Source organism: Onychostruthus taczanowskii, unplaced genomic scaffold (assembly GCF_017590055.1).
Source record: "Onychostruthus taczanowskii isolate IOZ18803 unplaced genomic scaffold, ASM1759005v1 scaffold180, whole genome shotgun sequence".
Classification (NCBI taxonomy): domain Eukaryota; kingdom Metazoa; phylum Chordata; class Aves; order Passeriformes; family Passeridae; genus Onychostruthus; species Onychostruthus taczanowskii.
The window spans coordinates 275,075-347,163 of NW_024499018.1; the positions used below are offsets into that span (position 1 = coordinate 275,075).

At 41.6% G+C, this 72,089-nt stretch overlaps 2 protein-coding genes across 3 annotated transcripts in view; one reads left to right on the plus strand and one right to left on the minus strand.

Moving 5' to 3' along the window:
• Positions 1–25,486: 25,486 nt before the first annotated feature.
• On the plus strand, positions 25,487–50,131 carry C6 (complement C6). The gene is made up of 19 exons (XM_041401005.1): positions 25,487–25,620; positions 26,597–26,686; positions 27,954–28,111; positions 28,918–29,074; positions 31,353–31,497; positions 32,120–32,261; positions 33,109–33,247; positions 35,213–35,413; positions 37,082–37,322; positions 38,010–38,132; positions 39,106–39,272; positions 40,701–40,926; positions 42,079–42,250; positions 43,172–43,283; positions 43,767–43,899; positions 44,885–45,076; positions 45,611–45,701; positions 47,169–47,410; positions 49,316–50,131. Exons 3-19 carry the CDS (start codon positions 27,954–27,956, stop codon positions 49,495–49,497), a joined length of 2,823 nt encoding a protein of 940 aa, XP_041256939.1. The 5' UTR covers positions 25,487–25,620; positions 26,597–26,686; the 3' UTR covers positions 49,498–50,131.
• A 12,595-nt stretch (positions 50,132–62,726) lies between these two features.
• C7 (complement C7) overlaps positions 62,727–72,089 on the minus strand; it is a 23,424-nt gene continuing 14,061 nt past the window's right edge. For both annotated transcript variants that reach the window (XM_041401002.1, XM_041401003.1), the window contains 3 exons: positions 71,476–71,572; positions 66,338–66,522; positions 62,727–64,404 (listed from right to left, as the gene is read on the minus strand). In XM_041401002.1, coding sequence (XP_041256936.1) covers positions 64,217–64,404; positions 66,338–66,522; positions 71,476–71,572 — 470 coding nt within the window. In that variant the 3' untranslated portion in view covers positions 62,727–64,216. The remainder of the gene's footprint in view (positions 64,405–66,337; positions 66,523–71,475; positions 71,573–72,089) is intronic.

The window sequence follows — 72,089 nt, forward strand, 5'->3', positions numbered from 1 at the left end:
GGTCTCTGTACAGAAGCCTTATTATTCCCAATGAGCATTAATGCATTTGAATGACTTGTCTCCGTTTTGGTGGGAAGGAAGATTGTGTAACACTGAGAACATGGAGCTCCCTGTGTGTTGTGCCCACAAAGGTTCACAGAGCTGCACCTTCTCGTTTTAGGATCTGTTTAATGGTACTTTAATAAACGTTGTGTTATAAATGCCTACAGTTCTGTATAGCAAATGTGAATTTTTATGACAAGAATGTGTATTTAGAGTAAAAAAAGTAATATAAAATCCAGTTTCTTTGTATCCAGTGAAACATCTAATAAAGCTCTGTACCTGTATTCTTTTATGGCTTCATTGCTTCATTTAAGGCTTTTCATGTGGGAGGCTTTTTAAGCACAGTCTGGGGTTATGGGGTGGAGCCATATATTAGACACAGGCTGTGCTGTTATGTTAGGGGTGTACATGGACTGCCCCGTGAGGACATTGCACTGGAAGTGTCCTTTTTACTTGGCTATTACAGGGACCCTTCAATACCACAGGATGCTGTGAGTGTCCATGGTGTGTCCCTGCTGCCCATGGTGTGTCCATGCTATCCATGGTGTGTCCCTGCTGCCCATGGTGTGTCCATGCTATCCATGGTGTGTCCCTGCTGCCCATGGTGTGTCCAGGCTATCCATGGTGTGTCCCTGCTGTCCATGGTGTGTCCCTGCTGCCCATGGTGTTTCCAGGCTATCCATGATGTGTCCATGTTGTCCATGGTGCATCCATGTTGTCCATGGTGTGTCCAAGCTGTCCATGGTGTGTCCATGTTGTCCATGGTGTGTCCAAGCTGTCCATGGTCTGTCCATGCTGTGATGTGTCCCTGCTGTCCATGGTGTGTCCATGCTATCCATGGTGTGTCCCTGCTGTCCATGGCGTGTCCATGCTGTGATGTTTCCAAGCTGTTCATGGTGTGTCCATACTGTCCATGCTGTCCATGGTGTGTCCATGCTGTGAGTGTCCATGCTGTCCATGGTGTGTCCCTGCTGTGATGTGTCCATGCTGTCCATGGTGTGTCCATGCTGTGAGTGCCCATGCTGCCAGGGACACAGCAGGCTCTTGGTTACCTCATTTCCCCAGTGGGGCTCTCCAGCCACAGTCTGCCTCAGGCAGCAAAGCACAAGCGCTGGCGGTGCAGCCTGCTGTCTCATGCCGCTGGTGGTGTGTGGAACGCGGGCGACTGCCCTTGTGAAGTGCCAGGCTGTCTCGTTGTCCCCTGGGCCATCCCACAGTGCTGCCTGCACTCAGCACAGCCCACACCGAGGCAAACTAAGCCCCACTTGCTTGCAGGTGCAGTGGAGCAGACTGACTACTGCCCCAAGTCTGGCTCCAGGATACACTGGTGAGGAGGGGAGTCCCTCCAGCTTCTCCCTGGTGTTTCCTGTGGGGTGCAGGGACACCCCTCAGAACTGGGCACAGGCAACTTCCCAGCAAGAGTGCTCTGTACACAGGAGCAGGGCCAGCAACTCAGGTTCCAGCCAAAGTTGGATGTGGCATGTTAAAAGCTTAAAACCTTTCTGCATGGCACAAGCTTGAAATTTACGGTTTGGTTTACTTTTTCTTCCTAACAAGGCCAGAAATTTTGTTTTCCAGGACAGACTTCTGTTGCTTAGTTCTCCTACTGTGTCCCAGGCAAACCCAGCCCAAGTACAGTGCCCTCCTACTCTTTGTGACCTCTCACTTGGCCCAGGCGAAGGCTGCAGGTTTGCAGTAGAAGAGGCCATGAAAGATGAGTAAGTCTCTCAGTGTCTCCCTGCAGAAACCCATGAATTCAATTTGCCTGCTGCTTTAAATGTCTTCCTACTTCTTCCTACCCCACAGGTACTGTCTTACCAACAGGAGCATGTTAATTGGTCAGTACACAGTATAAATTTTCACCACTGCTAAAGTGGTTACTAAACAGTAAATGTAGCCTTTACTTTGGATCAGTATCAATCAACAAAGCTTCTAGCTCATCTTTAAAATGTTGGAAATTATACCAAATTTTCATATGGTTATTAAAAGCTAGCCAAAATGCAGACAGAGGAGTAAAAATCTGCAGCTCTTGGCAGCGTAGAGCTACTGGACTAGAGCATGTGGAGGGTGGCACAAATTGCAGCGGGAGCTGGTCAGCTGGAAGGGACATCAAACACGGGGTTGAGATTAGCATGATGGCTCTTATGCTTCCACTCACACATCCAACAGCAAGCGTTCAGTCGGGATGATCTCTTCAGGCATCTGTGCAGGCAAGGGGCAGGGGGATGTGGGGGTGGGGCTGGCAGAGGAGTATGCCCACAGAAGCTGCCTGTAATCTTGGAAGACCCAATTGTTCCACTCTCCAGCAACATTTCATACCCTTGATGCCCGAAAGGATGTAAATAAATCCCCATAGACTGATGTCTGTAGAGCAGGTATTTGTTTATTGCAGCGCTGGTGGTGAGGGGGATTTCTCCTCCTAACTCAGCCACCTTTGTCAAGTTCTGTGGTTTATTTATACAGTAAGTATTGCTAAGTGTCACTATGTCACTACAACATCATCACATACATGCCAGAACTAATTTACATAGTATGATCTCATGGTTATAAATATTTCTTTTGCACTGCACTTGCACCTCCCCACTTCAGGGGTTGTCAGGGGTCTTTGATGAAGGCTTCCAAGGTCATCTTCATATCTGAACTTTTCAACTTTGCCTTCAGAGCATGTGCAGTTAAGGTGTTCCTTGGTCCTAACAAATTCTTTGTTTTGTGGCTAATTAGCTTTGCACTTGCCAGTTTCTCATTAGTACTATACTTATCTATTGTAAGTCAAAGGTGACTCCTCGGCGTATGTGAGGGAGAGAGAAAATGACGATCAGGAGGACTCTGTCTTATCAGAAGGCTAAAGAATTACTTTATTATTCTATACTATATACATTGCATCTAAAATGAATCTGCCTTGCACTCACCCCTGTTCACAACTGCACAGAACTGCACTCATGTCTGATTCTCTCGTGACAGTCCAACACACACACACTTCTTGGCTCTGATAGGCCAAGGGAACAAAATATCCTCACCTCAGGTAAATAATCTCCATATTACATTCCACTCTGGCACAGCAAGCGAGATAAGAATTATGTTTTCCTTCCTCTCTGCTTCTCTCACAACTTCTCTCTGTTCAGAAGGCATGTGAATACCACACTGATGTATCTCTAAAGCTATTCACCTGGTGAATTTTTTCTTCTTTTTTTGTCTATTCAGCATTAAGCAACTAGTTAACCTTATACTAGCCATTACGTGGTAAAAAAGTTATTTATAACAGGTTAGATAGTATAAAAGTTATGATTCAAGTTATATAGGTATAAAAAGCTGTGATTAAGATTATATAAGTATCAGGTTATATAGATATATAAAAAGTCATGATTTAGGTTATACCGATATCTGGTTATATAGATATATCAGGTTATACTGATACCAAGCTATATAAGCACCTTGTAACTTTGATCTAAGTTATATAGGTATCCCTTCAGCAGGCCAATGTGCACCAAGGTCAATGCAAGCATCTCAGCTCCCCCATCTCTGGAATATATTGCTTGTGAAGTCACACAGACAATTTCTCCTGCAATACCCACCCTGGTGTTCCCATCTTAGACAAAATACACTGAACATCAGAGACCTTGGAAAGGGAGAGGGGGTTTATTGGAGAGGGGGAGGGTGCACTTGAAGACCTGACTCTTTTTTGTCTCTATCACAATCACAAAGATTCAGCCCAACCTGAAAGTATGGCCTGTAAGACCTACCTGAGCACCTTCATCTTCAAACAAAAATATTTGAGCCAGATGAAGCCAAGGAAATAAAGAAACTTAAAGACTGAACAATAATCTGCAAGCAGGTAGGAGTTTGCAGTGCTGCTTGCTAGCCATTTCTCCCTCACAGCATTCTGATTAAAAGGGAAGAGAGTTTTAAAAAACTCCTGCTTGATTTACAGGATACACATGCTCCTTTCTCATTAATGTCGTGCCATCCATGCAGATACATTTTGTTTCCTTATTCCTGTACAGTTTCCAGGGTTGCAAACACCACCCTCATTAGCAAAACTATTGTCTGAACAAACCACTTCTGTTCCCTGAGTAGTCATCACATTTCTGAAGCTTTTAAAGCTTTCAAGGAAGAATTTGAGGGCATGAGCTGGGGTGTGTTTTGGATATGTCAGGAGCCACACTGGTGAAACAGTCAGGACAGATCCTACCTAGGAATACCAAAAAAAAAAAAAAAAAAAAAAAAAGCCTGCAGTCTAAGTCCTCTGGCTTTGCTTTTCTAGAAACTCAGAAACGTGGAACCTGTCTCTCAGTTTGCATTCACATCCAGGAGGAGGGAGAGTTACTGGGTGATACTTGAATGAATTCCTCATTCCCAAATTTCCAAGCCCTGCCTGCCCCAATGCAGATGTAACAGACTGTGGCCAAGAACACTGACAGCAGTCAGGGTTTGCCACTTTCACCTTTCTCTAGTGCTCTACTCATCAGCCTGGCAATCATCTGATACAAGTCATCAGAGGTCTTGTAAAAGGTTTTAGAGGGCAGATTTCTTAATAAAAAATCACCACATTATATTCCTGCAGTAATGGGAAGATTTGCCCATGTTCATTAAACACTTGACCCAAAATCTGAACAAACTTTTCCATTGTGTCACTTACCTGCAACCCTATAAAATACATCTCTGCTTTTCCTCCAATTAAAGCACTGAGAAATAGAAAGCGTGAAAGCTCTTTGAAAGAAAACATTCTGGGTGTACTTTTGCCTTCTTTAGACCTTGTTGGTCATATGGAATCACTGCATGTTCCCAAAGTGGTCAATACATTTTAATAATCCCATTGGGATTGCTTCAAGAGTGTGGTTTTATATTTTAACTGAAATGAAATATGCAATTAACAGTGAATACAAACAGCAAATGTCTCCAGTCTATTTTCCAGGGTATTGAGAAATGTGGATTTGTCATCTCTCTGTCTACCTTTCAGTCCTCTATTGACCATTACCATCAGCACTGAAACAAGATTTAAACAATGAAGCAATAAAATTCATTTGCTTTGTCCATCAAAAAAGCAAATCACAGTAGGGATCATAGGCAAAGAGATAGGAACAAAGTAGAGCACATCATTAGGTGTTCACCCGGGCATCACCAATACTAGTGCAGTTTGGTTAGCCAGGGTTAAGGAGCATGTGGCAGGCCTAAAAAAGACTCAGTTAGGGCAACAAGGATGAGCAAAGTTACAACAAACTTCCAGCTCAGGAAAATGAAGCCAGGATTCCTCAGACTGCAGCTGAGGCTGGTGGGAGGAGGTATCATAGCTGGCAATCAAACCACGTGCGGTACGGCTGCAAGCGGTGTCCCACAAGCTTCACCTGAATTTTTCCAGAGGCACATGCAGAGAGACATAAGGAGAGGATTTCACCTGCTGGGTAATTACACCACAACACTTCTTACCATGGGATGCTGGGATGGGTGTTGAATGTTTTCATCAGCCTAAAGGAAGATTAGGCAGATTCATAAACAATAAATTTGTTGAAGGTTGCTAATACAGAGACAGCGCATTCTGTGAATGGTTTGGTGCTGGGGGAGTGCTTAGAAGCAGGTTTTTTTCTTAACAGAAAGAAACAAATACTATTTTTGATACTAAATAAGGTAATCTTTCACAAAAATCAAAATCTGATAGCACTTGTCTAGTGATGAAGAGAAAAAAAGTTAATTCATATTATTTGCATGTGAAGATAAGCTCTGCTTGGATAGCACCCCCTTGAGCAGCCTTCTGATTTGTTATCATAGGGTCAGAGAATACTTCAGCTTCATTAAATTCCATATTTAATCCTTCTTAATACCCTTGGCTAGATGGGATTATCAGGTGCTGAAAACACTTCCTGGGAGGAAGATATTTTGTTGTGTCTTCTTTCATCTATTTGGTGTACTGATTTTCATAAGCCTGCCTGGATACTTACGCAGTCCACATTTGTGTGACAGTAGTTTTTTGGGATAAATATTTGTGCATATAATGTAGAGCAGAGTGCAGAACCAGGAGTTCTGTGCAAGCTGGAGTCACAGCTTGTCACAGGGCCTGGAGCAAACCCACCCACACGCCTTGTCCCACAGTCAGTCTAACAAGTTCTTGCGTCTTCCTGCTCCATGTTCAAGGAAACAAGGACTATGATAGCCTTTTCCAGATCAAAAGCGAGCTTCCACATGGAATGCTTTGGGGTGATTAACTACGTAGTTATACAAACAGGTAAATCACAATTCATGGACTTGGGCAAAATAGCAGCGCTGAAATTAATCAAACATTTTGGAGATGAGTTTGGCGCCGACTTGAATTACTGCATCACTAAAGCTCTAATATGGTTGGATCAGGTGCTTGTTTTTGTAATATGAGGATTATTACTCTGTACATCTGTTTGTGCAGACAACACAGTCTGCAAGAAAATCACATAATCTGTATTCTCCTTACTGCAACAGTTAAATGAGCAAGATAAACCTGGCTGAAACTTTTTGTACATCTGCATAATTGGTCTGTGTGTAGTGGGGAAGGCAGGAGGAATCTTTTCAAAGATCCCCTTGCAAAATCTGACAGTACCACTGTAAGAAATGACCACATAATCTGAACATTGCGATTTTGAACACTGTAATTTTGAACGTTGTGATTTTGAGCCTGCAAGCTCAAAGCTGAGAGGGAGGTGCGGGGTAGGGCCATTAGCTGCCCCTCTCTGGCAAGCAGAAAGGCCAAGCCTGTGCACGTCAAGGCTGCTGAAAGCTAATGGGGGCTGTTATACCACATGTTGCTAGCAAGCGCTGAAGTACACTCGATGTTTCAGCAAGGACTAAGGCTAGTTACACCCACTCCTGAAGAGGAGCACGAAAAGCCCAGCCAGCCATTACAGGGTACTTAAGATACAAGAAATTTAGGCTTTTGGCTTTTATTTGCAATAATTTACTAACAGCTGGTGCCTTGGGCTACCCATCCACTCTGTCCAGTGGAACACATATCAGGCAGGATCTCAAGTTTCTAAGGGTTCAGCTCAATGGTTCTGACTTCATAAAATTTGGCTGCAGTTTAGCCTGATTAGCAGGAATTGGTGATTTTAAACCAGAAATAGAAGCAGATAAAGCAAATGCAAATGCATCTTTTCTGGGCTGTCTGCTTGTGAGGGGGGAAAGAAACATGACTGCTGCTGCTGCTCTCAGATGTCTGTCATTTTCCCTCTGCTTTTGTTTTAATTAAACCTTGAGTCTTCAATTAGAGCTAAAAGGACTTGACAAAGAGAAATGTTAATCAACAATTTGTGATGAAGCTTCTTCTCAGCTTTCAGGGCTGTTCTTTCTGTATGTTAAAAGCATCAGTTGTGCAAAGGCTGCAGTTAACAAATACGTATCTGTAAAGTGCTTTAATTTGCCTGTAATCATAATGTTTATCAAAGGAGAACTCTGAGGAGCTTTTTCTCAGATGTTCTCTTTGTGCAATGAAGATAAGACTTTGGATTAAATAAATACAACTCCTAGAGTAAAAAAAGCTTAATTTGAAAAACCAAGTTAGTGATATTGAGAACTTGCATATACTTTACTAAATTATTCAGTGAACCTCCTGCTATTTTTTTTAATTGGTCCTTTTCACAATCAGGAGAAATCTCTTGACCTTCAAGAAAAATAAAATAAATACCTTGCATAATTATGCTCACAATTTTTGTAATAACTTTTAGTTTCATAGCTCTGAGTAAAATAAAAGAGAATTGGACTGGAATGTCTCACTTTTCATATCAAACAAAAATGCACGTACCTGCTACTGCTGCAAGGCACTCTTCTCTTTCTTGGGCCTGATGGACTAAAACAGGACAAAAACCTTATGCTGTTAACCAGTGGTGTGTCATGGCAAAGTTTGGCAGCTCCAATTATGGCATTTTAGCATTGATTAGATCAGGTGACTGGAAGGAAGTGTTTCAGTGGAATTCCATGAGGACAAATATCAGCATTAGATTTTGCTCTGTTTTATCTGGTGAGACCCAGTGCATGTTCAGAGATTGTTTATGAATAAATATAAATAGGATTTATTCACAGGTTTCTAGAAGTTCTCGCTTACCTAAAGGCAAGTGTTAAATACTGTAGCATTAATGATCTGAGTGCCATTTTGATACATTTGGAATTTTCCTACTGAGTTGCAAGAACTTTGCCCATTTTTTTTAAAAGCCATGTAAAGGACTGAACCAAACTGCATTTACAAAGATTTCTCAGTAAGTCTATGTATTTTTATTTTTTTATATATTTTATTGTCTCAGAAAAAAAGAAACAGTGATTCTGCCCCATAAGTGTCATGCATGCATAAGTGTGAGCACTTTCATGCACTTAAAGGAGAGAGAGGACCTACTTCAAAGAGGAATTGTCCTGTGTTTCTATCATTTACAATATTAGGTATTAATTTGAGATTGGGTTTGTTTGGTTTTTTTTTTTGTTTTGAAGCTTGTTGAAAAAGCACATGCTTTTTCAACACAAAGTCGCTAACACGTCTCATTTTAGAGAAATATTTTTGTGAAGCAAGGCCACTGGGCTTTAGCCCCAGGCAACTCTCCATGAACAGATCTATGTGACAACTGGTCTGAAGCTCTTCCATTCTCTCCTCCTGGGGCTCTTTATGTTGTGTGGAACACTTAAATACTGATACATGTGGAAAATAGAATATCTTGATTCTAGTCCATACTCCTAAAAATTTGACAAGTTGGAAGGGAACAAAATGGTTTGGGACCTTCGTGTAGCTATTTTGTGATTACAAAGGGGATGGGTACTTCAGATGGGCAACGGAGAAGAGAGGACAAAGCGTGTTGGTCTACTGGTTTTTTCTTATACATCTTTCCTTGAATTGCTATACAAAACCTCTGGGCCAGATGGCTCAGAGCACACTGACCTTCCAAACAGAAAACCCTCTGCAAGCAGATTCTGAGCCTGATATGTATTTGCATACCCTGTCTGGGAGTCATGTGCAATTTTTTAACAGGTATTTGTCTTGTGCTTGCCTCTTACAGCATTTCTGGTGTAGGTTTGTGCCTGGTTATGCCCTTTTGTCTTGGAGCTTGCCTCATAGGCATTTATTCCTCTGCAAAGTGAATAGGTAATATGGGTGTTTTAATTTGCAAACACTTCGTATTTACTTTGGAAAAAGCAGAAAGCCTTGGGGATGGGAGCTTCTCTGTGGATTTTTCAAACAGCTGGGGACAGAAGTGGTGGAGGCTTGTGGCCCCTCACATGCCCAGGATGAGGGACCTTTTCACCCAGTGATGAAAAGAAGAAGCCTTGCCATCTGCTGGGGGAGGCTTTGCATCATTTTGCAAGGGATATTATGTTTTAAAATACAATATGACTGTCAGTTTCTATGCCTTCAAGCTGTTTTTAAAAACAGCAGTTTCCTTGTCTCACTGTTGTATCTAAGCTGTGTCATTTGAGATCCTGTTAATTGCTTATATTTGGTGGAGATGGCTCTTCTATTTCTCCACCATACCTCAAAGTTTCTCTTCAGAGGGGCAGCTGGCTCTCCTGTCTGGGTAACACCTTCCTGATAGTTCCCAGTCGTGCCAGGATATCAGCATGGCTCCACAGCAAGCCCAGGTGCCCCCGTGTTGCTCCTGTGTGTTCAGATGGCAGAAAGAGTACTTCCTTTGAAACAGTCTCCATGTTACGCTGATCCTGTTGCTTTGAAGGTGATGAAGTGTGCAACTCTGAGCATATTTCAGTGTGTCACTGAATTTGCATGTCAGGAAATTCGGGAGACATGTCTGACTCTATAATGAGCTCTTTCTTCAGACTGAGCTGGGGCTTGTGTTGTGCACATCTCATCCTTTAAGGACCCACTTCATAGTAATTATAAAATCCATGAGGTCCTGTTGCTGTTACTGAAGCAGCACATGTATTAGCTTATTGTCTGGATCTCATCTGTTTATGTCTCACTTATGTTTAATCAAACTGAATCCATCCCCTTGGGAATCATCAGTGATTCAAAATATTCCATGTCAGACTGACCTGCATTTCCCACTAAAAGATTATTTCTCTGGTATTGATAGTTTTACAGTAATTTTGCACTAGCTAATTAGGAACTGAGATATCCTCATACATCCTCATACTTGTTCTATTTTCTATTTTCTTCTATTTTGCTAAAGACTAGCATGGACTTTTTTCTTCATGGGAAGGGACAAGAAAACAACTACTTTCAGGACAGTATCCCCTCCTTCTCTGTCCTCTCCCTACCTAAAACTGTGCTTGAGAAACCAAAATGTACTGAATTCTGATAGCATTTAGAGGATCTCAGTTGCATCAGTCTGTGATCATTCCTTTCACAGGGTTGCTCAAGGATCAAATCAGGTGAAAAAGGGCTTTTGACAAACAAAGAATGTGTGATGTGAGCAGCTGTGAGGCTGTGAGCGCAATTTACCTTAGTGCCACCAGCCAGACATTGAAACCTGTTTGTATGGTATTTTGAACAAATGAAGACTTAAATCAAGATGAGTTTCTCTTTACAGCAGTCAACAACCCTCAAAATCCTACATTAAGCAACGAAACTCAAGAAATGCTTGTCTTGTCCTGAAGTCCATAACTTGCTCTGCAAGTGCTCACTGCATTATTTTCACCGTTAAGGGTGGCATGACTTGTTTTGTCAGCTGCTGCTTGATTCAGCAGTGTTGTGACCTAAAAGTGATACTGTCCTACAAAACACAATAATTCTTACACTGATCCATACAATCTGACCATATGTTAGCCCCGGACTTAGCACTGAATACTAAGCCACTAAACAGCACTGTTTGCTTCTCCTTAGGGAATCAGGGAGTGGTGGTGTGTCTGCAAATCACACTCCTGTGTGCAGATAACAAGGTTCTGCTGTGACTTCTTACAGATCTGTCTTTCATGGTTACCCCCGACAACTTGAAAAAGATTGGTTATTGCTCATATTTATAAATTCTTAAGTGAATAGTGCAGTGAGACTTTAAGTGACATTTAAGAAACTAAATCAATATTATAGTAGCACATCTTCAGCATTCTTGTCTTGTGTTAGGCAGAAAACAGTGAACCTGGCTATAATAAATATGCACGCATGCTCAAGGCTATATTTGTTTCAAGTAAGTTGTGATTCCTCTTGGGAGAATATTCAGCACAAGATCCCTCTAGTACAGCACTGTGCTGAATGTGTCTTACAAATGCACCATATATAGTTTTGGTGATATCTTGCTTTATTTAATCTAGTAGTCCTAAAACTCCTTCTGTATTACATCATCTTGCATTTTGTGAGGGTTCTAGAAAGGGAAGTCTATATGCACAGCTACTATGAGAAATCAACAGGTTCATGTTTAAATAGATAGCTTATATTTTGGGTAATTTTTTTTTTATTATTTTTTTTTTTTTAGGCCATGGCTCCTTCCTTTTCTCAACTGTTTTAGTACTTCCATCAGGATGTTATGGTCATCAGAACAGTAAAAGCAAATTCCTGTCAGTAAAACTGAATGTCAGCTGGTTCATTCACAAGGAAGAACGAAGCTGAGTTAATGTGGTTCTACAAAACCTTTTTATTTACATATCTTGTTCAAAAAGAAATAAAATTCCTTCATGAGCTTGGTCACACAGAATGTGCTCCTCTTTGCTGTCATAAGCTTCTCCAAACTTCCATCTGCTACTTAGCTCTACTAATCCCTCCTCTTCACAGTTGTGTTTGTTGCACTTATTTAGACTGTCTGATAGAAACAGAGAAGTTTCTCATTTGATTTGCTCTTATTTCCTTAATAATTAAAAAAATCCAAGCAGCACTACCACAAAATTCCAAAATAATTTTAAAATGCAGAGTCCTTTACTGTTCTTCCCAAAGTCTGTTTACAACCTTTCTGGTAAGCATGTGTGGGGGGCTGACCCTGGCTGGGTGCCGGGTGCCCACTCAGTCGCTCTATCATTCCCTTTCCCACTGGGACAGGGGAGAGAATTAGATGGAGCACAACCAGCAGGGTGAAATAAGGAAGTTTTATTGCAGCAAAAAGAAAGAAACAAGCAGAGATGTGCAGGTGCAGGAGCTAAAAAGGAAGAAGATCAGTCTCTACTTCCCAACAGCAGTGATGTTCAGGCACTTCCTGGGAAGAAGGGCTTCAGCACACGTAACAGTTCCTCCAGAGTGCAAGCACTGAAAACTCACTAATGGTCCCCTTCCTCCTCTCTCCCTTGGCTTAAATATCTGAGCTGACATCACATGGTATGGACTATCCTTTTGGCTAGTTTGGGTCCCCTCCCAGGATCTTGCCCACTCCCATCCCCTTTAGCGGGGGAAGGGATGTCAGAGGGACAGCCAATACACTGACAGCAATAGCCAAAACACTGATCTCTTGTCAACACCCATCCAGCTACCAGTGCAAAGCACAGCACTGTAAGGGCTGTGAACTTTACTTCAATCAGACCCAATAAAACATGACCTTTCTAATCCTTGTCCGAAGGAACAGCCTGTTTATACCCAGAGATGGAACTGACCTTGGCTGCAGCATTGCAAGTTCACTGTGTTTATGCAAAATTCAGGTCACTGGCCATTTTCTTACCTCTGCAGAACAGAATTAACACTACAGTGTCAGCTTGATGTTAATGACTCAAATTGCCTGTAATGAAATGAAAGATATTTTGCATGACCTTGTTGGCCAGGGTGAATAGCAGAAAAAAGAAGGCAAATCTGTGATTTATGTTGCCTCATTTGTTTCTACAGGTTCCCTTGGGCTAAATTACTGCAGTGATGCAGTCAGCTTTCTTCACCATCATTAGCAGTGCTGAAAACCCTCTCATTATGACTATCTTTAAGGGGCAAAGGTGGTGTTGAGGAAGTGTTCATGTAATGTTCTGTGTGGCTGGCAATTGCAATATGCTGATGCTGCAGTAAGTGTTCAGTTTGTTCCAGGTTTTTCACCAAGACTGAATTCAAATGTTGAAATGGGAACCTGTATAGCCAAACCCACCATCTTGGAATACCCTTTCATAGTCACCATTGATGCCTTAAGTTTTAGCTTTTATATTTTTCAGATCCTGTAGTGCATTATTGTATAACTCTGGACATAGTAAGTTCTCTTCACAGTTTGGTCAGATAAAACAATCCTTTCTCAGATGGGAACCAAGGTCATCATCTCAGCCTCAGGCCCAAAAAGTATAAAGAAAAGTGAGTTGGGAGGAGAAAACTGGGGAAATGTGACTTTATTACCAGGAGCTATAATTGGACAACTAACCCCTGATATGAAATAGATCAAACTTATATCTGTCTGAGAAAACTGATGACTGTTGTCCTTGTAGCCTCTACGAGGCTCCTGCACTGCCCAAGGTGTATCCTTTGAAGGCCTTTCAAGAAGCACCTGTGTTATTTTCTATCTCTGTCTAGCCTCTCCAGGCACCACCATGAGGCCTTCATGCAGTTTGTGGTGCCAAGGGCGTGGTGCCATGATGGAGCAGCCTGCGAAGGAGAAGCCACAGCCAGGGCAGCCCGGAGTGGTGCCAAGCCTCTGTGCAGACAGGATGAGTGACTGCATGGAGGGCTGGCTGGCCAGAGAGAAAGGGACTCATGGAGGACAGTGGCAGCAGGCCATTGCTGTGTTACCATCTGGGCGAGGAAAGAGGAGTGTTACAGCTGTGCTGCTTATGTACCGTGAATGCATAAAGAATCTGGGAGCAGGGTTGTCCATGCCCAAACACTGGGAACAGGTGGATTCAGTGGAGGAGGTGTGGGTAGGAAAGCAAGCCCCAGAATGCAATGATGATGCACCAGGGGCCTGAGCGTGCTGTGTTAGTCATGAGACCTCCTTCCCATGGGGTCAAATCCCAGAGGGAGCTGTGGGCTTCCTTCATCAGCAGATTTCTTGCATCCTGTGTTCCTGTGGTTCAAAAGCAAAGAACAAAAGCCTTCATGGTATATTCCCCTTTCCTGCACAGCTCTGTCTTCTCTTGTCTCTTGTGAGAGTTCATACAGTTGCAGGCAGTGAAAAGGGAAGTCCAGGCTGTTCCAAAATGCGTGACGAGAGGCAGACTCAGCTGTCAGTGATGTCTTTATCCAAGAAAATTAATAACTTGAAGATCATATAGGGGGCACAGAGATGAACAGATCTTTTTTTAAGTAGATGAATAAAAGCCTGAGTCTGAAAATAGATGAAGAAAAGGGAAAGAAAAGTGAGTGACTTGGCATAATCCATAGAAAAGGACGTATGGGACTGGGTGTTGTAACTTCTGTCTCCTAACCTGGTGTTTGGTTGTCTGGACTACGCTTCCCTTGCTGCCCTATCTTGAATTTCATTAACTTAATTACTTCAATGACAATAGGAGCAAGGCCTTAGATTAGGGGTTTCAGGGACAATTGAGGGAGTCAGAGACTCACTGCTGGTTTCTGGAATTATTTTGTTGGTTTTGAAACCAATTAGAAAGGTCAAGATTTCAGTTACTTGTAAATGGTGGTTTTGGGGATTTGAAGTTCCTTTATTTGCCTCCTGCTTCCAAAGTAGGAGGTAAGAAGAGTTATGTGGATCCTGGTCAAGCTGTCAGTTGATTATTATGTTTGTTGGCACTTGCATATAACCACTGAGTTCCTTCATAAATATATACATATGCCACCTGCAATACATTTTAAAGACAACTAAAAATAAATGTAAAACTATGAATCATGTGATGGGTAGATATAAACAAAATCACAGTGTGACCTACTGCATCAATGTCTTGAACACCTCAAAATTTGTCAATACAGGTAAGGGTGAATATCAGAAACTCAAAAGGACTCACTGAGGATCTACTGACACACTGGGCAAGGGAAAGGACAGCCTGTGAATGAATATTCACAATGAGGAGCAAGGCAAAAGTTGATTTTCCCTCTTCATCAGTCTAACTGTATGGATTTCCACCTATGTCTGCTGCAGAGGAAACAGCAGCATGAACAGGCATAATATAGATTCCCCTTTATTTTCCAGGGTATGAAAGGATTTACAGTGCAGCTCAGAGGTAGCTGGGGGTCAGCCTGGGGGTCTCACCACTCTGAAGGAGCTTGATGGGAAGAGTGGGAAGGTGACTGCCTGAATCATCAGACATAGCGTATAATTTTTTCCTCCATCTTTATACAGGTGTTCAAGCAGTCATGCATGCAGTTATCCTTGCATACTGAGGCGTGCACACCAAATTTACACTGCCAGCTGCATTCTGCATGCAGGTCATGAGCAGAAAAATGCACATGCAGCAGGTTCAGAATGCAATTCTCCTTCAAACTAAATGCAATGTCAGTGTAAAGCATAGAATTAGGGACTCACAGCTGAAACCCTTGCCATTAGCATGCAAAGGAGTTCCAGTATCATCAGAGTTCCCTGTGCTTTGTCCTACCATAAATGGATCATGAATAAAACATTATGAGTCATGGAGAAGAGTGCAGCTCCTATAATTGCAGGTGAGTGATGTAAAGGTGGCATGGCAACACCAGCAGCTTCATCCTGCTGTAGAACACGAGAGTGACAGAGAAACAGCAATGCTGGCTCCACCAGCAGACCACCTCAAAAGCCTGTCTGCCTGTGCTGAGGCACATGTGCACCTGCAAACATCCCAGCTCTGCTGGGGTGTCAGACTGGGAGTTTAAGTCCATCCCAAGACTTGGCTGGAGAGCTTAGAGAATGCGTTTCTAATGCAATTCCTCCACTGGCATTTGTCTTTCATCAGGAAGTTCTGTCCAGCATTGAACAGATTCGCCTCAATGCAAAAATTCATACATGCAAACATTTATTCATCTTTGCAGAACTGCAGCTGAAAAGGGGACACAGCTGACTTTGAGAAAAAGAATCCTTTCAGGATTTGTGGAAAGTTGTGGTCATTTACCACTTGCATTGTGCCCATGGCAGAGATGTTACTATCCAGCAGGAACTGTGGCGAAACCCATCACCTCTAAATATTTTCCATAGGGATAGGGACACTAATGGCAGAAGTCACATTTATGAAGAGGAAAGCAAAGCATCATTTCCAGATTTGCCCTTTGTATAGGTTTCACTCTATGTAGAAAAATCTTCTGCTTCATGCTCTACTTCTGCTATGGGTGACCTGTAAAACAGGCACACGGATACAGCATGCACCTGCCTGCTGATCCAGCTGCAGCTTTCATTACAAAGATCTAACCACATACTTATTCAAGTTACTTTCTAAACCCATCGTGATTAGTATTGTGTCATGTTTCTTGGAAGCAGCCCACTTCAGGTCACAGAGTGTAATTAAAGGCAATTAATGCAATTACTCACAACTGTGCTACTGATAATGCTCCAGATGCCATTGCAGCATTGTGCCTCCTGCTACTGGTCCTCACAGGCTGTGCCTTTATGCTCTCCTAGTGTTGTCATTGTGGTTAAACCAGGGGGCTGAAAATGGGAGTACAATTTATTGCTCCTAACTCCCTTATCTCTGAAAATTTGAACTGTGCTAGGCAGAGTCTGAACTCATTAGTTTATTCACTGACTGATGAAAAGTAAGAGAGAAGATTCCCCTGGAAAATGATCATAGCTGAAATGTTATAAAGAAAATATATGAAAAAGTGTGTTTTACAGTAATCTGTTCTACAACTAAACATATATTAAATATGCTGATTTCTTCTAATAAGCTTTATAATTATGGAGTAAATCTGCAAAGGAACTATAACTTTAGGCAGTAAAATCTGAAAGACTTTAATTAGCTGTGAACTTCAAACTTTTCCTTTGCAATCCAGCCCTGCCTTTCCCTTTTGTCTCAGCCACTGCCAAGTAATTTACAGTTCAAGAAAGGCTAATGGAGCTATAAACACAGCACAGATGCCTCTCACATTTCCTTTATTGGGCTGAGGTATGAAAATAGCCACTGCTTCCAGGGAATTCTATAATTACACATGTAATTATAGAATTATCTCAGGTCTTCTGCTTCTCTGTAGAACAGGTACACCATAAACCATCTGTCATCTTCAGTGGGGCTTGCTTAGGGGGCTGATACCTACCTGAATTCACTCCCTGCCCTCTGGGTTTATTTTTGTAAAGTGAGTGTTGGTTTATTGGGATGATTGTTAAATTCATTAAGTCTCTAAAGAAGGATTGACTACTGTAAGCTCGATTTTAAAAGCTCAGACAGATAGTGAGATATCTTTGGATCCCCTTGTGAGCCTGTCAATCACTGCAAGCACATTAGAGTTCAACATTTCCCACTTGCACCAGCACGAAACAAAAATATCTCTGAGCTGAATGGAGTTGAATCAGTTTTACAGCGATGCAGTTGTGACTGGGTTCATTAGCACAAGGTCAGGGCTGCCTCCTGTTCACCTTTCTCAAAATGCAGGTTCAGGAGGGCTGGAGCCTGGGCAAACAGCACCGTCCTGCACAGCTGATGTCCAGAACACAGCCTGACTGCAGGACCAGATCCTCCTGCTGCTGCTGCTGCTGGGAGAGGGGCTCGGAGCTGTCCCGGAGAGCTGGAAGCTTCAGCAGACGGCTTAGTCCCTTTCCCTTCTTCCCGTGGGGGTGGTTGGAGTACAGGGGAGTCAGTATCCTTGGAAAAATGCAGTAGGATCTGTGTAATGCTTTGTTTGAAGAAGGCTAACTGTGAGCAGATGCTGTAGCTGATGGTCAGAATCACTGCAGGGGTGTTCCAGGACAGAGTGCAAATGAGCAGAGGTCAGCAGCCTGCATGTGCAGCTCACTCCTGTTTGCTGAAGCTGTGTTTGCTGGCTCTGGGACCTTGCAGGGCAGTCCTGTCACACAGGCTCTGTGCGAAGCTGGGGCTGATCTTCAGCTCTTCAGCAGCTAGCAGTGCCCTGCAATGTACAGGCTGGGTTACACGTGTGCCAGCCACAGGAACATCTTCCCAGAAGTGTGTTCATGAGCCCTGGTAAGCATTTGCCCCTCAGTTGACAAGAGCCATGGTTTGACTTTTAGGGCTGCTCAGACATACTACTGGTCAAATCACAGCAGAGTTACAACAGAGACCTTGGGACCCCTCACAGCTCAGGGCTCCTTTCATGCACTCCTGCCTGACACCAAACTTGGAGTGTTTGTTTCACTGAGAGTATGGCTCACAAGCACTTTGCAGAGCAGACCTTCACATGGGTGCTATGGCTATAAAGGCAGGTCAGAAATCAGGATCCTAAAACAGGAATTAGTAGTTCTTGTATTAAAAGGGAAGCCTTGTCTAACAACATAGGACATTGATTCTTCTCTGCTTTCTGTAGTCCATACAATACCCAGAAACCCTCAAAACTTTCACCCTCTGTATGGTTTCTCCTATCCAGCTTTGGAGAGCATATCAAGCATAAATCAAGTATGCAACTGTTGTTCTCAGTTTAATTTCCCCTCAGCTGCCCCACTTCTTCTTCCAGTCCCATTTGTCTCAAACCCAAAGTGCAGGGGTGGACTGAGGCATCCTCAGCTGGGGATTGGAACCCCTGGCCAGCCCAGCAGCACCACGGCACAAAAGCTGTGATCATGAATGTCACCTTAAGTGTCATTGCAATATACAAGTGAGCAGAGGCTTTCCCACTGAATTCAATTACACTTTCTCGTGATATTTAGAGCACATTCACTACAGTGATATGACTGTTGGGAAGGACAAGGTAAGAAATAACATGCCACTGATGAAGGTGAAAGCCTTAATCCAACTGAAAATGGGCTATCCTGGCAGGCTTGATGAATGCAGGTTAGTTTCCATGAAAATAACCACTACAGCTTTCACAAGAGTGCTCAGAGTGCCATCATCCACTGCATCAGGCCTGTAGAGCTTTGCATCACCCATCTTTTGACAGCCATAGCACAAGCATGGTTGTTTGGAGAATGTCCTTGCAGCTATGCCTTCAAACACAGAGGAGATCCCCTTTGAGCAGTGGCTATTCTACAGCCTCCATTTGAACCTCCTCTGTTTTGTAGGAATTGGTCTGAGGTGTGCCAAGGCTGCGTTTCAAATGGTGCACATCCTGGTTGTTAGGGAAAATGAAGACTAGGAAGAGTGGCAACTTGGGTGGTTCCTGAGTCCCTGAATTATCAAGACTAATCCCATCTTCTAGTGTCAGAAACAGAAGATAAGATTTCAAATATTACCCTAATGATTAGTTTATTTTATGCTTTGATCTCTATCCACAAAGCCATTTAGTAGTCAAATTTCTGTTGACTTGAGCCCTTGTCTTCATTTCATTGTTGTGAGGCCCCTGAACACCCTGGTGCAACCTGGCTGATGGAGCATACAGATAAAGCCAGAACAGCCAGAGCACAGTCTGACATGTTCTTAATGTCACCCCACTCTGCACAGGTTTTTACAGCAATGCTGATGTTTTGTGTCCAACTCTGAGAGAAAGAGGGGATAAGGAGGGCTTGTGGTTCCAGGAAGAGGAAGAGAAACTGAAAGTGTACAGGGTGAGCTGTTAGCAAACATCTCTGGTCAGGCAGTTCTACTGTGTGACCTGGGATTTGAGCTACAGCTCTGAATTTTCTTTATCTGCCTCTGAGTCACTGCCAAACACTGACAGGCACCTCTGATCTTGATTTGCCACAGAAAAAACAAGCTGTTTGTTCTCTTGGCTCTGCAATGTACTTTGGATTTGACCTAGCAAGTTCATCTCTGGTAGAGAAAAATTCCTGCATTGCCTGGTATTTGTGGGTTGTTTATGATTATAAAGTTACCAATCATACTGAAACTTCAAAAAAATTATCCATGAATTGCAGAGATGAATCAGCAGAGCTCTTAGTAGGTGTCCATTTACAGGACTTGCCTAGTGATCAAATAAACTAAAATCTCTTACCCCATTAATTCTGATTCATCTAGTTTCTCAGTGGGTAGTTATAAAAAATTGCAATTTAAAATATTTATTGTAACATTGTTAAATGCATTTTGTAGTTTATAGTCGTAGTTTGATTTCAACACAGAAAAGCTCTAAAAAACTTTGTCTACTGGTGCTCCCTAGTGGTGAAGTTTACCTTCAGTAGGGCTGGAGGAATTTCACTAGTTATTGTGCAATTCCGTATTTTAATTATTCAAGTCACCCAAAAAGCCTGTTTGGAGATGTAAGGTCATTCACACATTGCAATGTACAGGATTCAGTTTTCATGTGGCACAGGGCCTCTATGGTGTGAAAAATGTACATTACAGCAAAGAAAATCCTTTTTCCCTCCTAGGCTTTGCTCATTCCTGTCCTTAGTGTTAATGTGCTACTGTCCTAAATAAGATGAGATAGAATTCTTTTCCTCATGCTGTGTCAAACAGGAAGCCAGGCACCAATGCAGTGTGCCTGACTGCCTTCCTTTAAGTGTGCCAGGCTGGGGACAAAGCACTTGTGGAAAGGACTTTGGTAAATGCCAAAATGGCCTCACTCATGGGCTGAACTTCATGAATTTGAGAAACATCAAGAGGAAACCCCACAGCACATGTCATCCCTTGCCTGTGAAACAGCTGTACAGAGCCACAAACCCATAGAAACTGCTGGTAATCCTGGGCAAGACTGACTGGTTCAGATTCTGCAGAGAAAGGAAGTTTGTCCCTGGATAGGCTCTGGAGAAAACAGCAGAGCCAGAGAATCACACCTTTCAGCACAGAGTCTGAGCTAGGGGTGGATACACTGGGGAAGGAGCCCCGGTTAGGGGTGCACCCAGTTCCCTTCACCTTTCCCTAGCGAGGTGGTTGTCAGATGCTCTTTTAATCAAACAAAGTGACTTACTTTGATTGATAATTATCAGAGTTGTTTGACGGTAGTTATCACTGTTTATCAAGGATCCTTATTGCTTCACACTGTTCTTTTTGAAGTTTTTCTGTCCCTTTGTTTTTCTGTCAGGCAGGATCTTATCTTCTAATCTTCCATGTTTTCAGCAACATTACCTCTTTCAGGAAGCTGAGATCTGCCAGGAAACTGTCTGGAAGTAAATTGAAATAAGTCTGTGGAACCTGTAAAGGAAAATTTCAGTTTCTAGTAGTTGCCTTATATACACACATTAGTAGACCTTCTGTCCCCATGCAAGAAAGGCCAGCACAGCAGGTGACCCCTGCAGCTGCAAGGTCTATTTCCAGTGGCCTGGAAGAGAGTCTTTCCCCACACACTTTCCATGGCTTGGGTCAGCTTCTGAGAAGTGGTTCCCAGGGAGCATCCAAAGCCTGTAGGCAGGCAGTATGCAGCTTCCTTGCTGCTACAGATAACATTGGGGAAATCAGCTGTGGCACAACCTGCTGCCTCCTGCACTCTAGGTATTCTTGCAGGTACTCATGATACAACCATCTGAATCCAGCTGAGTTAGTCACGTGAAATGACAGGTATTTTATCCTGTGTTTTATCTAGAATATCTGTTTTGCTATGGGGTACAAGTGCCTCACAGCCCTGTTGTCCCGCGTGTTTGACAGCACTCCAGAAATGCCATTTCTCACAGAAGAACTAAGCACAGATGCAGTATCCAGCATGTCTTGTTGGGTGATGTTTCAGAAATTCCAAATCTGGTCTTGTTCACTGTCTCAGACCTCAGCAACACTCTCTCACGCCAGTGCTCCAGTGCCTATGTGTACCAAGAGAGAGGTAATTTGCTGAATGACTTCAACAGTGACAGAAGTAATTTGGGCAGCAAATGCAAGACTGTGGTCTCCCCTTGCCACGTGACAGACGCTTTAGGATAAAGTGGTGGTGCCAGCTCATGTGCAGTGATGCTCATGGTCCAGCCATGAACTGAGGGCCAGGTTGATGAAGCAGAACAGGCACATGTAGCCAAAATGCTGCCATCCCTCCCCTGCATTCATCTCTCTGTGGCCTTGCAGTGGTGGCTGCGGCAGGTTTCTCGCTATGGTGCAGGAGGTGCTGTGTTACAGCCTGTATTATGGAGGATGAGTGACTCTCCTGGGACAGACTCAGACTCTTATTCAGCTGGTGCCTCCTTCTCCCTTGGAAGCTGGTTTGGAAAGCAGGGTACTACACAAAGGGTGGCTGCCTTTCCGCCCACCTTTCATGAGCAGGTGAGGGGGCCGAGTACTGAGTGATGAATGCCTGTCTGCAGCATTTCTGGTTGGCTCCAGTCCCTTCTTTTGCTGCTGAGGCGCCTTATAAGCATGGAACCTGGGATTTAGTTTCTCCACAATTTTGGTCCTTCACTGTGTGATAGATGAAAACTACTTTTAAGGCATTTCAGGCCTGGAAGAAGGGGTGTTTTTTTTGGTTCAGGGGAATGTGTTTATGCTGTAATTGTGTTGGGGTAGGCCTGTACTGTGCCTGAGCCATTGCTAGGCACTCAATAGGGATAAAATCCAATGTGCCTTCTAAAAGTGAGAAGCTTTAAGTTAATTTCCAGGTATCCTGTGGGCTAAAGAAGCGATGAGACAGTGTTCAGAAAACAAAGGAAGGTCCTGAGCTGGGGTTTCCATCCTTAGCTCTGGCCAACCATTACTATGGGGTACAAGCAAGAGGGCAGAAACTCAGCAAAAAGTGTTTGTCCTTGCATCACCTCCTGGTGGTGCAAGCAGTGAATGTGCTTTTCAGAGCTGAACACCCTGAACTGGGCCTAATCCAGAGCAAAACATCCTGAACATATTTTCAGAAGTGGCAGCTAGTTTTGCTTCCTGCTGTCCTGAAATTGCCTTGATCAGACTCACACCCACACCCACACCCACATCCCCACCCACATCCACAATCCCAACATGATGAAGTCCTACTGCAGATGCTACAAATACTTCTGGATTATTAATTAAACTCAAGGCAGCAGAAAATTCTGCATAAGAGAAAGAATGCCTGACTTTGTTCATTCAACAAAGCAGCTGAAGTGGGAAGCTGATTCCAAATTCTGCCTCATAAAACCTGAATCTGCTCATCCAATCCTTGGACATAAATAGTTTTACTTCACAGGTGCTGCTGTTCCACAGAATCCTTCATGCTGATTCAATCCCCCTTCTCCAAGTCTTGACTCTGCTCTTCAATCCCACACCTCCTTCAGCTCTGCAGTGGCAGCCAGGGAGGAGGCAGAGGCATGGGATCCCTGGTGAAGCAGAGCACAAGTGACAGATGCCTGGCTGCATGCAGGGCTGCCTGCCACCATGCCATGCCAGTGGCACTGCCACCCCTGTCCTCAGACAGCACAGTGAGGGACAGATTGTATAGGATGTTCTATGGTTCACTTTTTTTGTTGCCACAGGATGTGTCAGAACAGTTCAGTATTGAAGCCATTTAGATGGCCTTTGTTCTTAAAGGTGTCTCTTTTTTTTTTTTTTTTTTTAATATCACTTCTCATGGGGAGCAAATATGGAGGAAAAACAACTCTGAATTATTAAATTTAGTGCAAGGTATATTTTCCTCCTGCTCTATCCTGTAAATTTTCATATGCTATGTAGGGGTGAAATATTTCTCTTGTGCTTTGTTTTGAGGAAGATTTTGAGGGGAAAAAATGTCTAGTAAATAGTATCACTTTATGCTCTTAAAACTCTAGATTTTGTCAGAACACAGACAGCTGAAGCCATGTCTGTAAGATCAGTGTGAGATGAGGGATGTAGTGCACTAAACTCTTGCTATTCATTATCTGAAGAATAGAAGATTGGTGGTAACAGTCCACAGATACAAATTTTATGGGACAGGATGAGCAGCTTTTCCCATCTCTGTACAGAGAGTATGGAAAACACCAGGGGATATCACTTAAGTTGAAGACCTCTTTGATTTGTTTTGCTTACCTCTTAAAAAAAAATGTTGTGGTATTTGCCCCTTCCCTTCTGTTCCCTTCTGTCCTTTCCCCTAGACTTTCTCCCTTCAGCAGAGGCTTTCAATGAGAACATGAACTTCTCTAAGAGGGGAGTTAGAGGCTAACTTGGGAGAATAACACAGTTTTCTGACTATGAGGAATTAGATATAGGATGAAATAGATGACACATGACCTTGTGAAACTCTGCTATAAATGCTACAGTGTCAGGCAGAATACTCACTGAATTTCTTTGAGGTAATATTTCCATATTCTTTGAAAAATGATGTTTTATTCATTGCAGCAAAGATGAAGAGATGTTATGTTTGTTTCTCTGGATAAATATTTCTTGTAGAAATAATGAAACTGAGGATATGAATATGTACATAGACATTTCCAAAGTCTGGGGGCTATAAGATAGAATCTCCACTCTGACCTCTTTGGGCTGCTCCGTTTCATTCCAGTGTTGGTGCTATTCTTTAGGGAATTACTGCACCAGAACTTGAGACTAGAGACTCAGTAAGGCACTACAGATATGGGAATATCTTTCCATGTTGATGCTTTTCTCTGTGAAAATCAGTTCTAGAAGGTAACCAGGTTTGTACAAGCCATCATTTGCCATATTGCTGACTGAATTTCTAAGTGCTTCTCTCTCTAGCTGTCAGGAGACAAGATGAACACAAACACTAGGGTACTGTCCACTGCTAAAGATGCCCTTGAACATCCAATAGTTTAAGGGAAAGATGCACTTATGCAAGTGCTAACCTCCATCCAGGGCAGAGAGTGAGATAGTTTTGAGGATATCCTGTAGACAAAACCTTTGAGAAACAGGTATAAAATGGAGAGCAGTCCTTCAGTGACAGGCAGTGAGCTGCCACACTTAATGAAAAACTCCTTTCTTTAGTCACCTTGGTGACAACATGAGTGCCTACTTTGTTGTTCTGGTCCAGACCCTTCACTGGTCTTGTCACCTTGCCAGTTTGCAGAAGAGCTGACAGCCTGCTGGGGCACATCAGCAGCTGTACACAGCTTTGCCAAAAAGTGAGTTAGCCCATGCAGCACTCTTTGCTGCCGTGGCCTCTAAGTTTCAGGCAACTGATTTACATGACCTCCCATCTAACATTCAATATAGATGCAGTCATGCTGTTCTCAAGCCCTGGCTTTGGTGTGAGGTTTCCCTGTGCCCATCTCCACCTAACATTTCTGTTAATGCTGAGTGTGGTGCTTGTCTGTGAGCTTGTTCTCTAATTGCAAATGGCTTTTTTTTATAATACTGCTTTTGTAAAAGACTGCTTTTACACTATGTGAAGTCTCTTTCCTTTGCAATCTTTTAAAATTTAACAAATCTTTAGTAACTACTTTTTATCCTGATACAAAGAAGTGAAAAAATAGTTTCTCAACTAGAAGATTTTAGCCATCTGCATTATGTACTGTGAACACGGACTTGCAGCTCACAGCTGTGGCTTGTTTCTGCAAGGCTGGGAAAACCAGGCATCTCCTGGGGCTGGAGGGGCTGCCCTCAGTGAGCTATGAGTGCTGAGGTTTAGAAGATGCTCTCTGGAGGGTAGAACACAATATTTTTCACATAACTAAAAATCCCACCCAGCAGCAATTATAGAGCCAGTGATGACTATTTTGATTTCCTATGACAAGTTTACACAATGTAATAAGGATCTGGCAGAACATCACTTTGCTAATTTTGTGCTCAAGTTGTGTAACAACAATTCTTGGCAAGCTCGGAATTAAAAAAAAATAAATCTGCAAAGGCAACTGGAAAATGAAGCTATGCAAGCAGCTCTGAGTTTTTTTCCAAGGATAGAGATGATCTTGGATCCCAACAAATTGGGAAATATGTTTTGAGAACTCTGACATCTTGGCATATTTCTGCCAGTCCAATGGAGTCAAGGGGACCCAATGCAGGATTGCCCTCTGCATGGAATCCTTGCTGGGTATTTGGAAGGTGAGGGATTCTATTTCATATTGTGATTATTTTTTTAAGGGCAAACTGCTTCCTTGTTTTGTACTTGCCCTTGCTGTTTCTGTTCTGCATGTGTGTATTCTCTCATTTACCATTTCAATGCCTACCTTGGCACCTCAGTCGTGAGATGGTGCCCATGCAGCAGGACAGAGGCTCACAGTCCTTGTCTGCTGGCTGTACTTGCCCAGGGTCAGAGAACACATCTCGCCTTCGAGGGCAAAAGGCAAACAGCTGTAAATAACCTCAAATGTATTTGGACTTCTGCTTTCTCTGCACCCCCTTTGGTGGAGATGGTGCAGCAGCAGACAGGTATTTTGCCTGAGCCTGGACTCTGTCTCCTGTTTCCTTGTGAAAGCAGTAATGAGTTACAAGCATGAGCCTTCTTACCAAATTCTGTCTTGCTGTCAGACTGAAGTCAGAGAGGCTGTGCAGCTCTCTGGGTCAGCACAAAGAGACCTGCAGTGCATTGAGCCACTGTGGCCCAATGCAAGTGAACTTTGATTCCTCCTGGCTCATCCTGGACAGCTGCATTTGTACAAAGAGGTGGCTCTCCACACTTCTGTAGAACACATCTCCCTGGGGGTACAGAGGCCATTTCGTGAGCACTCCTGCCACCAGATCAATTTGCCTTCATTAAAACATAACCAAATCAAACAAAGCCTCTGGCCTTTCATTTCAAAGGCTGCAGTGAACCACAGCAGGGCGGCATGAGTCTGCAACATACACTGACTTTTCAGGTAACAAACTTACAGTGAGTTAGAAAGGAGGACTTTTATTTTTGGTTGCCTCAATGCACACAGGTTACCAGACCTAAGGAAAAGTGTTTAGTAGGTTTTCTTCTATTTCTTTAAAATGTTGAATTACTCTCTCATGGGCTAATATTTATATGGTTTCTGATGCACTGATGGGTTAATGTTTTGCTCACTGATGAGAATAAAGAGTGTTTCTCTATGTACAGCACAGTGATGGAATAAAGCAAGTAATTGTTGCGTAGGGCTTCGTCGCTTTTCCAAGCCGGCATTGTTGGTGCAAGAAGCCAGGAAGTCAGGTAAGGAAAAAGAAAATATCTATTCTCTTCTCACTGGCAAGACTGCTACTTCCTCTCTCTTATCATATTTTTATTTGATTATACTTAAATCTCTCTGAAAGGCTTGTTCATTCATAAGCTTTCCATGTAAAAATTGCTGCAAGTTCTCACTGCACAATAGTGTGAAGACCTACTGCCTTTCTTTGCTAAGGGAGGAAGCAATGGCTGGATTTGATGGAATTTCATTTTTTTTTTTCAGCAAAGTAGAAAAATCATAATAGCATATGTGGCTAAAAACCTTAAAGGAAAAAAAAAACAGCAAAAAAACAAGTGCACAGTTCATTTCAAACTTTTTGAAACTAAGTATTTTGGAGTATTTTTTTTTTTTTTTAAATACTTTGGTTTTTAAATGTCCTACTGAATTTGGGGGGGATTTTTGAGGTAAACCAGATTTATAATGCTCCACTGTAACAGCTTATCAGATTTAGTGTTGATTCAACCTCATGATGAGGTTTGCATCATTTTTTTTTTTCTGGATTTTTTTTCTTTTTCCTTTTTTTTTTTTTTTTTTTTTTTGGTTTACCCAGTATTATTACTTCCTAAATGCTGCCAATAACCTCCTGTCTCAGCAAATAAAGTTTGATTGACCACTGGAGTGAGAAACAGGCTAGATGCTCTCTTTCTACTGCTGGTGAAAAATTCAGATCAGCTTTGAATAGTGATGGTTTGCAGTTTCAACAGGCTAGTCAAAACTTTGAGAAGGGAGAATTCACTGCAAAAAATGCTTATGCAAAGAGTTTTTATAGGCATGTAAAAATTAATTTGTAACAGGCTAGTAGGTGGGGCTGCCTAGTCTTAAGGTCTTGTTTGTTGTTTTACACACTGTATAGGAAGAACTCTCATATTTTTATTCTTATTTCTAGAAAATATTTTTGAGGATACTTCTGAGCAATGAAGAACAATAACATATCTTTGTTTGTCACATTCAAAATAATTTATAAGCAACATCTGAAACAACAATAATGCACAATTGTGTTAGTGCTCCTGATAAATAAGTGGCCAAAAAAACCATTGTGACTTCTAGTCCTTGAAGTACTGACTGAATTACTGTATTATGTCTATTATTATATGTCTATCATGCATGATTCTCCCTTTCTAGATGTTCTGCTTGGCACCTTTGTATTTTGAAGCAGATTTATAGACTGTGAGTTTCAGAAGAGACATCTCTGTAAGAACCCTGGCATAACTAAGTGATAGTTTCTTGAGCTTTTGTTGCTCATCTCTGTAGATGGACACATTTGCCACGAGCATGACTGTGCCAGTGCTCCTGGTCCTGCTGAGCCTGGTGATTGGGAGCAGCCAGGGGTGCTACTGTGAACATTACCCATGGGGGTCGTGGTCTGCCTGCTCACAGACCTGCAACTTTGGCACACAGACCAGGCACAGGTAGGGCCAAGATATCTCACTGCTTCTGTTTCTCTTCTGTGAAAAATAACACTTCTGGAGAGTGGCACCCATGTCCAAATCACCACCTTCCACAATATACTGAGAAAAATTGTCATACTCAAGTGTTTAGCAGATAAATAGATCATCTTTTAATCACAATGCTTTAAAATTACAAAATTTAGTGTCTAGATCATTACTGCCTGTGAGGCAGGGAGGGAAGGGAAGGGCTGGAATTAAAGATCCTTGAGATCCCTTCTAACTCAGACCATTCTAATCCTAGGAGCCAGTGTCTCCAAACAAACCAATATCTGCTGATAGATGTAATGAGGGGAGGACAGCCAGGTCCTGCAGTGGCCTTGCTGGCAGTGTGATTTGGGTGTTCAGCTCCTGCAGACACATGAGGCTCTGGGGGCCCTGCACTGGCACAATGCCACAGGAGGAGCGAGCTCCAAATTTCCTCCCTGCACCATTAGTTTTATGACAACAGATGATGTCAAATAAAGATTCAGCAGCATCAAATTTGATGCAGCACTGTGGTATAATCTAAACTTATGAGAAATCCTCTCTTTTCCTCCTGGCTCTGTCTGTAGCTATCCTCTGGGACATCTGAAGTGACATGAATCAAAAAGAATTGCTCTTTAAACTTAAGGCATATTTGGATTTTTCTTGTAATCAACGTTCTGCCAAATGTGTATTATCTCTCAGCATTTCTTAGTTCAAGTAATTTTGTCAGCCTTCACCCACAAGTAGAGAACACCTACGGTCTGTCTATTCTTTCCTAACATAATTTTTTAAACTTTTTTTAGGCAAATAAGAATGGATGAATATTATAGCCAAAACTTCTGTGACCAGCTGTGCAAAAAGCAAGAATCTCGTCCATGTAACCAGCAAACATGTCCTATCAACTGTCAGCTTGGAGACTTTGGCCCTTGGTCAGAATGTGACCCCTGTGTTAAAAAACAAGTAGGTAGAAAATACATTATATGGGCTAAATGCAAGAAATTATGCTAAGATGATCTCTTTGTTTCAACTTTACAGCAATTAATCTGGAAAATTAGAGTTTAAGTTAACAAGGGAAATTGGTTATGAATTATACAGTAGGAGCTGAAGAGAGCAAGTTAAAATAAGCAGATCAAACCAGAAAGGGGTTTTAGTAGAGTAAATCTATTTATGATACTGCTTGTGGTGCTTATCATAAACTTGCTTCAAAGTTTCCACTGCCATAGTTAAAGGTGAATTTTTCGCAAAAAGAATCAACTGAATTGTATTCAGTAAAGTGTTAATGTTGGCTTAAGCAGGAGAAAGTCACAGCATCTTTGCTTATCCATAACATTCTGTATGTTCTAAAGACATGAAAAATATGATCAAATCATCTCTTGAATAGAGTCAACAAATCCTAATTTCTGTTGGCTAGAAATTCTCAGGCTGTATCTTACACTGATAGTCAGGGTCAGTTTGAGATTGCTCTTAAGAAATACAGAGCATCATTCCCTGAACCTTCATAGCATGTAGAAATCCACCCACCTCCACAAGTAGATATGCTAATATCTGTGGGACAAACACCCAGGATGGTGTTTTTTCCTCTTGGGCTTTTCTCTGTTGACGATGGTACACTTAGAGGTGAAACAGTAGAGAGGGAAGAAAAGAAAAATCAGGTTAAAGTGAATTTGACCTAAACAAACCAAGGCCTGTCAAATGTAAGGTTGTAGAAGATAGAGGACAGCAGATTGTGTGGGGTAATTGTATGTCTGGTGGGTATGAGCTTTGAAGCTAACCATGAGAGCAACTCTGCGGTTCTGTACAGGCACAGCCCATGTCCCTCTGCATGTACCCTTTGGTTTCAGAAATCCATGCCTGAAAAGCAAAAAGCAACCCTGAAAAACCTGTCAGACATCATAAGTATATCTTTACACATATATCTAACTTTCTGTTGCCCAAATAGGGTGAGAAAGACACACAAAAGCTGTTCTACGTGTGAAAGGTGAACCAGCCTGTGGGGTTGCAATTGGAATGGGCAGTATTAGAGCAGAATAAGGAGAATCAGTGAGAGACTGGGACACAGAAAGTTTCAAGAAGTGAAAGGGAGTGGTCCTCTCAACTGAACTGATTTCAATACCCTCTTATATGTCTGAGTTTCTTACCTTATATTACATATAAATGTAGTCATTTTTACTAGTATTAAGTCTTGATACAACATATATGCTTAAAACAAACAGGTGCTTTTGTGGACTGTGGTCCATTTTCCCCTACAAACTGTAAAGATCATTGCTTGTGTCATTTATAAATAGGAATAAACAACAGAATGGAGGACCTGGCTTACAGTGTAAGAATGAGGACTAGTGTAAGCAAGTTCCCATTGATGGGGAGGGATAAAGAAGTGGAAGCTCTGACAAATAATATAGTGAATGTTATGAAACTGAAATGGAGAGTAAAGAATGGTTCTCATGAGCCTGAAGACTTTCTGGTGTTGCTCTTAGCACTCTCCCTTCAGAGTCACTTGGTTACTTATTTTCACTAGAATCTTCCTGCCCTGTCTACAGGGTCTGTCTACAGGGAGGGAAGTCTGCAAGGAACCATATTTTTCCAGTGGGAAAAATTCTTAGAGGAGAATCTGTTCAGGCACACACAGACAGGTCTCACCAGAAGTTCTGTGAAGTGGAGTGGAAAATATATCTGAAGTGGTTTATCTATCATCCTTCAACTTTACTGTTCTGTGTGGAGGGTGCTGTCTGAGGGAAAGAAAACTCAATGAGCTCCCAGAAACTTTCAGGGAAAGCTTTTCTGTCCTCTCAAGTAATCCAGTTCTCCTCAGACAAGCGGTCCCACATGTGGGAGTCAAGCCAGCTGGGTTGTCACTGTCAGAGTATTTCTAATTCAACAGAGATGGTAAAAAACAGGAAAAATCTCTGTAAGCCTGTTCTCACATAATTTTCTACTGCCTATACTGAAGATACAGGGATGGAATTTCTGATTCCTTGGGTGATGTAGACCAGGCAGTCTGCAGTTTAATCATTTATGCTCCATCAGGACTAATGAGGCTCTTGGATACCAGTTCCCTGCCTGCCTCACCTGGGATGATGGCATGGTAGAATGGAAGGACAAGAATCACTGATTATTTCCTTCAGGGCTGTGGTTCTGATAAAGCTTCAGCAGCACTGATGCGTGTGGCTCTGCCTGGGGTGGGACTTAGCTACAAACAGCTCCCAAAAACAACCCTGGGTTTGTTTCTTCTGCCTTTCAGTTCCGTACCCGGCCTCTCCTGCGACCATCCCAGTTTGGGGGCCAGGACTGTACCGAGCCACTGGTGGATTCCCGTCCATGTTTCCCAGCTAAGCTCTGCAACATAGTGGAAGTTGACTGCAAGAATAAATTTCGGTGTGAGAGTGGTAATGATAATCCCCATTGTTGTAACTGCAGCATTACCATTTAGTCAAATTTTAGATACTGAGACAAAAGACATCCATACATTCCATGCAAAAATTCTAGGGGAAATGGACCAGGGAGAAAAGTTATGTGAGGATTTTATATGTATTAGTAACAGCTTATGTTTTCAGTTGTTTCTATAAGTAATTAAAATGCAGTCTGTAGCCAGGGGTGTCACTATGATCATGATAGCTGGACAGTAGTACTGTTCCAATTATATTTCTTTGCACAAATTTTTCATATACAAACATAATGGTAGAGTTTGTCTGAACATAAATTCTCACTATTTTTATTAGGTTTGTGGCTATTTTTTGTTTGCTTCAATTTAAATATACCTGATTAAACTAAATAATTTTATCCACATATCCTTTTGCCAAACTTAAAATTAAGCCTTTGCAGCTTTGAAATGAGGCAAAACTTACAGAATTGAAATAATAATTTCTTAATTGGGATAATCCTGGCTTTATTCTAATTCAGTGTTAACATCTATGGCAAGCTCACACCTTTGCAAGGGAAAAAGACAAGACTGCCCTTTTCCGCATTTAGACATGATGAACCTTTGCTGCTGCTGTTTCTCTGGTGCAGGTCGCTGTATTTCAAAAACACTGGAATGTAATGGAGAAAATGACTGTGGGGACAACTCTGATGAAAGAAACTGTAGAAAGAAAAAGACTGTATGTAACCGAAAGTATGAGAGCATCCCAGGTGTGCAATTAATAGGCAGTGGGTAAGCCAATTCTGCTAATCTTTTTGTAAGCTTTAGTTGTTACCTCGCTAATTTACATGAACAAAATAATTCCCAGTAAGCATGTGAGAGCATTCATTAAAGCATATAATCTCTCAAATTAAAACTGGCAAGAAATTATAAAAATACAACAAAAAAATTAGACTAGGACTGGCCTGCTGCATCTTCCAGTCCTGCTCTGCACTGCTGGCAGACCAGACGGAGAGGTGTCAAGGAACACTGTCCCCAGGTCAGTTGTTCTGTCCCACAGCAACCAGAGCATGTATGGGCAACTTCAGCTCATGGAATTACCTACCTGTACGTCGTGCCAAATGCTTCAGAAATTTGAGGATGCTTCTCTACAGATGTTGTTTGTCTGTGTGACATTTCACAAGATACCACCTACTTCCACACTATTAATTAAAGCAATATAAAGCCTAAACATGGGATGCCTATCCCTAGCAGACTTGCATTTTTTAATTGATTTTTGAACTGTGGTCCAGTAACATCACTTATGGTAGAAATAGACAATGAGTAGTTCATTTTCCTAGAATATTTTTATGTTCTCCACTTAAAACTGACTGCCTTATGCTGACTTTGGGGTTATCAGTAAGGTTATGCACTGCTGGAAAGTAAGAAAATGCTACTGCAAAAAATACTACTGCATTTTCAGGTGAATTTAGTGTGAAAGAGAAATTATTTTAATTCCTTTCAAAGCAGTAACAAGACCCAGATGCTCATGCTCTCAATCCAATCTACAATACCTCACTGCAGCTGTATACCATGAAATGTTTCAAGTCCATACATCTTTCTGGAATTGTTTAATCTCTGGAAATAAATTTTTTGTCAGATTTCACATTCTGTCAGGAGAGAGCCGAGGGGAAGTTCTTGGCAACTCATTCAATGGAGGACGGTGCACAACAGTGAAGCACAATGAGACAAGGAAATTGTATCGTGTCCCTGCGAATCTGGAGGCCGTCAGCTTTCAGGTACTCTCAGGCAGCAGCTCCTAGCCATAAAACCCTCACTGTAATCACCATCCAAAATAAGTGCTTAAGTGTTAGGTAGTACTGTATGTTTTAGAACAAAATCTCTCAACCTGGTGAGGCTTGAACATGCTTCAGTTGATGTGTGGAAAGGGGATAAGAGTTCCTGCTCCACTCATGCTTTTCAGATCTGTGTGAACTCAATGCTCCATATATCAGAGTCAATATAATTGATTTGAGCTTCTCCTGCTTCCAGTGGCTGCAGCCTTATTTTCTTCCAGCTTGGTACCAAGGGCCTTCTCCTAGTCCGACTCATCTAGGCAGAGTTTTGTTCAACTCCAAAGCTTATTCCAGCATCACTTCTGTGCACTTGGAGAACCAATGGCTGCAGCTACTGACTCCAGCTTCCTTCCTGTCACCTGCGGCCTTGGGATCCAGTTCTTCCCTGGGCCATTGCAACCCCTCAGTCCTGCCTGTTCCCTGCCCAGTCCCTCCACAGTGCAGCAAAGAAAGGAGGCAGGCACTCAGCCTGGAAAGCAGGAGGACAAAATACACACAGCCTGGAGAGGAGCCTTACAGGACAGGCTGGGGAATGACCAAAATGAACATGGAGTGTATCTTATAAAAAATCTAGGAACCACTAATACCTCTTTTATGGACACTAGCATTCAGAAAATGCTTTGAATACTGTGGTTGGGGCACAACATCTGCCTGTGTTCATATGATCAGGCCCTGTCTGAAGCCAGTAGATGCTGCATTGGGAAAAAAAGAATGCAGGATGTGAAAAAAAGCTCATCTTATGGATGAAAACTGGTGATTTTTGCCACAGGTGTTGTGAGATTTTGGGATTACTTTAACAGAGGCAACTGAAAAAAGGACACCCTGCTACATTCCACAGAAACTGCAGTTGAATTGGCCATGACATGTAGGATCTGTCAACAATGGTGAAAAATTACTGTCTGCAGAAATATTCAAAGGGGAAAACCAACCTTTGGTTTGCCCAGGTCTCTTTATAGCCAGTAAAGTTCATTAAGTTACTGATGTCCATTTGCAGAACTGTTAAGGGTTTGTGAAATTCACCTTTAGCAGTGCACCTTTATCTTTTAACATTTAGAGCAGCTTCTCATATAGAAGAGTCACTGGATTGGGCTTCTTGGAACTCCAGTCTGTTTTCTTGCAAAAGAGTAAAACTTCTTGAAAAATTTAAAGGAGGGGGGAAGAATGGGCCACCTCATTTCCCCAAATCCCTAGCAGCCCTATTAAGCAAACAGTTCTAGAGGAGGGGAAAAAATCTCATTATTCAAAAACACACAGGGATTTTCCCAAATTTTGGGAAATAAGTAATTTCTGATCTGATGCTGAGGTTGTCTTGGTGCTCTGCTAAACACCATCACTGGAGGTTTACCAACTTGATCACCAGGTTTGCTCACAATTCCTCTTCATGTGCCTTTAATCCATCATGCAGTATAGGTGCTAACAGTCCAAGCATACTCTAAGACTCTCCTGTGGAATCTTGTTCATTCTTCTAGCTGGAAATTGAAAAGAAAGGTCAGGAAGCACCAAACTCTTGTCTTGTACAATACAGAAGCCATGGGGTTGGGTAGTAGTCACGATGTGGACACAACATGTATGTCTGGAATTCTTTTTAAAGTATGTTGGAACTTGTTGAAAAATATTCCTAAGGTTTAGGGTCCAGTGGTGAGAAGCTTTAGAAGAAAGTGCTACATTGTCTTTTTTTCTGTTGTTGTATAAACAACTATTAGTAAGTCTGGTTCTTAGCTTGTACTCATTTTGCCTCTTAGCCTTTCTCAGCTTCATCTTTTGTGTAGCTTACTTTCACATCTCAAATAATCGGGCATACTTTTTCCACTTAAAAACATAAAAAAAAAATCAAGAATTCTTTGCTTAATGGTTTTCTGTTTCATATTATCAATTATGCAAATGCATTTTGCTTTACTGAATTGCCAGGTAACAGATGAAGAGGATGATGTCACATCAGATTTCTACAAAGATTTAACTCCCCTGAGTGAAAGGGCTTCTGACAGTAGTTCATCCACTCATAGTGGTAAACGTTCTTCTGGTATCCCATTTTTATTCTCAAGAAAGACACGGGTCCAGGTTACATCATCTTCATCCTTCAAGAAAGCTATTGAAGCCTCATATGAAAAGGTAGTTGAATATTGCCTTCAGTTTCTTTCTTTCAGTTGATTTGTGTCTGCTCATTCCAGAACTGAGCTGCCAAAGGCTACTTTCCCTATCAAGACATTGGCCCACTAGAATTAGGTATTGAAAAAATCCTCTTCTGACACTACAACATGCTCCTGGTTGTAACATACCTTTTGTAATGCATCATGGTTTTCTGAGTTTAGTACAGAAAACATAGGCTTGTTCTGCTTTTAAAAAGCATAGATTTGGCGTATGACATATTCAGTAAGCCACTCCTTCCCCTACCCTAATTAGATTAAGAGGGCATAATACCTAACAGCAGCAGACAACTAAAATATAAAGGAAGTGCACTCAAGAATGTTATACATATGCATGTACTGGGTATTAATCTACATTATTTTTTTATTTGGTAACTAAGTTGCATATTGGAGTCTCATGTTGGAGTCTCAAACACCAAGATGCATTTGGTCATAAAGATAATCTCAGAAATAACACACCCACAGAAAAGTTTCTCAGAAGAGGTAACATTTTTTCCAGAAGATTCTCTGCCTTTAAAGCAAATTAATACTGGTAGGGTAAAAGATTATGTATTTTTATACCTTAATGTCAGTAAATGATGGGCTATTGTTTGCATTTCTGCATGGGAAAGGCCATAGGAATGAATGAAGCTAAGGCCTGTTGAAACCCAGGAGTTCTAATGCAATTACAGTGAAACTTGACAAAAATATTAGTCTTAACATTAAGATTTCTTATGATGGAAGTTTGCTGCAGAACTTGCTCACTTGTCCTAATGGTTAAGCAACTTGATTGCTTCAACAGCTCACTGCTTCTAGTTTGAATACAACTATCCTGAAGTTCCAGCTGCTGGAAACCTGCTCACTTTCATGCCCATGCACACAGAGCAGGCAGCTCTCTTGTACAATGGCAAGTTTATTTTGGGGGAACAGTGGCTTCTTATTGGTTTAAGCCTAGACCAGAGCTAATTATGAAAATGTTAATTTAGGTTAAACTTCCAACAGAAAATTTATTTTGCATATATGTTGGTTTTCAGCATTGTTGTCATGGAAGGTGGTGAGGCACAGGAACAGGTTGCCCAGATAAGCTGTGGACGCCCCATCGTGGGGAGTGTTCAAGGCTGGGCTTGATGTGACTTTGAGCAACCTGGTCCAGAGGAACTTGTTTCTGCCCACAGCAGTGGTGTTAAACCTAGATGGTCTTTAAGGTCCCTTCCAACCCAAACAATTACATGACTATGTGAAATCACAGATACCCACCAATAACTTAGTCTGGTGTTGGCTAAAGATGACATGGTTTTAAATCCTTTCTCATGAACAGCAGGACTATTACCTTGGGTCTTCCTTGTGTTATCAACTGTATCAGACAGGAAGCCTCTCTGTCTCCATAAATTGTATTCGTGAGTGTTTGTAGGCAGATGTGTACTTGTGTATGTTTGAGAGACCTATGAGTAAATTTGCAACACCTCCTTATAGAGTGAAAAAAGACTATATTCATCACTTAAAAGGAGAGGGGAACTTTACTGTGCTTTGGGACGTTTCATACAGACCTATATGTTAAAATATGTATAAATAAGATATTAATATTCTTGGCTCCTCTAGTTTCTTCACTTACTTCCCTCTGAAGGTGCTAAGACTCCCCTTTTCTTATTTCTAGAATTCCAACTTTATTAGAGTCCATAAAGTAATTTCTGTTGCAAACTTCACAATGAAACAGTCAGATCTGCAGCTATCAGACGTCTTTCTAAAAGCACTTAACCAGTTGCCCCTGGAGTACAACTATGCTTTATACAGCAGAATATTTGATGACTTTGGCACTCATTACTACACCTCTGGGAAGATGGGTGGTTCCTATGATATTCTTTACCAATATAGCTCTGACGAACTGCAGAACTCAGGTATGCAATCTTTAACAAGAAAATATCATTATTTGTTTAAGAGCTTTTCTTATCCCTGCTTTTAGGTCTTACACCACAAAGTTCTTCAACAGCAAAAAATTCTTTAGACATTCACAGACTCATTAATTACTCACACTGCTTACATATAGAGCAAGAAGAAATTTTTGCTCTACACTGTATTTGAAAAGTTCAGGAGATTCCTTATTTGGTAAATGTCACTGTGTTCAGTGAAACCACTTAAGAACTTCAGACCAAGACCAGGTGCCACCAGGAAAAGTTGTTCCAGTTGTTCCTACAGCATGGGACTGAGGTCTGAGAGGTATAAGGGGTACTTTTTGGGATGCAGCCAATAAAGTTGATGGTCTGGATTAGAAACTACTTTAAAATTTTCCCATGACTTCTAGACTCTCAAAATGAAAATACAACACCACAAAAATGGAAATCTAAAGTGAAAAGTTGTGACCTTTAATGCCACTGCTGTAACTTGCATGGCATAGGAGGGTAGCTGAAGCATACCTCTGTCCAACACGGTACGTGGGGCAGCACGTGCCTGCTGTAGTGACATCTCCAGAGGCTGATGAGGAGCATGGGAGGTTGCTGGCTCACCTCAGTGTGGGAGCTTAGGGCATGATGCCCACCATATATCATAGTTGTGCTGATAGAGATGCTGCTGTGTGCTATTTCTAGGCCTGTCTATTGAGGAATCAACAGAGTGTGTCCGAACAGAAACAACCAGGCGTGTGTTCTTCAAGAAGAAAAAGAAAGTCAGTACCAGATGCACCACAAACAGGATGACTGTGAAACATGAAGGTGAGCATGATGAGAACAGGGCCCATGTCCTGTTACTTACCCTGAGAGATCCATTTCCCTCAGATGCCCCAGGTGACCTCTCAGCTTTGTTGAACTACAGATGCACTGTCAGAGCAGCCAGTGTTTCACTGCCTGGCTCTGATACAAGCACTGAAATCAGATTCTCATCTGCAAAAGAAATGATGATGTAGGTGTGCTATTTCTCTGCTCTGGAGTGCCATCACTGGTGATCTGGTATCACTGGCTCTCCAGCTGGTCACAGATCTGCCAAACATTACCCTCACCCTGGGTCCAGGGCCAGGAATGCTGAACTGAAAAATGAGCAAAGCTAGAAATTTGTGTCTATGACTCAGTCCCTGGTCTTCTTTAAGGGTTGCTCAGAGCTCTTTGAGAGAGTTGGGCTGCAATAACACACTCCCTGACTTTTCTTTCCCCCCCTCCTCAAGCCAAGAAGATATTTAGGTACCAGGGTGCCAGAAATGTGTCTCAGAAACTGCAGTAAGCTGGTGCATTTTCCATGAGAATGGCAGGAGTCATGTTCTGCATCACTAAGGATAGGTCATCACTTCCACCATGTTTTCGTCCTCAGTAGTTGATTAATATCTTTTACTTGGATGTTTACAGCAAGGACTGAACCTGCCATGCTGTGCATTCAAGAGGTAGTCTCCTACCATGCTGTGTGCTCTAGAGGAGGCTACTGCATCCTCTGCATTTTCCACTACTGTCTTACACTCTGGATATCTCCACGGCTCAGGTCTCAAACACTTTCATTTGAAATATTATCACAGGCTTCTGTCATAGCAGGCAGGGATTGTTCTGAGATTTTTACTTCATTTTTCCAAGGATAGTTTAAAAAAACTAATCTTAGTATATTCTTTAATATCCTCTTATACTTTTTCTTATAGTTGTGTTGTCACATATGCTGTCTTTGAAAGCCTTTTTCTGAAAATACTGTGATGGAATCATCTTTCAGGTTCCATTTTGGAGTCAGCCGAACGATCAATTTCCCTGGTAAAAGGTGGCAGGTCAGAGTATGCAGCAGCTCTGGCCTGGGAGAAAAAGGGGGCTTTTCCAGGACACACAGTCTTCAGAGACTGGCTGGAATCAACAAAGGACAATCCTGTGGTGATTGACTTTGAGGTAAGAGAAGAACAAAAAAAACACTGAGATAACAAAGACTAACTGCTCTTCATAGGGCTGTGCAGATATTTTTTCCCTGTAAACAGGGATGATGATGTGTGTGAATGAATGTAGATAAATATGGGCGTAACATACACATACAGAACTTTTATTAGAACAACTTCTTATGCATGTTGGTTTATAAGGCACACTTGTTTTGCATTGTCCATGGAGAGTGGGATTAAGAGTGAGGAATGTGAATTACTTGCTCTGACACCAGCAGGAGCTCAGGCATAGGCAGGGGTTAGTTGCTGTGCAGGAAAACAGTACATGGTATCATTCCCTTGTCAGGCCTATGTTGCAAAGTGTGTCACATAGCTAAACTTAAATAAAACAGCAACACCCTCTGTCTCTGTCCTCCTCCTTCAGTGCAGCATGCCGGTGCTGCTGTGAGTGCACCAAGCTGTCTCCCTTCTCAGCTGGTGCAGCAGCTGCTCAGCAGCACTTGAGGCAAACAGCAAAACCTGCCTGAATGCAGCATCCACTGAGGTCTGTCCTGCTGCAGCTGCTGAACTCCTGAAGGCAACACAGGGATGACATGTCTGACATGACAGGGACTGGATGCAAGCAAACCCTACATTGTCACAGACGTATTTTATGAAAAATCCTTTTACCAGGATCTTTTCTCCTGAGAAGCTGGGAAGCTTCAGCTTCTCCATGTTTTGCTGCTTTGGAATGTGATTTGGAGAACTGTTTACCCAGCATGTGAAATTGTTTTTACTTGATGACCAATGACAGCCACCTGTGTCAAGGCTGTGAGCAATCACAAGATCCTATCCTTTCCTTTCCTTTCCTTTCCTTTCCTTTCCCTTCCCTTCCTTTCCTTTCCTGCCTTCTGATAGATCCTTTCTCTCTATTCTTTTTAGCATAGTTTTAGTATAGCATTTTAATATAATATAATACCATAATATAATAAATCAGCCTTCTGAAACATGGAGTCAAGATTCTCATCTCTTCCCTCATCCTGGGACCCTCAAACACAACCATACTACATCACATAGTGATGTGATGTGTGGTAGAGTGTGTCCTGAATTTTAGGACATAGTATCCCACTTGGTTGATTCTCCCCTTGCTCATAGAGTCCTAAACTGGGGAGATAAAAGAACAGGGCCCATGTCCTGTTACTTACCCTGAGAGATCCATTTCCCTCAGATGCCCCAGGTGACCTCTCAGCTTTGTTGAACTACAGATGCACTGTCAGAGCAGCCAGTGTTTCACTGCCTGGCTCTGATACAAGCACTGAAACAGGACAACATATATGTATAGCACTGCCGTGCTCCTTTATAACATCCGTAATTCCTGTGTGATACAGCCTCTAGCTCCTTCAAAAAGCTCTGGCTGCCCCAGCAAGGGGTTGCGGTTCCCGCTGACTGTCCGGCTCTCTGGCAGGTGTCGCCCATCGTGGATCTGGTGCGGGACGTGCCGTGCGCGGTGACCAAGCGCCGCCACCTGCGGCGGGCGCTGCGGGAGCAGGCGGGCGGGCTGGACGCGTGCCGCTGCGCGCCGTGCCCCGGCGGCGGCCGGCCCGTGCTCGCGGGCACTCGGTGCCTGTGCCTCTGCCCGCCCGGCGCCTACGGCCCGCACTGCGCCACGCGGGCTCCGGGACACGCTCCAGGTAACCTCGGCCTTCCGCTGTCTCTTTGTCGGGGTTAATCTGCCATAACCTGCCCTTGCTGAAGCCACAGCGCTTCTTACCACATGGTGATGTCCAAAAAGCATAAATGTAGAGATTGCAAATGAAAAAATCAAACTGGAGAGCCATGACTCCTAGGACAGTGTGAGACATGGTAAAATATTCCTTATCTACATAATTAAGGTAATTTGAAATGAGCTATTCAGCAAAGGTGAAGCTGAGATCAAAGATAATTGATGTGAAAAATTTAGAAACCTATTGCTTAGTTTTCCCTATAGCCTATTATGCTTAAGACTAAATGGCTAATGAACATAAAAATTGTTGATTACAGTTTAGAAGGAAAACTCAGTTGTCATAAGGAGAGAGAACATAATCACCATTCTGGAAGATTTAAAGAGCAATTTAATGCAAAAACGTTTTTGAATTAAATTTGCACTAGTGCCATACCTAAGGGAAACAAAGGAGATATGATATATGTTTATATTCCCCAGTCAAAAGGGAGCATAAGTTAAAGTCACTCAGGCAGGTACAGTTCTCATTGTCTGACCCTGATGGAGGAATATTTTGAAAGGAAAAAACAACTGAAGACAGAGATGGATACAGAAAGTCTATTGCATGCAGAAGAAAGGGTGTGTAAGGAAAAAAATGATGCATTTTCATGCTGATACAGGTAATAGATGCCAGGGGTTAAGAGAAAACAGTAATAGTAATGTTTTAATGTAACTGGCATAGGATGTAGATTTGGGGTTTAGACATGGTGTGAGAATGCAGTTTTAGTTGAAAACTCATTAAATAATGACCTATCTAAGGAACTTGTCAGTACATGAAAACACACACATCCGTGAGCTCAGTAAAAGTGTAAAATATGCTGCTTCTGAATTTTAATGTTACTTGCAGCCAAAAATAGGGAGGTAAAGTATTTTTGGCTTTTATGAAGCAGCTGGAATTTAACTGGACAGCATTTGGAAAACTTTATGTTCTAGATGCAAGCTATTCCCTTAACCTTAACTTTAAATTTTCTGAAAATGGCTAATATGAATTTACCATCATCCCTCTCATGTGTGGCCTTAAAAGAAATATTGTGTATGGTACTGGTCTGCCAATAAAATATGATGTCTCTTTTATTCCTTGCAGTTGCTGTTGATGGCCGATGGGGTTGCTGGTCTGAATGGAGTCCATGCGATGCTTCCTTCAAAAAAAGAAGGACCCGGGAATGCAATAACCCCTCCCCAATGAACGGTGGGAAGCCATGTGAAGGGGAGCGGGAAGAAGAGGAGGACTGTTATGTCTCTGTGTTCACAGACAGGTAAGAAGATCAGAAGATCTGCTTAGTCATGGGATAGTTAAGGAGCACTCCAGAGTGGCTCTGTGACTGCCAAGGAGAAATAGCAGACAACTTTGCCCTCTGAATTTCTTTGGTGGAGCATAGAAAAAGCAAACTCAGAAAATCTCTGCAATTTGCTTCACATTTGGATTTATTAATGTTTTATTCCTAGAAAATTGCTGATTAATTGAATACTAAAGCATGCCTGTAGATCTTGTATGCTGCTTTGAGTGGCTTCTTTTCCAAAGCCAAGGAAAAATCTTTTCCTCCTCTTCATGGGAGTTCACAGTTTCTATTTTTTTCCCTATCCCCTCTTTTCTTAGAGATTTAGATCTGAACTCAGTCACAGAGAGAGTTTGGATGAAGCTACCAAGTTTCTCGTATTTCCACTCCAAGTATGCCTGATGTACCTTTTTAGCGTGGTTTCAACTTCAAATCCTAACCCCAAACTGGCTCAATTTTTTTTCATCTTCAAGCCCAAGGCTTCAGGTTTTTTTCCTTGCCGGAGTGAATAGGAGAGGATTACCAGCAGTGGGCTCCACAGTTCTTTGTTACTCAGTTAGACACCATAAGAGACCAGCCACCTTTAACCACTGCCTTGGGGCAACAGAATTACATGGATTATTTAGAGATGTCCTATTAGGTTGTTCTTTGCTGACTCTTTTTCTTGCTGTACAAAAATATTTAATTAATTATGTTGATAGATGCATTTAGTGTTTTTTACTGCTCTCATGCTCTCCCCCTTATCAACCTGCAGTTTTGTCCACCATCTTTTATTTAAAAGAATAAAATTATAGGGGGAGGATGACAGGACACACTTGCAACTCTCCTGACATTCTGCCATTGTTACTTGGTGATGTGAATGCTTAAGATACAGCCTTACAGCAAATTTTCACTTTTCAGAGGTGCTCCTTGTATAAATGATGATGAAGCCAAGAGAGAAGAGAATGTCTTGATTGGTGAACCTGCGTCTGGATGTTCTAGGCCAGAACCACCAGAATATGGCTTTATCAGGGTGAGCATGAACAATGATACAGAAGCAAAGTGTAGTAGTTGCAGAGATTGGAAATTTTGCAGCTTCTCTGCTGTATGTGCCTGATATCCAATCTAGCTACCATGCTAGTGGAAGTGCTGTGTTCAAGGAATGCTGCAGGACTCTAGCCCACCACACTACACCAGCAACTGAAGCAAAGTCAAGGTAAAATTCATTTCAAGTGGTCCTTGAATCCTTGTTTGGTAACCATGACACCAGTTACTCCAACTGGAAAAAGTTATCATTATATTGGTGAGTGGATGACTCATATTTCAGAGTAGAAAATGCATGCATTCATTACATCTTATCGGGATTTCGCTATTGTTTCCTTTGACAATGCCCAGTCTCGTTACCATAGATCCTCGCAGAGCTTTTTGTTGTGGGATTCTTAATTTTTTAAATTTTTTTTAATTATTATTATTTTAATTGTTTGGGGTTTTTTTTTGTTTTTTTTTTTTTTTTTAGAATGAAAAGAACCAGTATGCTGTTGGGGAGGAAGTTGAAATTGCGTGTGTGAGTGGGCATAGCCTCAGTGGCTATCAATACCTTCGGTGTCTGCCAGATCAAACCTGGACACAGCAACATATTGAGTGCCAACGTAAGAAAGACATAATGAACAAAATGCACAGCAAAAAAATAGAAGGGGAAGAAAACATACAAAAAAGATTCTAATAAAGGTCTTTTAGAAATGAATCTCTAACATATCTGAAAAGATAGCATTTTAAGAAGGTATTTCATGTAGACGTGGCAAAAATATCGTGAGTCACTACATCACTCCCCTTTCAATTCAGAAGTGTTGCTATTATGTGCTTTGTAAGGAAATTGTAATATGCAGTGCATTAGAAAATCCTCAGATGGATGCTGCGAGATCCTTCTCTTTTCTAGTTTTAAATAGCTTTAACAAAAGAACTCCCCTTTTGTTTTCAGACTTACATAGATGTCTTTAGGTTGATGCCGTTATGAAGAAGAAATAATTCCTACAGAAATTTGTCTACTATTTTTATATTAAATGGATGACGTGTTTCTAACTATGACCTCCCAGGCTGCCTTGAAAATCTCTGCTATAAATCAGTGCCTTTAAGGATTTATAGGTCAGTTAAGAATTAAGGATCAGAATCGGTCTGTGTTTGCTAACAAGAGAGATTTCAATAGTTTTCTAAAATTTGGTGTATTTTAATTGACTTAGTCTTCATTTTAACAAAAAGAAGAACTGGAATATACTTAGGAGCTTTCTATTGCCATTGACTTTCTTCCATTTACAAAAGGAAAAATTAAAAAATGCTGTTAAATGCCATTCTTACTATTTTTAAACAACAAAATTAAATTACTTATATTGGCATACATTAGAAACATTTTGTCATTATTTAGTTATTATTTGAAAAATATTTTAAAGACTATGACAGTGCACTGAAAATTTCTAGACTTAATTATGCTAATTTTTTATTAGTTTTGAATGTCAGACAAATGTTCAGTATTATTGAGTGTATTTATATGGTTCTTCAGATAAAGCATTATCACTTTCTGTAAATATCCACAGAGCATTAAACCAAAAGAATTATGCTTTTTTTAATTGTTTGTTACAGCCTCAGTGTGCCTCAGGCCACCAATATCTGACAGTGTCACAATTTCCCCATTTAAGCAACAGTACAACATTGGTGAAACAATGAAGCTGAGCTGCCAAGCTGGGTTTATAGTCACCGGTCACACAAAGTATACCTGTGGGAAAGACTTGTCCTGGGTACCTCCTATTTTGAGGTCTATTACATGTGAAAAAGGTTAGTATGCCTGCAGATACTTACTGTTTCCATACTACGGGTATTAACAGTACTGTCTATTTCAGCTACCTAGAACTAGAAGGCTGATGACTGGGTTTAAGACATATAGCAGCTGTTCATTAATTATAGTTTTTCTTTGTGTCTCCCATGGTGACAGAATTTCAGCTCTAAACTTCTGCATTAAGTTTAGAATTTTTTGATGCAATGTACTGTAAACTTTAATAATGAAATTGAGACTCTGCAACTGTTTGCTTAAAATCAAAACCAAATCAAACTAAACCCCAACTGCATTAACGAGGCTTTGTGAAAGCAAAGTAGGAAAATGCATTCTATTGAAACTTTAGCTGCTCTTGTTATTTTCCAGTGATTTTTACAAAGACTGATGAAAATACTTGTGACATGCCAACAAGGGAGCTTTTGAAAAGAGAAACTTAGGACAAACAGAAATAAATCCATTTTAGCTTTTATGGTAGGAGTATAAGATATTTCTGTTCTCTCCTTACTAGTTATGGTAGTTCTCACTTCTTGTTTCAGATGTGCTAACCAAAATTAGAGGTATTTGCAGTCCAGGACAAAAACAGGTTGGATCTCAGTGTGTTTGTATGTCTCCAGAAGAAGATTGTGGGTAAGTGCTGTAATTAGAAATCAAAGTTTCTCTAATGATAGACCAGGAAGACATTGTGACACCAAACAGGAAGAGCAGGAAAAGACAACTGCAAATCAAGACTACTCTCTCTTCAGATATTACCTAGCTGTTCCCCTGTATTCAAATTGCAGTCCTGTTTGTAGCCTATGAAATAAATAAAAAATTACAGAATAACACAATGGACTATGTTGGAGGGGTCCCCAGTGATCTCCTGGCCCAGCCTCCCTGGTCAAGCAGAGCCATCCCAGAGCACACGGCACACGCTTGTGTCCAGATTGTGCTTGGGTGTTTCCAGTGAGGGAGACTCCACAACCTCTCTGTGCAAACTGTTCCATCCACAACAATCCACTTCTTCCTTCTGTTCAGGTTGAATTTCCTGTGCACCACTCACTGCCCATTGCCTCTTGTCCTGTTGCTCAGCAGCACCGAGCAGAGCCCGGTCCCTGCTCTGACCCCTCCCTGCAGACCCTGACAGACACTGATGAGGTCCTCCTCAGTTTTGTCTTCTCAAGGCTGATCAGAGACAGCTTCCACAGCTTTTTTTCTCATAATAGGGATACTTCAGTCCCTTGATCATCTTTGTAACCCTCCACTAGATCTGCTCCAGGAGTTTCATGCCTCTGTTGTGCTGAGGAGCCCAGAACTGGACGCAGCTCTCCACATGTCCCTCACCATGGCTGAATTGATATGCAGGGTCACCTCCCATAATCTGCTCCCTCTAATGAACCCAGTTACATTACTGTAATGAGACACCACAGCACATCCTTTTAATCTACACTGCTCTCTGCTCCTGGAGACCCCTGGAAAGTCTGGAAACAGAGACTCCTGGAAACTCTTTTCTTCTCTTTATTTCTCCAATGTCATCACCATGCACAAGGAGTATGCAAGAACTGTGATCTCTAAGGTTCCTTCCAGTCCAAACCATTCTATAATTTTATGACCATCTTTTTGGAAGATGACTAAGCCCCACAAAATGATGCTGCTTGGAAATGCATGCACCTTCTAGGAATGAATTCACTCAGTAACCAAGAGCAGTACAGAAAAAAGTAAACTACAAGCCACATGACTGTTTTTGCCTGGTCCCTAGACACCTGCGTGTCAGAGATAGAGTTGCACACACAGCTGCAGGGATGCATTAACTCAGAAACCTACCCAGGCCCAGTGGAAATTTCACATCCTTGTGGAGGTAACAGCCTCTCCTTTTTCCTGTACAGATACATGTCCTTCACCTCCTAATGGCTGGACAGGACCAAAGCTTCCCCATCTCACAGCACTTGTTTTATCAGGTCCAGGTCCTGCAATAGCCAGGGCAGCCTTAGGTCTTTAGGTGACTCTCCATCCTGGCCATGGCTTTGCTGTGTTTCATCTGATGCTGATGTACTGTTTAAAAGTATGGACTTGTTCCGTAGCCTGCTAAAATAATTTTTCTTTTCTTTCTTTGGGCAGCCACTACTCAGAAGACATCTGTGTGCTACATGCTGTTTCTGAACAGAATGTGACCAAGCCCAGCTGTCAGTACTCAGCTGAAATGTGCCTCGGAGTGCAGTCATTTCATTTCTTGCATGCTGGCCCTTGCCATGGTAATTCCAACCTGGACTGGGCTATTGAGAGGGCAAAGCTCTCTACAAATAGCTTGAAGAAAGTGCCCTGTGGCTATGACACCTGCTACGATTGGGAGGATTGTCAAGGTATGACTTCTGAATGGTGAGATTCAGCCATCCCTTTGGATCTAAAAGTAAAATGCACTGACTTTCACTGCTCCAAGTACAGGATTTACAGACAGCGTGGTCCCTCTGGGCACACAGAGTGTGAAAGTGTTTTCAGCCATGTCTCCCTGCTACCTAGGCTTACACTTAGATATGTGCGTTTTCCCTTTACTCGCAACTAGTGTAGTGTTGTTACTTACCATTAGAAAGGCACAAGAGGAACTTGGAAATTGAGATAACTTTTTTAGGAGAACTAACATTTGAATCTTTAATCACAAAAATGTAGTTGGTAATATTTTCACCCATTCCTTGCAAAGCTACTAGCTCCTAGTTTGTACTTCAGGAATTAATTTGGGCCACACCCTCTATAACATATGATTAAATTGTGAAATTAAATCATGATACTACTTCAAAAGCAAGACTGGGGCCATCAGCCTTAATGGGATTTTAATGGTAAAATTTGCAAATACACATATGTGAAAACTGTGTCTATCAAGAGTTTTAATGAACTAGCTAAGCTGGTAAAAAAACCTAAGAGGATTATTTTCTAAACACTATTGTGCAGCTTGGCTATTTACTGTGTAACCCGGTGATAAGTAGTAGGTTTTTCTGTAAATGTCTGAGGTGCTGACTGGCTCTGCTCATATCAAGTGTTTGCCAGGTAAAGGCTGAGTGACAGACATGCTCACTCCGTCCCTTGCTGCCAGAGACAAATCTGATTCTTATCACACCTGGTCTACGTAATGATAAATAAAGCAACAGCAGTGTGCAGCAATTCCAAGCCTCTGTTTTGAAGATGCAAGATTTCTGCAGCAGAGAATTTGAAGTGAATATGGCTGTAAAATTACTGCATGACCTGTTGTCCCTTGTGGGCTCAAACAGAGGGCATGACCAGGTATGTCCATCAATGGACATGCTCTGGTGGAGCCTCTAGGTATCATGTGCTCCTGGGAAAAATGTAGTAATTTTTTTTAATTGCTTATTCCAGAGCCTCTAAGAAGCCTAGTTCTGCTTCTACTGTGCAAGTGTCTTCAAGCTGGATCTTGTGCCAGCACTTCAGTGTTTTTCTCTCAAAAGACTACAGAGGAGATCTATTCAGAAAAATAGGAGAAAGGGGAGAAAAATATATTAAATAAAATTAGTTGTCAGTGTGGTGCTCAAGAGATTAGAACTGGACTCTTTACTATCTCCACAGAAGTCCACTTTTCCTGAGTGTGCACAAATATTTAGGAAATGAATGTTTTGTTTTTCCTGGAAGTGAGTAGTTGGTATCAACACAGGAACAGAACATACTGCAGAGAAGATACTGCAGTACCATGAAAGAAGCTAAATGGAGGAAAGCACACATTTTTCATGTTGTAAAAAACTGAAGGCAGAAACTCTGCCTAGGGAATTTCTGGGAAAGAATATAAAGAGTCAGAACCTGATTAGATCAGAAATGGGTAATGAAATAACCAGCAGGACTGAGCTTTACCACAGGCCAGCAGTAGGTAGCTTAGTATTCATAAAGAGAGCTTTAATGAAATAGGAGCTGACACAATATGGACCTTAAGACTCCATTTCATAGCAAGATTGTGTTCAAGGATAATTGGGAAAAGAAAGTCAACTTAATATATCTTTGTTTAGAAGAAAAGTCAGGGAAAGCCAGTGGATAAAAGCAGTTAGATCAATTCTGCTTTTGTATGGGCCATTGCTGAAAAAACTGTTATTTAAAGCTGATTATGCCTCTATTCCTAATATCCAACCATCTAGTGAATGCACTACAGGCTTTTTGTAACTAATATATCACAAACATCCACTAGTGTTTTTCCCTGTTGAACTTTGAAATGTCATCAAAGTATAAAAGTCATCACATTTGCTGCTATATTTCCACACATCCATTCCCAGAGACGCAGACTCAGTGCTCCTGCCTGATGCCTTACCAGTGCCCCAAAGGAGAGATCCGCCCTCACTGCATCCAAATGGAGACGACGGGGAGGAGAAGGACAGTCAGTCATTGCATGCTGGCAGCCATGAAATGTGCTGGCATCAAACTGCAGGTGCTGGAGCAGGGGAGCTGCCTACCATAACCCATTCGCTCTCTGCACACACCATGATCATTGCATCAAATGCAAACCGAGCCACCCACAGGAAAGCTTGGTTGGTTATGAAAGGATAAATGGATCAAAACAAAAGGATGAGAAAAAAATCCAGCTTGTTAAACAGCTTTCTGGGAGATGGGTGGCAGTGACTTTTTTTCTGTCTGAAAATGACCTGGTCTCAGGGGTATAAAGGGCAACTTGTCATTGCTGACACCTCTGGCGATGTGCAGAGGAAGGGAGGGGAACAAACGGAAAGGGAGAAAAATAAATATTGCCTTTGGTCTCCCCTAGATCTGCATAAGACTTTTCCTTTCCTCAGCCATTTGTTGCTTTGTCCTTGTGCTTGTGACTGCTGTTCACTCTTGTCTCACTGGCTGAGTACCTGCTGTATCACACAGGCAAACAGAACAAGCACTTCAGCACCACTTCTGACATCAAATGGGGAAGGGGTAGCAAGAAGCTTCCTGCAGAACAAATGGAAGGAGCAATACCAAACACTGTAAAGTCATCAAAATGATGTGATTTTAATTGGAGTAGCTGAAGGGAGGAGGTGTTTGCTTTCTGTGTTTGTTCACTGGGTTTCAACTTTAGGCAGAAAGCCTGAAGCATGAAGCTTGGAGAATTTCTATGGTACCCCTCAAAGTGAATTAAGAATGTTTGTACTTTAAATATAAAATAAACATTAATGAACAATGCACTGGGCAGGGTTCTAATGTAATATGTGGTTCGACTTGAAGTGTTTGTACTTGGAGTCTGCAGAAATACATCACAATCATATTCCTTGCATATACCTGCATCAGCATCAAACCTGAGAGCAATTGTATGGGGCACCTCAGCCCAGCCATGGTCTATGCTCCCAGCATTCCTTGGTCACAAATCATTAGTTCTGAGCAGTTGCAAGTATAATTTTCTCTTCAGCACTCGGAATTTCACGCATCTGAGTGTAAGTCTGCCTTCTAAGAAGGGGAAAACAGAACTCCACTTCTTCCTTTACCAAAAAACATCAGAACAATGACAATCAGGAAAAAAGCCCCACAGATTCATAGAATTGTAGAATTTGCTGAGCTGGAAAGGACCGGTATGGATCATCAAAGTCCAGCTGGCCCTCTACAGGACACCCCAAGGACCACACTATATGCCTGAGAGCATTGTCAAAATGCTTCTTGGACTCAGACAGCTTGATGCTGTGACCACTGCCCTGGGAAGCCTCTTCCAGTGCCCAACCACCCTCTGGGTGAAGAACCTTCTTCTAACAGCAACCTAAACCTCTCCTGACACAACTCCAGGCCCTTCCCTCTGGTCCTGTCACTGGTCACCACAGAGAAGAGATCAGTGCCAGCCCCTCCTCTTCTTCTCATGAGGAAGTTGTAGCTGCAGTGAGGTCTCCCCTCAGCCTTCTCCAGGCTGAACAGACCAAGAGACCTCAGCTACTCCAGGTACAGCCTCCCCTCCAGATCCTTCACCATTCTCATGGCTCACCTTTGGACACTCTCTAATAGTTTCATATCTTTTCTGTGTTGTAGCATCCAAAACTGCCCCCCAGCACTTGAGGTGAGGCCACCCCAGTGCAGAGCAGAGCGGGACAATCCCCTCCCTTGCCCGGCTGTTGGTGCTGTGCCTGATGCCCCCAGGACAGGGTTGGCCCTCCTGGCTCCCAAAGCACTGCTGGCTCACCTTCATATTGCCATCAACCAGGACGCCCAGGTCTCTCCATGGCACTGCTTTCCAGCTTCTCATTTCCCAGTCTGTCCATACATCCAAGAGTGACCTGTCTCAGGTGCAGAATCAAACACTTTTTTCTCGTGGAACTTCATAATGTTGGTGATTGACCAGCCCTTTCATCAAGGATTTCTCTTCCCAAATTAGTATCCCTTCCAGTCCTGCATCCAAAGTTGCTTTTGAAGATGCACAGGGCCCATGATGGAGCCCTGAAGAACACCAGTTGCCACTCTGATGTGACTCTATTCACTACAATCCTTTACATCTGACACATCAGCCAGCTGCTCACCCATTGAAAGGTGCCTGAGAAGTATCCATTACTGAACAACCTGCCCTATGTGCAAGTGTCACACCTTGCCAGAGGCTGGGCAAAGTCACCTGGGAGCTGGGAGTGGGCTGGATGTGAAGTGGCTATCTTTCCCTACAAAGAAACATATTTGGGATATTGTCAAGCTACTTAGAGCTGCTCCTAGCAGCAGCTAGTCTCAACTTGATGGAGCACAAGAAAAATAAGAAATTATTCCTGCTGCTAAATACAGTAAATGTATGCTTTCTTGCTTAAAATTTATAGTAAAAACTATTATAAAAGCCTGAGATAGGCTTTTCTTTGTAGTTCTATAGTGCTTTCCTCCAGCTGAAAATCTATAGTAATATGCTAGTGGTGACCTAGGAGTGAGTTGCAAATTTGATTATGTTTAGATTGGATTTTAGTGCCCTTGTTTCTTCCTGCTGGTTCCATTCTGTGGAGAAAGAATCACTCAGAATGGTTGTGTATGCTCTCTGCACCACCAACAAACAATGAAGATTTCTTGCTCCTGATCCTCTAACTTTAATACTAGCTTTTCATTACAGGCCTCTGATTCCAGTCTAGCAAAATTTCTGATAAAGGGAATTTTTTATCCCTGATACTTTTCACCATGATAAATTGTCAGATGAAGTTATTTCCTGATAAACAGAAGGCAGCCAGGTGCTCTCTGACTGCCCACACTTCTCCATCACCTCTGGTCTCAGAGTGGTTGTGTGCTGTGCATGTGCTCACAGTAAGTCTTGCTTTGTTCTCTCTTGCTGATGGGGATAATTCCCATAGTTTCTGCTTTGCAGTTGAGCATCACAGCACAGAATGGAGACGTCACCTGCCACTCACTATTGAGGGGATGATTCTGCCATATACTGAATGCAGAGGATTCAGCATGCTGAAATAAGTGGGATTTTTACTGCTGGCTTCAGTAGGGTCCAGACTGCACTTCACAAGGACTTTGGGTTTGCTCCTGTGCTCTGTCACAGGGGTCCCCCACTCTTAGACCAAGGACTGAAGTTCTTTAATATTTCCTCCAACATCTGTCTTTTCCTTAGATGTGATGACTTATATTAGGTAATGACAGTTTTCTTGTTCACTGTGGGCAGGAAATGCCATCCCTCCTTTGCCATTGTAAGCCCCAAGTAACAGGTATACCTGGTTTGATGGATCATTGCCTTGGGCCATAACTTATAATTGGAGAAGATACAGCAAACCTGAAGTTAATCTGTCAGGGTAAGCTAGGTCACAGAGACCTTACCAATTCTCAAAGGACATCTTTCTTGGTAATGCAGCTTCTCTAATGCACAGGAAAAAAACCCATCTATTTGGTCTTAACATTAGAGAGGAAGCATGATCCAAAATAAATATAATGAGCCTTTCCACACAAATTTCTGTAGAAATTCCAACATTTCTAATTTTTCACTAACACAAGAGTGTGCGTGATGTATAGAGAATACACTTACCAGGGACAGAGACAGCTGAGGCATGATTCAATGGCTGGACAATTAGCAGTGCTGTTTGTCTCACCACGGCTTCTGTATAAATGCTTACGGTAATGTATAATGCAAAATTTGAGAAAATATAGAAGAGAACTGAATATTCTGTTATAATGTTTATCCTTATGCAACCTCAGAAAGGGATAATCTAGAGTTTTCTTCAAAGGTTTGAAGGAAAATCAAACATATAGGTTTAAATATCAACTGCCAAACTTTTGCTGAGGAGCCACAGCTTAGTTATAGCAATTATTGTTGCTTGTTGCAAATGTGAAAACATCTGGTATTAAATGTTCGAATCCTAATGTCTTTATATTTCAGATGCTGTGAGAGTGGTATTTCTTGATTTAAGATTTTGGTGCAAAATAAGACAATTGAATGCAAAATTGCTAGACAGTGTAAACACAGTAGAAAATAGGTGGTTTTGCTAGTAACAATTTCCCAGTGAATGATAAAACAGAGATTATCTCAGCCAGTGTCTTTCCAGCAAGTTCTGGCAGAGTCCATTACTGTCCACTGCACTCTCAAGTTTGTACTCCAGAAAGGGCATCTCCAGCAGCAATATAAATTGTGGCATTCATGATAGCTCCAGCTCAACATTTTCAGTTGTGTATTCAGAGGGAGCAAAAGTCTATCACATTTCTCCTCACGCCAATGTCCTTGAGCAGTGAGTTTTGACTATTTTTTTCAGAAAAGGGAAGCTTCAACTGTATCTGTAACAGAAACAATTCATTTTCACTGATGAAGGGTTATGGAATAAAGATGCCACAAATAACATGTTTTTAAAAGCAAAACTTAACTAAATTAATGAAACTTGTGCTCACAGATGTCAATCTTACTACAAGGGGGGGGTCTTTGAACAGCTGTGTTCATATGTGGGTTGGTGTGAAGATTTCCAACACAGATAGGACTGAGCAAGCTGATCTCCATTCCTTGATTATCACAAATGAGATGCCTCCAAAAGGTGTATGGCTGCACCGAAGTTAATCATCTTTGGCTGTCCTTTTAGTCAGTAGAGGAGAGAAACAGACTCTTAGAAGACAGAATTTCTGTCTTAGACATCTCAGGCTGGGTGATTCATGTCCTAATGGTGCCTGCCTTCCTGTGCTGACTTTGAAGGAAGGTGAGGGGTTGACTAGGACAAATACAAATGTTTATACTATAGATTTCCAAAACTGGATAAAACTTTCCTACTTCTGTTTCTGAAAGAGAATATGTTTAAGATATTTAATTTATACTTAATTTCCAGCACTAAATTATTTTTCTTCCAGATCAGCACTATTTGTATTATTACTTCTTTTCAGGAATAACTGGCTCCATCCACAAAAAAAACCAAAGCTGTTGTGGGGTTCAGCACTGTGATAACTTATCCTGAAAGGGTGCTGAGCACCAAACGAGGTGCCTGTGCATCCTTCCCATTGCATGTTCTGTCAGAGTTATTTGCACATGGGTAGAAGAGATGAAGGTGTCTGTATGAGACAGAGCCAGACATGAGCAGAACAAGGATGGGGGACGAGTGGCCGCTGTGCATCCTGCCCAGCTCATTGCCCAGAGCCCAGTTGTTCCTGGACCTGCAAAAACCAAACCCAGAGCAGACAGAAGATATCAACTCAACCTGTGTTCATTTTTTTAGTTAAGCCTTGTTGCTAAAATTCCCATTTTATCTTTGGAAGCTGTTACTTCCATAATGTGTGGGGTAGCAGACCCTTTCACCCAGCATCATCCTTATCTGGGGAAATAATTTACCCAGAGCACATATGGTATCTCAAGCATTAGGGCATGGAGGGTGCAGGCACACTTATGGTCCAGAACAGCTTCTCATGGGAATTCCCCATCTATCCATGGCCCAGGAAACTGTTTCAGCCTCCCAAGGCCGTCAGGCCCTGCTCCTCCGGGTCATTGACTTTGCTTGTTGGGATCCCTGCCCACGGACCAATAAACCAGGCTGGCCTTGACTTGTCCCTATCCTCAGGAAGGTGCCCAGGGCTGGGGCTGCCTGGCTGTCTGGGTATGGGGTGGAGGCTGGACCTGTTGGAATGAACCCAGAGGAGGCCACAAAGATGATCAGGTCCTGGAACATCTCTCCTGTGAGGAAAGAGTGACAGAGCTGGGGCTGTTCAGCCAGGAGAAGACTCCTGGGAGACTTTATAGCACCTTCCAGTATCTAAATGGGGCCCACAGGAGAACCAGAGAGGGACTTTTTACTACAAGAGCATGTAGTGATAGGACAAGGGGAAATGACTTCAAGTTGAAAGAGGGCAGATTTAGATTAGATGTTAGGAAGACATTCTTTATTGTGAATGTGGTGGGGCACTGGAACAGGTTGCCCAGAGAAATTGTGGATGCCTCAGGCTGGATAGGACTTTGAGCAACCTGGTCGAGTGAAAGATATCCTTGCCTATGGAATGGGGATTGGATTAAAAGATCTTTAAAGGCCTTTCAACCACAAGCATTTTATGATTGATTTGAGCTACCAGATATTGCTTGCTGCCCTGGGGGTCCCTAGGGAGACACGGCCCCTATGGCACACAGCAAGATGAAGAAGTGCACATTTATCTGTACATCAAAAACATATCAGCAAGTGCAAACTTGCAATGATATTTTCTATAGTGGGCACATAACCTGGTTACCAGGGACTTTCTCCCTCTCATGTTCTCTACTGCCGAGACCTTGCTAAATAATAGAATCAATCTTCCTCTTTTATTAGATTCTTCTGTAAGTACAGTGTAATTGTGCAGCTGATAGAAGAGCCTTAGATTTTACGTGATACCTTACATTTCAGACACATCAGCTACAAAAAATGATCACACGAGTGATTGTGGGTAACTGCACCAAGTGTGAATTTCAGATCCATGTGTTAAGGTCAATGTGACCCATGTGTTAAAACTCACTCAGGGAGAAAATAAAGCTGATTATCTGCAGTTTCTTCAGTTCACTGGCTGTTTATGTGTATCTCAGCAAGGCTTTCTGACACAGTACTGTAAAGCAGCCGATCTGTAGCTTCATATTACCAGTCCCAAGAGAGAGCTGCAATAAACAGTAAAGCAGAAATGAGATCTGTTCCTGGAAATCAGCTCAGCTAGAGGCAATTGAAACTTATAGCAGAATCAACCATGACTGGTTGAAAGCACTTAATTTTTTGTTTTTCTCAATTTCCACAATTGTTGTTTATGAGGCACATCAAATCAGGAAGATCCAGGTTATATTAACGAGGTGGCATATGTGTCATGGTCAAAGCCTCTTTCCAGAAATGAGTCACTGAACCACCATCAGCCACTCTGGGGGGTGCAGGACTGAGGAAGGCCCTGACCTCATTGGAGCCCATCAATGCTTCCCCCAGTACAGCTAGATAAGATTATGGAAAGGTGGTGATCTTGGTTTACCAGGAAAAATACCTATTAGAAAAACACATCTTGTCCAAGGACTACAGGGACAAAGAACCATGACACCAGCCAAGTTGCTGTATTCAACAGGCATCCTTCAGATTTTAGAAGGTGAAAGTAAGCTGGCCTTCTCTCAGGTTTGGGGAGTACAGAGCTCTAGAGACACTTGTGTCCTTGTCAGAGCTGTAGAATAGAAGCTAATGAAGCCATGTGCCCAGTACTTGATTGAAAATATCTCAATGACCCACAACCTCTCTTTCTCCATCTTGGTCCCTGTAATTGTGACATTGACATGAATAGGCTATTGAAAAGAGAAAGTCTTAGTGAGGATTGGACTGAGACTGGCTACCACTGGGAAATGAATTCTTTGTAACTATCAAATGCCTTGATTTAGGTCCACATTTTCAATGCCAAATTTGATGGCTAGTCCTTGGATTAACAAAAGTTCTATGATTTCTGGTTACAAAGCTTTGTACTGCATGTAACGACCTGCTGATTTCATTTGCAAAGGTTTGAAAGGTAGAAATGAGCCTGACAAATAAGTACCTCTCATGAAATAATTTTGGGAGCTAAAAATGTATTTAGCAAATAAATAACACTTCAGAGCTGGACTTCAGCAATGGCCTAATTTCCTGGAGGTATTTCAGAACAGTTACTTTATAAAGCAGTAGCATTTAATACTTTATTGCTTGTTTAAGTTCAGGATACTTTTAAAGAGAAGTGGTTTTTGTTATGTGTTCCCAGAAGCAGCAGAGAAGGGTCACCATAACATTGCAGCCATTTCTCTCCTGTGTCAAGCAGCCTGGTAGTATCTGTGCTGCTAAAATGAAAGAGGACCAGGGCATGGGGTCCAGAAAGTGGCACATGATTATCTATCCTGTTGAATTATTTAATATGATTTTGGTCTGTAACAGCTCGTTCTCTCCCAAAAGAGTATTTGAGACCAACTAAACCACTCACATGAGCCAGGACTGTTTCCAGCAAGACAACTGTTTTTGTGGGGTTTGCTGGCTGGATGTGAACTGACCTATATCCCTTTGCCTCTGGGACTGAAAAATGAGGCCTGTTCAGATTTATTTACTGTTACAATCACTGGTTATTTGCTCTTTCCCAGGAATTTCTAGACTTGATTTACTTTATCCCATGCCCATATCTGTTATGAAACTCCCTAGCACGCATTAAGGATGGACAACAGTCCATTAGGGACAAACAACAGTCCAAAGGGTCAGAGCTCAGGGCCAGAGAAATGTTCCAGTTTTTGGAGTAAAAATGAAACATGACATAGTGTTTCAGTCATCTGAGACATCTAAAACCAAGATTTCTTTTCAGTATTTACCAAATCCTCAAGCAATATTCCCTATGTGTCTTCAAGCTCTTTTAAGTAAAACCTGCATGCTACAATACCTGATGGTATTAGATTATAATCACCTCATATCCTTGGTTTTGTTTGCTAGGGAATAATTTCTTAATAAATACATGTGAAATCCTGGGTTATTGGATTAGCATCTGTGAACACATGGTTGTTTTGTCTGTGAAATTCCTCTGAGAGTTACTGTGTCAACATTTGTTGTGCAATGCTTTTATTTGCTGTGTAACAGGGTGAGACCAGCAGTGAGTTTTCCCGTAAATGTAAATTTTTTTCTTGGCTGACACAGCTTGCAGGGCCCTACTAAAAACATTTGGGTAGTGGCTGCATTCCTTACTGGCTTGATGGATGTGCCTGGCGGGTGTGTGCAGGTATGTGTGTGCTCACAGGTGCAAAACTACACATTTACTGGAGGGACTGGAAATGCTTTAGCACTGGCCAGCTCCAGTACATGTCTTAGTGTCTTGGCTTAGTTTTTAGCCTTATGATATATGTCCTATCATTCTAAAATCAATGAGACCTGAGAAAATCCTTGAATTCAGCAGCAAAACAGCACAAGCAGTCAGTCCTTGTTAGTCCTTGCAGTTGGGGCTAGCACTGCTGGCCCCAGCTCTTTATTTGTGCCACCTCTCAAGAGCCTTAAAGATGGCTGAAGTCTCAAAGCACTGCCTGGTGTTCATGTTAATGCATTCCAACCTCCTCAGTGCTTATTAGCTAGACAGTGTATGTCTCCTGTGCAGCTACATGGTCTCCAGACCAGGCTGTCTTGTGTCTAGACAGCTTAAAGAGCAGGAAGAGTTGGCATACATAGCCAAAAACCATCTTTGGGATTCACACAGATCCAGTTGTCTCAGAATGAGACTTTATTAGTGAGTTTCCATAAAATCTGAAGAAACAATGTAGTGAGAGAAAAAGAATAAAAGCCCAATTATTCTGTAGATAATGTTCCCAAATTTTCCCTTTGAGAGACACAATACCTCTTGTTACAACCAGTGTTTGAAGGAACAGAAGTTTGATTGCATCTTGGTAGGAGCTTCGCATACTGAGAGAGACAATATCCAGTATGTGTGTTCTGGGAACACTGGTATATAGTGAAATAAAGATGGCAATCCTGTTTTCAGGTCTGTATCAATATGTATGTGTCCTGGGAAATGATGTAAATAAATTCACTCTCACTCAAGGAATGCCAGCTTTGGCATCTTTTTTCTATTTGGAGAGGATTTGCAGCAGTCTTTGCTTCTACATGTGCCCGGACTAACGCACAAGTAGAATGCTATAACCAGCTTTATGTATGTCCCAGTACTTACACAGCTCTCCTCATCATAAGATTTGATAACCAGAGTAATAGTTCCCAAAATAAAAGAGCATACCTTGTGTTGGTTAGCTCTCTGTTGGGATCAATAATGCCTGTAGTATGAGCAAGTTCAGTTATTAATACAAATAGCATAATTATTCAGAAAGTGAATAATAAAATCACTTTAAAAGTCTCAGTGTAATTGATGTCAACAGTAAATTAAAAAACCATGGCTTTGCTTTACCAGAAGCTACTGATCAAGTCTTGTTAAACAATCACTGACCGAAAGCAGTGCTGGCAGCTGTTTGCCACTGCTTATCTCTTGCTAAAGTTTATTCTGCATATTCACACAATACAGTTCTTTGAGGCTGCATAATAAAAATCCATTTAGAGAAGTATGAAAGTGAGTTGATAGTTTTCTTTTGCATGTTGTGGCATAGAACTCTGCTCACTGGCCCCTGACCACAAGAAGTGAAAAGAGCCACCTAAGGAACACATGCAGGAGAGGTCCCAGAGGCTGAGCTCTGAGCAATTAGCATGTCTCCCGAGTTAAGCCAGAAGATCTCATGTGCCAACAGCATCCTTCTGCTGGTCAGAAACAACTCCTTTGTGTTTTGCACTAGAGAGAGAAAGACATGAATAGTAGTTTATATTCCTGTGCCCCCTGTCATATACAGTAATGCCTCTGCTGTTTCTTACAGTAGCAGCTCATCATAGTGAACAATGTGGCAGAGCCACAGCGTGGTGGAAAAGGACGTGATCTGTAATAGTGTTATGAATGTGGTGATGCAATGGCTTTAGGTGGTAGCAAGACCAGGGCAGGAGGTTATTGAATAAGATTCTATTTGAGCTAGAGAAAGAATGAACAAAGGGGTGAAACAACAGCTCTCAGACTGAAAGCAATTGGCAAAATTGTCAAGTAAAAAGAAATTGTGATGGTGGTTTGTCGAGTTATGACTGGCAAATGAGGGGAAACAGCAAGTTAAGCCCTGCAAGAGTGAAAGTGCACTGGCCAAAGCTGTCTAAAGACATTAAGAGAAGAGGGAGAAAAGGGACTGCTCAATGGTGGGGGAAAATATATCTTTTAAATGTTATTTTTGACAGCTTTTTCATGTTTTCAAGTTATGTTCTACCTCAAAACATTTTTATTTCAGTTAATGGTGTTTTGCTTTTGGCAGGGCACTAAACTCCTGATCTGTTTTCACCTGGGAGGGCCTTGCCCAGGGCTGCAAATCAGAGAGTGCTTTGGGAATCACAGCATCCTGCTTCATGTGTCTCTCATTCTGTAAGGCAAAGGATGCCTACAGATCTCAGGGGATGAGCTCCAGGAGCCATGAGAAGCACACTGGGGAAATGAAGTCTCCAGTGAAAAAGAGATTTGCAAAGGATATCTCACTCTTCTAGTGCTACTATTACTACTTTAACAACAGCAGGTTGGTAGACATAACTTGCTATCCTTCAGTTAGTCCCCAGATATACACTGGTCCCAAATCTTGTCTACGCATGTGGACTCCCATTTGGCAGGAATTTGAGAAGATTCTCCCATGTCACTGTATAGAACTCTGCAGATGTTAATTTTCTGCTCCCAGGTTAGGAAAAAATGTATCAGAAGAGTTTTATTCCTTCCTAGGTTTCTATTAGCTTTTTGGCTGTTCTGCCTGGAGATATTCCATATCTTATGCTTAACCTGCAGACATTACTGCTTTGTGATATTCCTGAAGTATCCTTTCCACCTCCACTTCTAGGGCATCTCCTTCTTTTTCCTGCTTGTCATTTTTCACAAAGGGAGCCTGTCACATGGTTATTTGAGCAGAAGTCTAGTTTTGTGATCTCTTCAATAGTATATGGACCTGTACTTTATCTTTTAAAAACATGTAATGCATTATTAGATCTGAAAGGTATGGATTCTTCATTACCTTACATGAAAATATGCAGGTGAGGAGAGGAAGATCTCTCCTATGTCTGCCTCAAGGGGACAGATATAATGCAGACTTACTTCCTATTACTCTGATTATCTACACCAAAAAGAAATTCCTAGGAAACCAAGTTTTAATAGTGCTGCTGCTTAGCAGATCACCAGAAGGAAACAACAAAGGCTGAATTTCACCCCACATTTTGAAAATGTTTACTGAATACTGTTAGCTAGGAGGAATGTTTTCAGCATTCCTGTTTTATAGAGATCCCTCCATTCTGTTCTTGTACTTACTGCTCTGCAACAGGCAAGCCTTTTTATTGGGCAGTTTGTGATATCTTCCAAGTCACTGGCCTCAGATGATCTTAGCACTGTGGATAACAAGCTTATCCTACCTACCTAGATCTGTTTAGCTTACCTTGATCTGAGTTAAATTTAATCTTTCACAGCTGTTCTGAGCTCAGGTCATCTAATATCAAACTCCTCCCAAGTATCCTGATACATGGTCATAGGGAAAATGCATGGTCATTTAATTCAGGTAAAGCAAAGGGGTTTACCACTCTCTGCCAGGTAATTTTGCTTAGTTTATTGATTCCATGGAACCATGGTACCCCTGTTTTTCCCCTCATCTGACACTTATTCATCTGATTTTGGTTTCATACTGAGAAAAAAAATCCTGAGTTTATTTGTCAGTTTAATATCAGTATGGTGGACCACAGTGACTGGAGATGCTTCTGTACTGAAAGGGACAATGTGTGGCCAGCAGATATGAATACCATAGGAGTGACTGTGTGACCGGACACACTGTGTGACTGGACAGTGTCATCCCTGACATTGGTCCTACATGAACCTGTTTTTCTTTCAATGAATAGTCATATTCCTTTGAAGAAAATTTCAACCTATTGACCTTACTTTTTCTCTCATGAGCATTAGGCAGCCAGCTAGTTGGTTAAAAAATAAACAAATAAAAGCCCATAATGTCTATTCTAAAAAGTTGTAAGATGTACTCAGGTTTTCAGGAGGAGTATGGAACTGAAATGCCCCTGATGTGGCAGGGAAGTCACAAGTCAGGCAGGGAAAGGAATGTGGTATCACAGTAGGAAGGAGAGCAGATCCTTGCTGGACACCTTCAGTCTAGCAGCAGGAGAGAACGTGTCTGTGAGGAGCCCACAGAGAAGGAGCTGACTGGACTTAGAAGTAGGAGAGGAAAAGATGGAGTGGGTAATTAGAAAGAAAAAGGAGAGAGAAAAAGTATTCAGATGGGTCAGATAAACAGTGAGCTGTCAGGGACCACATGAAACATCTGAAAGACAGCCTTCATTAATATTTTGGCTGCCTTATCTCAGACTAATTTATTTTATAGACATGGAGAGCTGCTCCTGCTGATGTATTGAGATGATTATCTGGCAACTTTATTGTTTTTTGAAACAGACATTCTCAATGTTTCTTGAGACTCTGTGCTGGTTTTCCACATTTCCCTATGTTTGAAGACATGAATAACCAAATCATTATATCTCTGTGCTATCTATCAGGAAATTTCCAGGTAATTTTTTTTCTTGCCTTGAGCAGATATGGAAGCTATTGCTACCCAGCAGACTCATGGTCCAATCACATTTTGTGCTAAATGCCACAAGAAAAAGGTTAGAAATTGTGGACAAGAGACTTGAGAGTAATCGAGTAAGCAAACATCTGGGTGCTCTACAAACTACTACTTACTACTCCAGAGCAAATTATGAAGACAAAATAGCTGACTAAATTTATTTGGATTTTATTCTACTTATTTTCATCTGTATGCTATTCACAAAAATTTATTATTTGCTCATGAAGAAAAAAATAACCAAAATCCACAACCTAATATTATTTTCCAGACAGCAGGAAAAGGTTATAAAGGTCAGGAAGTCCTTTCAGTTAGTGTGTGGCAACCTTCCCCTCCAGCGTGGGTACCCCCCACAAAAGAGAGTCTCCAAGGAAAGCCACTCCTGTTCTGGCTAACTGTTTATTGTGAGCATTAAAGAAAGTAAAGCTTTATCCAGCTGAGGGTAAGGTTTATGCAAGGAAACTACTGGTAGAAACATGATAAACAAGAGAGATGTTTAATCTTACTACATTACTGATAGTAAGAAATAAAATGCGTTGCTTTGAAAGCATACATACATATCATACATGCTGATAGTACTGTACTTGGTTGAATATCCACTTGCTATCCTGCCCTTTGTCCTTGTTTGCATCCAAGAATAGTCAGAAGGAATGGGACTGTCATTATGGGTACCTGAATGGACTTGAAATATGTAAGCAAAGTTGTCATGGTCTAGCTATGCCAGAGAGAATGCTTAGCTCTGTAAGGAAAGAGGGTGGGAGACTTCTTTTATTCAGGAATAGTCTTTGAAGATTACCCAGTGGTATCTCCAAGGGGATTGAATGCAGAATGTCTTCAGTGCTGTAAAGATGTGTTTTCCTTAATAGTTGCCTTTGAGAAAGTTTTGCTAAGGCAGAAGGCCTCTGTGCAATCATCAGTAAGGAAACCAGCCTTGGCACGAACATAAATGCATGTGACAAATAGAACTGAGTTACCTGTGCTTACAAGTGTAGCTCATTACAATAATAATAATGACAATGTAAAATGGTGAGTTTTCATGAAGTGGTTCTGTGTATAAGAAGCTGCAAGCATAGATGTATTCTCATTTTTGTGGCTTTACTATTAATGCACATTGTTTTGATGTTTGAGTGCATCAGGCTCAAGAACACATTCTGTGCAGACTGTTTGCTCAACTGAGTAGCGCATGGTGGAAAGAAGCTGCTTTATTAAAAGAGAAGGATCTTTTACTCTGTAAAGCTTCGTCTGTATGTTTTGCTAATCTAAATCAACTCAGTGCAAGCATATGTTTGTGTGGCTTTAAGAAAAACATATTGACAATGTCAGACATGGTAATCCATCACTATAATAGCTACTTTGGCAATAACACTTCAGCAGTACTTTTTAATTCTGATGGAAATATGAAGTAAATCCGCCAGTGGTAAGGCTGGTGCCTAAGCAAGAGCTCTGTTGTGAGCAGCCGTGGCAAGTGCATCTCGGTCTAACAAAGAGCCTCAGGCCTTGATTCAGAGTTGACCAGATGCACTGTCTCATCAGTTATGGTGGATTTCACAGCAGAGCTTACATTTGGCAGAGCACGGTTCAAAGTATGTTCTGACCAAGAGCTGACACATTTTGACATATCCTCCAGCAATAAGCATAACATATCTTATTTACTCTGCGTGTCACAGGGCCTTATGCTGACAAGGGTGACAGTCTCCCGCCGGCACCTGAGCAGCCCAACCTCGCACTCAGTCATGGTCCGACGGGCAGCAGAGCTGCTCACTTCAGCACAAACCTGGGCACCTCCCTCCTCACACAGCCCATCTTCATCACAAACACAGGTGTTGGATGGCACTAAGCAAAAGCACAGAGGAAAAACACTCAGGATAGCAAGCAAGTCACCAAAAACATTTCTAGGAAATCTATAAGACTGAAAGCAATTTTCTGGAGGGTGGTCAGCTTTCACAAGAAATACATGGACCTGTTGGAGCAGGATCAGAGGAAACCACAAAAATTATCAGAGGGCTGGAGCACCTCTCCTACACAGACTGGCTGAGAGAGTTGCCATTGTTCAGCCTGGAGAAGAGAGGGCTTTGGGGAGGCCTTATAGCACCTTCCAGTACATAAAGGGGGCTTATAAGAAAGATAGGGATAGACATTTTAATAGGGACTGCAATCCTAAGACAAGGGATAATGGTTTTAATCTAAAGGAGACCATATTCAGACTAAATATGAAGAAGAAGGATGAAGGTGGTGAAACACAAGACCAAGTTGGCCAGAGAGATGGTTAAGGCCCAATCCCTGGAAACATTCAAGACCATGTTGGACAGGACTCTAAGCAGTCTGGTCTAGTTTAAGAGATCCTGGGTGATTGCAAGGGGGTTGGACTAGAGGATCTATACAGGTCCCTTACAACCCAAAGTTTCCTGTCATTCTTTCCTTAACCTAATTCCCTAATTCTTTCAGTAACATTAGCTGATATTCAGGCTCAGTGAAAAAACTAGAAGTGGAAACAAATTGTGCACTGCTAGGGCTTCCTCTGCTTGGAGAGGCTGATCTGCTTGTGGAAAAATTTACCCAACGTGTCTCAGATGCAATACTCAAAGTTTTCTCTGATGTTGCTTCTTGAACTGGTCCATGTATCTACTACTCTAGAGCTTAGATAACTTGTAAGATGAGAGATCTGTCTTTGGATGCTAATCAGCTGATCATGCAAATCCTTACCACTGGTATCTATACTTTCATACAGACAGTTTCATGAAGATCAAAGGATCTACTCCTATAAATAAATGTGTGTAGCTGTGTCAGTGACATTCAGGTAAGAAGATTCCACCCGATATTTATTTTTCATTTTTTCATAACTGTGTCTTCTATTTTTTTTTCCAGTGTTGTATGCAATTTTTTTGCCTGTGTTTTTCTTTGCTGAAGCTCCAGACAGTTTTGACTTTGTTGTTGTTATTATTTTTGTCTGTTCAACCCTGCTAGACAAAACAGATTAACTCTTACCTAGTAATCCTTTTTCTTTTCAAATTATGACAATAATCATGCCTCTAGCTTGGGCACTTCTAAAACCCTAATTTATTAGTTCATATTTCCATTCCTGGCAACCCTTCATTAAATGCGATGTAGCATAGGACACTCAGGGAAAATAAATCAGGGATTTGAAAACTTCCACTGCAGACTGATTACAAAAACCAGGAACTATTTCCTCTGAGGGAAGAGATCTCACCTTTAATCATTATACAAGAACCTGGGGATAGACAGGAGCAAACTGTACAAACCTACAACAGTATCTGGCTTTCCCAGCTAGCATACAATAAGACTTTTAATTCCTAACCACAGGATCCTGCTGGGGAGACTGCTTGGCAAATTTCAGGAGAGGATTAGTTACTCCCATGGGGAGTGAGGATTCCTGCAATTGCTGTTTTAAGGAATCTGAGCAGGTAGATACAGTGAAAAAGAGTACGGCAGGGGTTTCACCCAGAGGAGAAAGTGGGCCAAAAGGATGATTCACTTAACAGGGACTAGGAATAAGCTTTTCCTGTACATAGTACATTTTGTTACAATATCCTTTAGGGTTCTCTTTCTGTGGTGGAAGACCCCTGTTTGGTACCAAACACTTGGCTAATGGTTTGAGCCAGCTTAGCAGTGCCTGGTGCTTCTGGGAGGGACTGCAGATGCTGCACCAGGACAGACCAAGTGCCCAACTACTAATGTGTAATTGGGAATAAAGATTTCCTTTTGGTCATATGAACAATTTTGCTTACAGTTCTGAAGAATCTCTTACCATTGCATTTTTCCCATGAACGGCATGATCCACATGGTATTTCAGCTGCCTGGGTTACTTTGCAGTTTTCTGCATTAGTCAGAGAGTATTTTCTGCCCATGCACTCCAGGGCATGCATCTTGCAAACAGTTAAAGGTGTGTTTCTCTTGGTTCTTTGATCTGTAGCGCAAGTGTCCAGGGAAGGACTGAAAACAAAAGCAGGAATTGCATTATTTAAATGTGCTTTATCTTGGTAATTCTTAGAAAGAGCTGAGGGACTGGAAAACATTCAGAGTCTAGTTACAACTTCTCCGTTCATTTAAGTACCTCCTAAGAGTGCAGCAAAGAACTCAAGACAGACAGACAGACAGTCCAAACCTCCTCCTTTTCCACAGCATGCTGTACCTCAGCAGAGTCAAGATTGTCCCATCTGAAGGACAGGGATATTACCATCTTTTTGCCATTGACCTCAGCAGCAGTAAGAGAAAGAGTTTAGTCAAAAATATTTCAGATCTCAATTATTCTCTAATTTATGACACATGCATGAACATAAGTACACATACGGAAAACACTTCTTGTATGACATATACAAACATGCACATACAATATTTTATAAATATTTCTTAATTTTAATATATTTTAAGATTTTTATTCTGCTGTATTTTAAAATGCACAGCTTTTGCTAAATAATACCTTATAATCGACCATGAGAAACTAAAGATATTTCTGGAAATACACATACATCTCCACAGAAATTTTAAGAAAAAAAATTACTCAGAAAAATTGCCTACTTCTTGAAATGTGGGTAGAGCTTTAACACCCACATAAATGAGCTTTTAAAACTGGTAATAACAATTCCTGGGCAACCTTAAATGGTGTTTGCTTCGGGGACAGTTCCAGGAAGTTGCCACCATTTGTGTTTCATGCTCCAAGTGTAGGAGGAGAGTAAAAAACCCTTCCATTACTTCAATTCCAGGAAGTTGTCATTATTTGTGTTTCATGTTCCAAGTGTAGGAGGGGAGGAAAAAAACCCTTTCCATTACTTCTGAGTTTTAATCTTGAACTCCTAGCTTCTCCACTTGTTCTCAATGCAATCAGCAGTATTTGTGTGGAATGAACAAAAGAGTGGCTATCCAGAGCAGAGCATGCCTGCGCTCTCCTGGATGCACTTAACAGCCACGGGTAAGGGACTTCACAGGGTACCAGAGAGCAGAGATAGGCTCCCAGGGGATTGAGAGCTTTGAAATTCAGACCCAATGCCTAATTTTCAGCACAGCTCCTCATTTTAAGCTCACAAACACTTCCACTGAAACTTTTGGTGTCTAATAGACCAGTTCTGAACATCAAGCTCAGCTAAACAGGTGCTTGGTGGGGAGAAGAGACTGATGAGGTACAAATAAATGGCCCTAATTAGGAACAGGCAAATGGCCCTAATAATCTTCATGAGGGTTACTGAAGGGAAGGGGAGTGAATGCCTGTAGGAGGAGGGAAGAGGAAAGTCTAGTAAGAATGCCAGAATGCAAAACTTGCTGACTTAATGGTCAGGCATTAAGGTAACTTTTCTGGGGTTTTTTTTTTTTTTTTTTTGCCTTTTTTCCCCCCCTGTGTATTAGGAAGCGGATATTGATCTATAAATAAGGCACTGAGGAAAAGAGCCTTCTCCAAGCTTTGGGAATGGTTCTTCAGAAGATGACTTTGAAGGCTTGTGGAAGAGTTGGCTTTACAAAAATTTTAAAATACCTGCAGCATAGTGCATCTTTAGGGTACTTAAAATATAGCATGGGGTTCATTAGCTGAGCCTGAAAAGTTTGGTGCATCTGCCTGTGACCAAATTTTTTTTATTAACTGTCTTATATCTTCTACTTAGGTTGTTAGCATGCTCAACCACGGGTTGAGGTCCCTTCACTGTTGTGCTGGGTCAAAGTGACAGCTACAAAATCCCTAGTAAAGTTTGCTGCATGAATTTTCCTTAATCCTCTATTGTTAATATAAAGAATGAGGTTAACACTCTTGTTCTGAGGCACAAGAGAACAGACCAAGGGATATATAACAACAGGCACATGATAAAGGAAACAGGTGCACTGGTATGCATTGTACTGTTTGGTCATCTGCCTGCACAGTCTCTAAGATAGTGGAGCCCTGATTTTTATATGAAAGTTATCTTTACAGACAGAAGTATAGCTCCCTGTTTATAAATCATCTTAAAGAACAAAGTGTGTTCCAGGGGAAGCAATGGTATTTAATCTGTAATTAAAATTTTTGTTATATTTTAAAATTTTCAGATGTCTTCTTTACTTGCCTAAATGATAAATCTTAATATTTGAGTCTTAAGGTCAAAATCTGGCAGAGAAGGCAGCTTAATTTACCTAAAAATATTAAGAACAGACCTCTGCACTAATCTGTCTGCTTTGTACCATTTTAGAAACACCCACAAGAGGAAAGGGAGCTGATTTAACCAGCTGCAAAAGTTTGAACCCAGGAGTTCAGGGACCATGTTGCCAAACTCTCACTAGAGTTCAATGCCTCATGCTGTCTTGAGAGTGATTTACATATTTGCTATAGCTGGGTCAGCAGAAGAAAGACAGTGGCAATCAACATATTAAGATGCATAAGAGAAATTAATAATTTGCACTCACTGCTGAGAAAGGATATTTCCCAAGGCTGGGAATATTACATCATTGCAATAAAAATTTTTAGAGGCAAGGAACATTCCTTGTCTAAAGTGAATGTGAGAAATTCAATACTTTTTACCTTAAAAAAAAATAAGGTTAAGGATAAGAACAATATTTTACTAAAGCACATATTGTGAGAAATTAAATAATATCTATCGCTATCTTTCACCTGCAATAAGAGGTAGAAAACTTTTGGTGAAAAATTCATCATGCTGGGATTTTAACTTCCTGGAATTACATTTGAGATGAGAAGTTTTAATGTAACACAGTCCAAGAACTTTCAGGAGTGACATAGATGTTTTGCAAACAAATGTGAAAAAATAAAAGAGGGGATAGTACTTAAAAATTGTAAAATCTCATGTTTCACTGTGGAGATAGCTCCTAGATATGGGAGGCTGAGGTTCCATCTGTATTAACACACCATGCTCTGGCCCCTTCCATATGTTAGGGACAATTTTCAGAGTAGCTGGTGTCCCTCTTCGCCCCAGAAGATGGGGACTACATCAGAACTGGAATGGTCTCTCATCCTGGTCACTCCTGAGCTGTGCCAAGGAATTATACAGGAACTGGCCCTTGTCAAAGGTCTACCAAGAACTGCTATAGCAATTTAGCTGCTCTGTTACCTAGAGATCATTCCCTTGCTCTCATTCCCTGTCCTGATGAGGACAAATGTAGCCTAAGGCACTCTACCACGAGGGACAAATTACCAGCCTGTTCTAGGGTTCCTGTGCTGTTATGGGCAGTCTCTGTAGCTAGTCTCTTGGAAAGTGAAAGGATGGTCTGAAAAAAAAGAGATCTGAAAGTACGGTGTTCCTGAATTACCACATGAACTCTTCTTGCTCCACTCTTCAGAGAAGAGGCTACTGCTGAAAGTCACTGCCAAAACAAAGCAAGTTAATTCTGCTCTCTGAGGAAAGATCGGACCAAGATCTGCTTACATGCTTTACTCCTACGGCCGTATAACAGACTGGAAGATTAGTCTGCTTTGACAGCTGATGATTTATCTCTCTATCATTAGATGCATTATTTCAAGACAGTGAAATGATGGCATAAGGTAACAAAAATGACTGTTATCTATATTCTTGCCATTTTTAACATAATTATAAAAAATAGAAACAGGCAAGTAGTAGATTAATTACAAATGAAGCTTCAAAGTGTAGCTAAATGTAATTCATTTAATCGCCAAGGTTACTGTGACTCTGCCCAAGGCCTTCCCTAGATCTGACTCCCCTGTATTCTGTGTAACTGAGCTCAACACATACTTAAACCAGAAAAGGAGTTGCTGATCCTTTTAAATAACTGTTGAGAGAAAAGAGCAGGACCAGATTACTTGAAGCATTTAGGTGTTTAAGGATAGGAATAACATTAGATTGCAGAGTTATTACAAACATGGCAAGTACCTTTGCACACAGGACAATGGCCTTTGACCCTAGGGAACTACCCAGCGGATCTGCATCTGGACTAAGCTCACCAATTTTAATTTTGAGATGTTCAGAGTGCTAATCTTGTCTTAAAATCAGAGTCATCATGCAGAGCACTCTTGGTCTATGTGCCTGATGAGAAGTACCCATGCTCCGCTGAAAGTTCTACCTTGAAATCACTTGAAACATCTTCATCTTCAGTTTCTTCCTCCTACTACACATGGGTAAGACATATTTGGTCTGTTGTCCTGAAGCTTCCAAACTATGCAACTCAGTCATATAAATCTGGCCAGATTTCATATCTAGAGCCCACACCCACTATATAGGAGTGACTTGATAGGAGACGTCATCCAGTCTATGCAAACCAGCCCAAATGTTGGACTGCTAAACTCACTGGCACATCTGTTCAGCAGGGCCATTTGGTCTCAGGTATCTTCTTCTTATTCCTCCATTTTTATTCTCTCCCTTTTGTGTCTCTCAAAGAACTGAGAGACTTACTAATTTCCTTACATTATTTCTTCTGCATTGCTTATTGCAGAATATAGGCTTAGATTAAACAGGAAACAGCAAACACTAATCTGCAAGTTATGAAGTCAGGAAAAGTGACACGACTGGCCTGTGAAAACTGCTGTGTAAATGTGAGATGAAATTAGATTACTGTGCCTTTCATAACCCTCTAGTCTCACAGCAGTGAAAAGAAATATCTTTATTCCACTAGCTTATTTCTTTGATGGTTTGTATCCCAAGGGCCTCTGTTCTAACTTTTCCTCAATCCTCTAAATCTTGAAAATATAATTTTATTTTTTTCCATCTGCTTCACAGACCAAGCAAAATTATGCCTTAACTTTCTGTCATCCAACCAAATTCTAGCACTGCTAAAACCCACTTATAGTTCTGACAAGGCAGGTAAGTGATGAAGAGGACACTGATTGAGGTGTAAAGCAAACCAAGTATGTCTCTTCCTCATGCAAGTAATTTTCTCCTCTATCATAGACTGAAAACTTTATGAATTTAATTGGTCTTGAATAAAGTGAGAATCTAATTGCCAAATTGAGCCTGGACTTACCCACACTCATAGGGCATTTTGCACACACATTGTGACTGATATACTTTCTCCCATGGCTGACATTTAGTCTCTGTCACTTCTGTTTTCACACTGGGCACTGAAGGAGAAGAACACACAGATATTAAGGGTCAGAAAAACAAGATCTGCTGTGAAATTATCAGTTGAGTTTAAAAGGCACTGAATTATTATAATCATGACACAAAGTCACGTCCTACATGGTCATTAAAAGTATCTACTGCAGGGAAGTAATCAACAGTATTAAAAAGATAGGATACACTTTGCAAAGTTACTGTTCAGTAATTTATCCATGGGTCACCAGCCAGATGGAAAGAAAGAGGTACTATGTTAAAACTTAAACATCCATCTCATTTCTGCAGCAGTTATTTGTTTTTGTTAAATTTAGCACCGCTGAATCATAGCTGGGAACAGTTTTGTCATTGGGTTTCAGAATTATTGACTTCACTGTTGTCACTAGGAAAGCTAAGGATCCAAAACCCTATGTGAACCCAAATACCTTTATACACTGATGGCAATGAAAATTACAGTCCTCAGTATGTATCAACTTTTAAAATAAAAATAATAGTAATTATTAGGGAATTTTCATGATTGCAGGT

What these genes read in the sequence shown, in the direction of transcription:
- C6 (XM_041401005.1), top strand. Translation starts at nt 27,954, where the DNA reads ATGGACACATTTGCCACGAGCATGACTGTGCCAGTGCTCCTGGTCCTG. An exon ending in GGCACACAGACCAGGCACAG is followed by an intron (nt 28,112 to 28,917) that starts GTAGGGCCAAGA and finishes AACTTTTTTTAG; the next exon opens with GCAAATAAGAATGGATGAAT. An exon ending in GTGCAATTAATAGGCAGTGG is followed by an intron (nt 32,262 to 33,108) that starts GTAAGCCAATTC and finishes ATTTTTTGTCAG; the next exon opens with ATTTCACATTCTGTCAGGAG.